The sequence below is a fragment of the Zalophus californianus genome, chromosome 3 (assembly GCF_009762305.2).
Source record: "Zalophus californianus isolate mZalCal1 chromosome 3, mZalCal1.pri.v2, whole genome shotgun sequence".
NCBI classification, from domain to species: domain Eukaryota; kingdom Metazoa; phylum Chordata; class Mammalia; order Carnivora; family Otariidae; genus Zalophus; species Zalophus californianus.
The window spans coordinates 174709096-174781028 of record NC_045597.1 but is presented as its reverse complement, the minus strand read 5'-3'; the positions used below and the strand labels follow the sequence as shown (position 1 = coordinate 174781028).

Sequence of the window (71933 nt, the reverse complement as noted above, 5' to 3'; positions counted from 1 at the left end):
TTACTCATGTGAAAATTAATAATGGGAAACCTCACTAACATGGAGTTATGAGGTTTGGGCAGGTTTGGGCAGGGGGGGCTCTCACCCCCTACCACTTGCAGTTAATTGCAGACCCAACAGGAGGAGACAGACTTGACCTTACACAGACTTGACCTTGCAGGTGGATACTACTCTACTCTTCCAGTTGGAGGAAGAGTTGCTTTCCTTAGCCCCTGGCAGCAGCTCCACCAATGAAAAGCCACCATACTTCAAACTCCTAGTTTATTCCAATGGACTTTTAGTTTTTTACAGCTTTCCCAACTTCCCTCTTCTCTCCTTAAAAAATCATGCCTCTCTTTTTTTCCTGGGACTTGCCTATGGTTTTGCTGCACAGCTTATTTGTCCCGGGCTACAGTTCTTTTTCATTCTTGAATAGACCCATCTTTTGCTGATAAAATAACCGGCAGTGTTTATTTTTGAGGTTAACATTGCCATAAACACATCACAATAATAAGATCTTGATAGTCCTCACAGCCTCTCTCCTTTGGCACTGAGAAGGGAACCCGGGAACCACCTACCTGAGCCAAGTTTGCTGGAGACTCAGGCACATACTCCCCTTTCTCAGCCCAGGAATCCCCGAAGCCCATTGATGGTGACACATGGCTGAGAGCAGCCATCCCAGAGCTGACTGCAGAATTCTTTCTCCTCCCACCACATTGACTTGATGCCTAAACCCTGCCTACTCAAGGGCAGGGAATGGGTTTACACCTCCTCTATTAAGCCATGGGCTCCTGTCCGTGGATCACAGAACTTTAAGTACTGAAAGTCCAATGTGTTCACTACGATTACAAAGCGTTGATCACTGTAGGTACTGTATTCCATTTGTGGTAGGGATTACCTCATTTAATCCCCAGAATAGCCCTGCGAGGATTGCTGTTTTTATCCCCTCTCCCCCTCACATATGAGAACACAAAGAGTCAGGAGATAAGAAACGAAACTTCCTGAAAGTGACACCCTAGGGTGATTGAACCAGGATTTGGATTCAGAAGGTCTGATTCTCCCGAAGGCCAAGCATGAGGACAGTGGTGTTACATAGCTCCCCATAAGTGCAGCTGGAGGCAGCTTCTTCCTGTTTGGAAAGACAAAGCCATGACTTACCCATCAGATGTCTTTAAGAATAAGCACCCCCAGAGAGAGCGTGTTCTCCCAAGATCAGGCATCAGTTCAGTCTTCTAAGGGTTTAAAAGATGGGGACCCCTTCATCACCCCTCTTTCTGGGATAGCGTCACTTAGAGAACAGTTTTCTACTGGGAAGTCAGCCACACTCCAGTATGACCCATGCCTTTCCTTCCAGGGAGCCCCCAGTTTTTCTTGCCAGGCAAAGTGACAAGGGGGACAAAGGGTAAGAAAGAAGTTCCCTACTGGGAAATGGGATTACAGGCTCTCCATGTGTCCATGGTCTCTCCTCAAACCTAGTGTGAGATTTGGGAACCAAAAAGAAGGGGGAGGGCCGGGCGTCTGTACTCTTGGCTGTGAAGCTACTGTCTCCCCAATGGGGCATCTGTACTGCACAAGCTCGAAGGTGCCATCAGATGTGGCCCTACTCACACCAGTATGGAAGCTAGTGAAGAAGAGGTAAGTACAGAGAGGAGGATACCCACAGAAATTCACTTAAAAGTGCAGATTTTCATGTTATCAGAAGCCTTTGGAATGAGCTGGAAGAGTTCCTTCATTTTACAGATGAGAAAAAGGAATTCTAGAGCATTACTTTTGAAGCCCTTTGTTAGGCTGAATGCAGTCCTGGTTAACCTAGTTCACGCCTGTGTGCACTAGGTTTCCCGCTACCTGCAACCAGAGACTCATCGGAACCTTCCAGGATGCTCTGAGCTGGCAGCCCCAGTGGCATCTCTGATCCAGGAATGTTTATTATGTTTGAAGAAGAGGCATTCTAGAAAGATGAGAAGATTCTAAACAAAAAGACCATATGATTTATTGTCTACACTGGTACATTTGGGGAATAAGGACAAGCCCGGAGAAACAGGGATGTAAGGTCAGCATGACTGTAAGAGATGTTCAGGTCTTTCTTGGTGGAGGAGGAAAACTCCCGGAGGCACATACCTAGGATCCAGAAGGCCTGAGCTGGTGCACTCATTCCAGCAGTAGACACTACCTGGACGCCAAGACTCTGACAGATAGGTAAAGACCTGTATACACAGAGCCTAGAATTTGAAGGTTCAGCTCCTACTACCAGTGAAATGTGTCTGTCACAGGCCACTGCCTCTCTCTGGGCCTCATTCTCATCTTCAGAAAATGAGACTTGCAGCATACCACCTCTCAGACCCCTCCCTTCAAGCTGTGGCGTCTAGGAGTCTGTGGGCCCTCTGGTGAGAAAGGGGGTCCCAGCACAGCAGCCTCCCACCTTGCCAGCCCAATGCACTAACCAGCAGAACACATGGCCTGCCCTGTCAGGACCCCAGCCCGCCCTCACCCAACCTGCCCAGGCCCCACTCGACACATGCTGTTGCTCTTCCTGTCTGGTGTACTGGAACATACTGGGAGACCCCGGGAGGAGGCCTGCAGCACACACGTGCACACACACATGCACACACGCGCACACACACACACTTCAGAATCAGAACAAATATTAAAAGCCACAGCATTCAAACAAGTGCAAAGGACAGGCCAAGAATCCTCTGGCACTGCCTTCCGTGAAACACCTGGTCATGTTTAACCCTAGCCGAAAAGATGATTTCCGTGTGAGACTCCCGCAGGGAGGATGGGAGGCAGACGGGACACCCTCAGCAGGGGCCAGGCGAGCCTGAGTCACCCCATCTTCTCCTAGGGGACAGTTTCCCACCCCTGCCAGGCGGCATGTGACAGAGAGGAGAGCGTGAGCTCTCCAGCTCTCGGCCCTGTCCTCACTTCAGATGCACTCTTCACCTAAGCCCTGCCACCGCCTCCCTGGGAGCCAGCAGATGGGGAAACAGAAGGGAGATGGCTGGTAGGGCCCATTGGCTTCCCATGGAGGACCTCAGCCTAATAGAAGTTGTCATGTGTCAGCTTAGGGCATGAGCAGAGCCTGCCCGAGCAGCAGCTGCTTCAGTGGCCCTCAGCCAAAGCGGTGCTGACACGAGGGTGCGCGTGAGCCAGTTCCAGAGAGCAGGCCCAACTCCCCGCTCCGAGGCTGGATAAGAGGAAGTCCAGGACCCGGGGCCTGAGAACAGTCAAGCAGCAGAGGAAAGGGAAAAAGACTCTAGGACAACACCCGACCTCTTTAGCCAGTCCCCATCCTGGTGTTTAATGATGCCACTTCTCAGGTGTGGCGAGAGAGACAGAGACAGAGACAGAAACAAGTAAGAAGGGCCCAGGAGTACAGAAAGAATTGTTAAGCTTTGCTGGACTTCACAAAAAAATCCCAGATCTTGGAGTCTTAACGGTTTCAAGGGATCAGAGTGTCCGACTCTCATTCTACAAATGAGAGTCACCTGACACCAGAGATGTTCCAAAGATCTGACGTGTGAGGTTCAGCTGGCGGAGCCTGAATCACCCAGCCCAATGTTCTGCCCTGCGCTATGTTCTCCTTTCCACTCGTTACCAATAAGATCTACAAATGTCAGAATAAGGTCAACTGCGGGCTTTCATTTCATCTCTATTCAAAGTATCACACTTTTTTTCACTTTGAATCTTTAGAAATCTCAGGTATTGTATTGTTGCCAGTAACAATACTAAATTTTGAAATGTGGTATATTCCAACCACAATCCTACTTAAAATAGTTATAGAGGTATAGAAATCTATATTTTAAAAAAGCCTAAGGAAATTATAATATTTTACCAAATGCTGAATTTTCTTTATAACTGATCAAAACATCTAATTATTTCTAAACTTCCAGTTCCCCTTAATGCAGCATTTGAATATATGGTACATGGATCTTTTTAGGATCTATGCTTTCCTCATTCATGAGGTCTTGAGTTCTAGTCGTCATGAATTGTGAGTTTCTCTGTTGGGAATAATCAGGAAAAGTGTTTACTTTTTGTGAGAAACAGATAAAGGAATGAAATTATTAGAGGAACGTTGAGGATTTTGCACTGAAATCATGGAAGAGAGAAGCTGAGGGCAGAGTTTATCTGATTTCATTTTATTTTATTTTTTATCTTATCTTGTCTTATCCTATTGTGGTGAGAACATTTAACATGAGATCCTCCCTCTTCACAGATTTTTTAGCTTACAACACAGTACTATTAACTGTAAGCACAATGTTGTACAACAGATCTCTAGAACTTACTTCTCTTTCTTAACAGAAGCTATGCCCATTGAGGACAAAGTTTTAAATCTCCTCTTCAAACCCTCGTGTAATGAGCATTAGGTGGAAGGGAGGTGATGGGTGGAGGGAGGACAGAGCTAAGCCTTTGAAATTCCATGTGTTAAGGAAAATTGAGAAAGATCAGCTTGGCTCTTCTAAGCCAGTTCCGTAAAAGCTAACGGAAGCACTCAAACATTCCAATTTGCCAGGCCTGCCTGGGCCCTCTGTGCTTCCAGAGACTGAGCTCACATCCCCAGTTGTAAGATCACATTGGCCACTTGTGTAGAGAGCAGATGCAGAAAATGCGCCTTTTAGCACGCTCATTATCAGCAGCAAAGCAAAATGATTGTCAAGCCTGTCATTAAAACAGCAGGGGAGCAAAATCCTGAAAAGTTCTAGCAAGTGAGGGAAAGAAATGGAAATTAAACGGATATACTGTCCCAGGAAGATGTGTAAAATGTCTTCAACAAAGAAAGAACACTAAGACAGGGCACCATGTTTTCTTTCAGAGAATATATTTATTTATTATCCAATCTTTTGTGGATTGTCGTGTAACCCCAGAGCCCACATTTGATTTATTTTCTTTCAAGTGCTTAAGCTCCTTCATCATAAATCAGTAAATTTTGTTACTCTGTTTTTGTGTTTGTTTACTTCTTTAGAAAACTCACCTTCCTCTTAAGAGAGACAAGTACAAATATGCACATTCATTCAGACACACATACACACCTACCCCTAAGATAAATCAAGAGTATGATTGATCAGTAACAAACCTGGACAATTGAGGGACAGCAAAGGCCTCATGCTCGTGGCTCACGTATGCCCAGATCTGAAGTAAGATGTGATCCAAACAACATGGTGTCCAGGTGGCTGGTTTAATGGGCTGGTAATAGTTTTAACTAGCTCTTCAGTTTGTAAGACATAGGAGTGCTGCTGGTGTTAAGCCCTTCAGAGGCATAGAACCAAATGGACTGGTTATCTCAGGGAAAAAAGAAAGGATATTCATTCACAAAATTTAAAAAAAAAAAAAAAACAGGCAATGCGGTACTGTTGAAAACATACATACTGGAGTTTCAGATCTAAAAGCAATTTTCCTTTCTAGCCCTCTGTAGCTTTGGAACTTTGTGTAAGTTCTTTACACTCTCTGAGCCTTCATTCCTTCACGTATAAAGTTAAGAAAATACTGCTTAATTCACGGCACTGTGGTGAGGATTAAATGAAATGATATTTATGGAAAGTGGCTTGTGAGCTACTATAAATTGCATGGCAGTTATTATTCTAATGGTTAAAACCCAAACCCAGATTGAGTTTGGAATCTGAAAATTGATAACGACTTTCTATTTATATTAGAAAACAAACGTGAATGGATGTCTACTGTAAGCAAGAGAGATTCAAATTGTCCATCAGAAAGTCCCCCCTATCCTGCCCCCCATAAGGCTGCTGAAAAGTAGAATACTAGTTGGTGGAAGGTTATCAAAACTACCACTCAGGAGCACGTTCTTTGCATGAGATCATCTTACTTCTAAGGGAGTAAAACAAAGCTGTTTCTTCCCTTTGGAAAGAAGATAGGCAGAATGGAAATTTTCGGATCAAGGCACCTTCCAAACACCACTGGTCTTACTTGTTTTACACTAATAACTATCTTGACCCAAAGAGTAACAGCTCCCAGCTCTTGAGAACTTACTACACTGAGCGTAACTGTAGTAAGCTTTTATGCATATATCTGAATTCTTCACAATCCCCTTCCTACCAGTGCAAGGCAGGACTTTTTTTTTTTCTGCTCTACACAAAAGAAAACTGAAGCTCAGTGATCCTACACAATTCATCAGAACTCACACAGCTAGTAGCAGAGCTAGGAGCTGGGCCCAAGCATATCTAACTACAATGCTTGTTCTCTGTTATGCTCAACTACCTGTCTTGGTTTTCTATTGCTATATAACCAATGACCACAAACTGGACAGCTTAAAACAATACATTTACTATCTCCTGATTTCTGTGAGTCAGGAGGCTGAGCACAGCTTAACTGGATCCTCTGTTCAGGGTCTCACCAAGCTGCAAGTAAGGTATCAGCTGGCTGTGTTCTCACCCAAGGGCTTGGCCAGAGAACTTTATCGAACAGCAAAGAGCACCTCTCACTTTAGGTAGGATCCAGTCCCTCTTTTAAAGATTTTGCCTGATTAAGTCATGCTTACCTTAGATAATCTTCCTTTCTATAAACTCAAAATCAACTGAATAGGACCTTAATTACATCTGCTGTGTTCTTTTTTTTTTTTTAAGATTTTATTTATCTATTTGACAGAGAGAGAGAGAGAAAACAAGCAGGGGGAGCAGCAATCAGAGGGAGAGGGAGAAGCGGGCCCCCGCATGGAACAGGGAGCCCAATATGGGACTCTATCCCAGGACCCCGGTATCATGACCCAAACCAAAGGCAGGTGCTCAACCAATTGAGCCACCCAGGCGCCCCTACATCTGCTGTGTTCAATTGGTTAGAAGTAACTCACAGGTCTCATCCATACTTTAGGGGAGGAAATTATATAGGTATGTACACCTGGGGGCAGCAATCATGGGCACCATGTTAGAATTAATTAGTCTACCACACTGCCTCCCTTGGGTTGTGACTATAAGAGATGCAGTCACAAAAAGCACAAGCTTAGACCAGAGAAAGGATCACCGGCTCTGCTCTGCCTTGACAGTTCCCTATGGCATTGTAGGTAGCCCGATGGTAGAATGCTAGTTTGCCCTTGGTGGATAGTCTAAAAGTTCAATTTAGAAGAACAGAGGTTCTTGTCCTTGGCTGCATGGTAGATTCTAGATGTGGGAAACAAAGGCAGAAGAAAATAAAATTAAATGTCCTTATAACCTGCAGCCCATTGACAAGTACTTGAGGCAAGCAGAGTATAATGTTCCTCCAGGAAGCTCCCAACGGTCTTAATGTTAATGCCTTGCTAGAGGGAAAAACAACCTTGGTTTGACAATAGCAAGGCCTCCTGTGAGTGTTCTTTAGAATATGAAAATCCTTTTGGAATTTCCCTTATCTTTACTTCCCCCCACCCCAAAGTATATTGTCAGTTGCTCCTCAAGATCCAAGGGCAGCAGCAGGGAACAGCAGAAAGCAGCAGCTCTTTCTGCCCACGGGTCCTGTCCCCATGCTTTAATAAAACCACCATTTTGCACTGAAGATGTCTCAAGAATTCTTTCTTGGCCATCAGCTCCGCACCCCACCAAACCTCACCTATATTCAAAACCTACATCAGAATCACCTAGGGAGATTTTGATATATATAATGCCCTCCCAGAGATCCTGATTTAATTGGTCTAGGGTGGGACATTGTCATCTGTTTTTGTTTTTGTTATTGCCTTTGCTTTTAATTTCCAGAATGCTCTAGTGTACAGTCAAGGTGAGAATGCCTGGCCAGGAGTAGTAATCTACAAGGTGTGCTATGTTCACCCTAGGACTGTGTGAAAGACAATCTACTGGGATATGAGAAGAAAACCTTAAAACTTCTATAAAAATGTATTTTTAAGTTAAAAAAATAAAAGAGAAAAGCTTTGGACTTCAAGTTTCTGGTCTGACATGTAAAGAGCTTGGATATTGTCACCCCCATCCTGACAACAAGAAAAATGAGAATTAATTAAAAATCAACAACTCTTCCTAGATCCATCCGAGAATTGAAACCGCAGGGCAGTCTGCAGCCGCAACCCTAGAGAGATAGGTAGACACAGAGAATCACAGCTTAAGGAGAGCAGAAGCCCAGGAGTAGAACCTTGCTCCTGATGCCATCAAGGAAGAAAAACACAAACAAAACAAAACAAAAACAAACACGTAGGCACTTCATATTCAAACTGTGGAAAGCAGAAATCTGGAAAGAAGCCATAGAGAAAAACAAGCAAGCAAGCAAGCCAAGGCCTTACCTACAGAGGGACAAGAATAAGAATTACATTGGAGAAACCATGCAAGTAAGAAGAGAAGGGAGTGAAATATTTTATGTTGAAAGAAAATACCACCAACCTAGAATTCTGTATCCAGCAAAATTATGCTTCAAAAGGAAGAAGAAATAAAGACTAAACATTCTTAGACAAACAAAAATGGAGGGAGTTTGTCACAGGGTGACTGACCTGCCTTGCAAGAAATGTTAAAAGTTCTTCAGAGGGAAGGAAAACTATATAGGTCAGAAACTCAGAGCTACATAAAAAAAAAGGAGTAAAAAAAATTTTTTTAAAAGAATAATAATAAAAAGAATCATTAGAGCATTAGAGAAGGAGTAAATGAAGGCAAAGTCAATCTTTTATTTTTATTATTCTTAATTGATCAACCAGAGAGCAGTTTGTTCAAAATTATAGGACCCACAGTATATTCAGTAATTATGGTTTATGAATAAGCAAAATGACAGTAATATTATAAGGAATGGGAGGAGGAATTGGGAATATTCTGTTATTATAAGGTACTTACACTACCCATGAAATGGTTTAGTGTCATTTGAAAGTGGATTTGCATTAGTTGTAAATGCATATCACAAATTCTAGGGCAACCACTATAAAAAAAAATGGCTTTAAAAAGTATAGTTGATATGCTAAGACAAGAGAGCAAGTAGAATCATATAAACTGCTCAGTTAAAACTAAGAAAAGGCAGGGAAAAAGTAGAGACAAAAAAGGAACATAAAGCAAGGATAATGAATGGAAAACATTTACAATGAGGTAAATATGAATCCAACTGTATCAATAATCCCTTTAAATGTAAATTGTCTAAATCCACCTCTTAAAAGACAGAAGCTGTCAGAATGGATTGAAATACAAACCCCAACTACATGTGGTCTAGAAGCAGCTTTACTGATATTAAATATTGATAGCAAAGCATGTACACAAATGATATATACACATATTAAAGGTATATACTCAAACTCTTTTTTAAAGATAGGAGTGAGTAATACAAAATGTTTGAAGCTACAGACCTAGAGGGAAACACTTCTGAAGTTGTAATGTGCATAGGAATCACCTGGGGACTTTATTACCGTGGAGATTCTGAATTAGTGGGTCTTAGACCCAGCAGGTTGCGAACAGAAAATTCTTCACACAGATTGATCCAAGCCCCCTTTCCACAAGCCAAACCTGTCTAACTTCAGGATCTTCTTGGCACTGGTCCTGTGGCTTGCACAGAAGCCTTGTGTCCTACAATGCACCGGTTTGCAAGGACAAGCAAACTGCACTAACAGACCAGAACTGGGGTTTGTCCCATGAAAGTACACGTATGGCCCAGATCTGTAGTCCTGGATGGCATTGGTTCCTGTACTGCTGAGTTCCCCTGGAGCCTTGGGGACAATACTAAATGCAGTCTACGAGGACAGTGGCCTGTCACCGGGCCTCTCTTGGGGGCATAGGACCCACAGTGCTAAGTGGGCCCCACCTCCCCTCAGTCCTATTTAGGGTCTTCTTTTCTTCCAAGCTGCCTGGGCAACTTCAGCTTATCTTCCCCCATCCTTCCAGCTGCCTCGGAAAGTGGAGAGACAGGTTTTTCCTGTTATTCTTCAGGGCACCTTTGACTTTGCTCTTGGTTCATTGCACCCTCTCAGGACCCCTTTTAGAGGAGCGGTCAGAATTTCCTTGCTTCCCACTTAAATGTCCTGTTTTCAGTTTTTTTTTTTCTATTGAGTGAGGGCCTGCAGGTCACAGCATCAGGATTGTGTGGAGAGGAATGTGGGCCCTCAGCCCCTAAGGATCGGCTGTTGCGCTCTCCAGTGGGAGCTCACAGACATACACAGGCAGCTTCCTCCGACTGAGGAACGCCTGGAGTTTCTGCCTCCTCTCTGTCTCCTACCTCTATCAGGTCTGGGCCATCGGGACAACACTGCAGTCCTTCCATAAAACTCTCTGGGCAGGAGATTCCCACCACCTCCTTCAGCCACCCATTTCCGCCCCCAATAGAAGAAATTCATATTTATCTGCCAGGATTTACTTAAGCAACCCCTTCCTGAGCATAAAGAGAACCACTTTGCAGGGCGAGGAGGGGAGGATGTCAAGTACTCCTTTCATTTTCAAGCTGATAACGAAGGAAGCCAAAGGTGAAGGTCAGCTGTTTAGCCAAAATTTTATCCCATTTACTCCAATCTTTCTGGCATTTAGATTAACAGGAAAATCTGTCTTCTGAAAAGTTCAAGAACTGTTTTGAGATAAAGCCTTCCTGTTTTTAGCCAATGATGATGTTGTGGCTTTAAGAAGGGCAGTCCCACCCTCCTCCCATCAAATCACACTCTTGCCTTCAGAGACCTTGAGCAGCTGAGCAGCTGCAGATAAGCTGCGGGGGGTGCTGGGCAGCAGGTGCCCCAGGGAGTCCCATCAGAGGCCAAGATGGCAAAGGAGGGCACTGCACTCACCCCTTGCATTTGCTACCTGGTGTGGTGGTTGCACCCTTAGAGTGGGGGTTTTCAGCTGGGGACGATTTTGCTCCCAGGGGAAGTGTGGCAATGTCTGGATACATTTTTGTTCATCACAAGTGGTATGGGTTGGGGGAGTGCTCTTGGCATCTAGTGAGCTGATACGAGGCATGCTGTTAAATAACCTTCAACACACAGGGCAACCCCCACACCAAAGAATTATCCAACTTAGGATGTGATGCCATCCTAAGTGATGCCAACGTTGAGAAATCCTGCCTTAGTGTAACCAATTTAGGAAAAGAGTCATTTCTGATATGCATTTTCAGACTCATGCTCTCCCAAGCTTTGATTCTGCATTCATCCTTTCATTAATGCATTCATTCATTCTAGATGTAAACAGCGAGCCCCTACTATAATATGCCAAACTCTGTGAAGGTGCCACATAAAAGGGCAAACAGAAGAGTCTTGGGCCCTGCCCTCAAAGAGAATACAGGTCACAGGGAGGGATCAACATTAAGAGTGTATACAGTTGTCTCTTGCACAACATGGGTTTGAACTGTTCGGGTCCACACATATGCAGATTTTTCAATAAATACACGTGCAGTACTATAAATGTATTTTCTTTTCCTTATGATTATCTTAATAATCTTTTCTTTACCCTAGCTTACATTGTTGGAAGAATACAATGCACAGTTCATATAACATACAAAATATGTGTTAATAGACTCTTGTTGTTATCAGGAAGGCTGTCAGTCAACAGTAGGCTATTAGTGGGTCAGTTTCAGGTGAGTCAGAATTTATACGTGGATTTTTGACTGTGCCGGAGGTTGACACCCCAACGCCCGTGTTGTTCAAGGGTCAATTGTATTCAAAGGGTCTCACTATAGGGCAGACTCTAAGCACTTCCTGAACTCACTTAGTTCTTACAACAGTCCTATGAGATAGATACTATTATTCCTGTTTTATCAGCGAGATAGTCAAGGCATACATAGAGAGGTTGAAAGACTTGCACAAGGTCACACAGATAACAAGTGTGGAGGCAGGATTCAAACCCAGACCACTGGGCTCCAGGGTCCATCTGTGATTTTAGCCAGCACACTATGCTGCAACTCATATAAACACACACAACTGAAATTATAGCAAATCGTTTTTAAAAACAACGAAGACAAAGTTATGAGTGTCAATGATAAAAGGGGGCTGTAACCTAGTCGGGGGTATCTTGGGGAAATGGCAGTTAGGCTAAAATCTGAAGAGTTAACTAGACAGCAAGGGAAAAGAAGGGAATTCCAGGCAAAGGGACAGTGTGTGTATTCGTTTCCTACGGCTGCTGTAACAAATTGCCAAAAACTCAAGTGGCTTAAAACTGCACATTTATTGTCATACACTTCCATAGGTTAGAAGAGTGACATGGGCCTTACTGAGCTCAAATCAAAGTGTTGGCAGGGCTGCATTTCTCTCTGAAGGCTCCCTGTCTCTTCTAGCTTCTAGAAGCTTCCTATAGTCTCTGGTTTGTGGCTCACTTCTATCTCCAAAGCTGCAGTGGTGAGTTGAGTCCTTCTCATATCCAATCACTCCAACCTTCTTTTCTATCTCCCTCTTCCACCTTTCAGGACCTTTATGATTCTATTGAGCCCATCCAGATAATCCAGGATGATCTCCCTATATTAAGGTCAGCTCATTAACAATCCTAATTCCATCTGCAAACTTACCTCCCCTTTGCCAGGTAATGTAACATATCCACCGGTTCTGGGGACTAAGATACAGACATCCTTGGGGAGTCATTATGCTTCCTATTACGGATAGCATGTGCAAAAGTCCTTCAGAAAAAGAAAAAGGGCAAGTATGGGGCTGAAGAAGGTCCCTGTGGTCAAAAATAGAGAAAATGGAAAAGCAAATAGAGGCCTGGCCAGCATGGGGACACCTGGGGTGCCTTGGAAACTGTGTTAGAAACTGTGTCATCTTCTGAGGACAAGGGAAGCCGCTGAAGCATATTCCCTGGGGCATCGGGGGACACTGGAGTGATCAGATGGGCATTTTTTTTTAAAGATTTTATTTAGAGAGAGTGTGTGCACAAGTGGGGTGTGGGGGCAAAGGGAGAGAGAGAAGCAGACTCTCTTCTGAGCAGGGAGCCAGATGTGGGGCTTGATCCCAGGACCATGAGATCATAACCTGAGCCAAAGGCAGACGCTCAACCGACTGTGCCACCCAGGTGTCCCCCGATGGGCATTTTGAAAGGCCACTCTGCAGCTGTATGACAGGGAAAGAGTGGGGAAGGAGGCGAAGTGGGGGTAGGGAGCCCAGTGAGAGGAGGCGCTGCTGTCAGAGGCCAGGTGGGAAGTGACAGAAATCCAGACTGGGGCCTAGACACACAGAGGAAGGAAGATGAAGACTCGAGACACATTTTGGAGATGCAGTCAACTTGGGGTTGGGTGAATACAAAATGCAGAATAAGAGAGAGGCTCCAGGCCCAGGCCAGTGGCAGTGCCATTCACACAGAATGGCGACAATGGAGAAGGAGTGTGGGGGGCGGGGTGCAAATCAGCTTCAGATGCACTGAAAGTAAAATATCCAGGAGGTGACGCCACTAGGCAGTTGGATTTGTGAGTATAGAGTCCAGAGGAAAAGCCTTCTTTATAGTTGGTAATGATGTCTGGATGCCTCCAACTCGATGTCCTGCAGGCTTCTCAACACCAACATAGCTCAGTCTGACCCTTATCTCCCCCAGACCAACCCAACTCCTGCATCCCAGTGAACACCACCTTGCAGGGTCAGAGAGCTTATCTGATTCACCTTGCGAGGCCCTACAAGGCTTAGAAACGTGTCTAGCCCTTGGAAGAAGTTAATAAATGTGGTAGAAGTAATCCCTGAATGAATTAATCAATTACCTCTCTCTCTCTGTTTCTCTCTTTCTCTCTCTCTCTCTCTCTCTCTCTCTCTCTCTCACACACACACACACACACACACACACACACACACAGTCGTTTTCTCCTGCTCCCCCCCCCACCCAACTCTTTTGTCCTGTTACTTTTGGACAAAGTCAGGTCTATTTAGCTTAGAGAGATCTGAGGTCAAATTCTGTTGTGACCCTAGCACCTGTAGACACAGGACCTTTGACCCTAAAGCCACAAAGGACTCTGCTTTCTCCAACAGCTCAGCCAGGCACTCAAGAGAGAAACTTACCAGAACTGACAACCATTGCTGGATTTTATTATTTGTTTGGGTGTCTAAAATCATAGTTATTTCCTGTAAGACATATGCTTCACAAAGCACTGCCATAAATTGATTTGCTTCAATAGGAAGTTGTAGCTTTTTCAGTCAGATAAATACATTCCTATATATATTTATTTTGTGAATTTATGTTCTTTGTTCGTTAAGGTTTCCAGAAACTAAACACTCATCTACCACACAGAACGGGGGCTCAGATCAACTGGAGGAGAGAAGGAATAGCAGGTCACAAAGGAATGTGCCACTGTGTCAGAACCTCTTCAAGTTCAAATATTAATTCATCAGTCAGTCAGAAAAGTATCCGTTAAGCCCTGCTGTATTAGTCACTGTAAAAAAAAAAAAATGACACAGATACGGTCCTGTAAAAGCTCATAACCTGAGACTGTTCTGTCTCCTGTTTCTGCATGATGTGTGTTAGATTGTTAAACAAGAAATTGGCCAAAAACACAGCAGCATGTTAAAAGGAGTACTGGAATCTTCTTTAGGCCAAATGTTAGCTCATTGTATAGCAGCAAAACTATAACCAAAGAACTTTTCTTTATTAATTAAATACATTTTATTGGATACCTAGTATTTGCCAGATGAGAGAAATATAGCCAGGAACGGGAGGAGGAAATCTACTACAGGTCCTTGCTAGAGCTTACATTCTAGAAGGGAAAGATGGTCAGTGAGCAAATAAGCCAATAAATAAACAAGAAAATACTAGGTCTCAGTGGTTGCAATAAGACTATGTGAAATGATGAAGTGGGTTTTTTAGGGTAGACTTTCAAGAAAGGCCTGTCATCGTAATTAACATGTAAGCTGAAACTTGAATGACAAAAACAAAACCCAAAAACTACTCATGCAAACCTGGAGAAGTATTCTGGGTATTTCTTGACTAAAAACTCCATAAAGCCAGGACTGAGTCCTATTTTAGAGTCCCCAGAATGACCAGTACCGGGCCTTATCTCAATAAATGCAGGCTCTCGATAAATGTGAGCAAAGTGCATCTGCTATGGTTCCAAATGAAGTGCTTGTGGTCTTTAGAATATAAACAATCATCTCCAGGACTTAACTAGCATCTTCTCACTTCACCAGTCTCCCCGAAACCAGCCCTGCAATCACAACGGAGCCACGTCCTTAGAGGCCGCCAGCCAGCATCTCTAGAGCTTCCTCCTGTCTGATTCTTGCCTCACAGTGGAAATCTGCTCTCCATGATTCTCTTTCTAATGGTCTTCATTTCCCACTTACCTCTCCTTGGCCTCAAGGCTTTGCTTGGTTACCATGTAGGATTTGTCGTGGCATCTCAGGAAAAAGAACAGGAAAATCCTCCCTTCGCTTCTAAGCCACGTAGATGAAATGCTTGGGGTAGAGAAGACTCAACCTACTTGGAGCCTTGCCTCCCCCTCCCCCAGGACTCCACATAAGCTGTGTTTGGAGACCAGAGTCTCCCAATCTTCCCTTCCAGGACTTTGCAGCCTCCACTACTAGAGGTTCTGTCATGGCCAGTCCCTCCCAGCTACAGCCTCAGTCCATTTCTGGAGAGCCAGTTCTTAATGCTGAAAGCCAATGGTGGACTCATTCATAGACTTGACATAGTCGAGGAAAGAATCAGTGAACTTTAAGATAGCTCAATGGAAAGTAAATAAACTGAAACACAAAGGCAAAAAAGAAAATGGAAAATGAAAGAAAATGAAACAAAAGCAGAACAGAGGATTCAAGAGCTGTGTGAAAATAAACGCCAGTGGGTGGCAATATGGTGGTTACATAAACTTGGCAGATCATGGGGTTTTGGGTTCAACCCCTCTCCACCTATCCCCTAGTTAGTTCCACAGAATTAACTTCAAATCTACCCAGAAAGGCAGCTCTCGACCTTTTTTCTAAGACATCTTCCTTATCTAACAAGTTATAGCATTCTAATATAGAGCTGGTCTTCGTAGCAAAGAAAATCATGTTCTCGTGGCTGAGGGACCAGTAAAATAAGGTTGCCAGATAAAATACAGAGCACCCAGTTCAATTTGAATTTTGGATTTTTAGTATAAAATATATCTTGTGCAATATTTAAACTAAACAAACCACTCATTTTTTATCTGAAATTCAAATTGATTTGGGCATCCATTTTTTTATTCACTAAATCTGGCAACTGTACATTAAAAACCACCATGTAACGCACTCAAAAGTGTCCTCTTCTAACCATGCACATTCCTTATATCTAATAAGGCCTTGTCAGAGATAGGTTTATCAGATCTCCCAGGCATTCACCCAAGCAGTGGATGCTTTATAAAGCATGGGACATGCGTCAGAGGAGTGGATGGAGAAAACATACTACAGAGGATGCTCCGAATTTGGAATCAGAATACCCTGTTCTAGAACCAGATCTGCCTTTTATATACTGGGGGCATCATTAAACTTCTGTGCCTTAGCTTTCTAGGGTATAAAATGTCAGTGACAATCCCCACCCAGACACTTCTCACCCTCTCAGATGTTTCTTCTTAGCACATCCCTCTGTGGGACATTACGTGGGAACCATATGGGAACATATGCGCATCAGGCGGTGGATTTATTGTTACTTATGGGAAGAGATGGGAGGAAGCTGTCATGAGGGACACACTGGGTCAGGGAAGAAAAGGCCTCAGATGGCCTTTGCATAGTTCTTGCCCCTTGCTGGCATTAAAAATACCTGCTGCCATCAGACCTACCCGTATTCCACCCCCACAAACTTCATTTCAAATCCTTATCAGTCAATAGCTTTTTTTTTTTTTTTTTTTGGCCTTTGCCAGCACGTACATACCAGGCATAATCAGGCCTCGTTATGTAAGTGTGGCAGAGCTTGGCCTGGTCTATCCTTGGAGAGGTAACTGCCAAGGGGAGCACGGGAGGCAGCAGTGATATGAGACCCTGTCCTCTGAGTCAGCCCTGATGCCAGCCGGGTGAGGTAATGGTGCCTCCATTGGGGGCACCATTCACCTGCTGGCTTCTGGCCTCCCTCTGGCGGCAATAACCTCTCAGGAGGCTGGCTAGGGTATGAGTAACGAGACAGGTTTGTTTCATGTAGCTCCTGGCTACAAAGTGGTGGCCTGGATTCCATACATCAGTGAGAGGGCAGACAGAGAGCTGGCTCTGCCCCTGAATGAGTGCTCCCAACCCGCCTCTCCAGTGCTGCTCTAGCCATGTCTCTGGACTCCTGGACTCCTGGACCCTGGGCCCTGCCTTTCAATCCAAGGCTCAGCTGCCCCATCTTAGCTGCCCCATGAGCCTGAAGGACCCACATCTCCTCTGCTGTCACTCCCCACCAACACAAGTGGCAGACCCCAGACAAAGCAGAACTAAGGCTGAGATTTTCCTCCAAATCTGAGAACTAAAACTTGCATGAACAAGAGCAATCTACCCCAGGCTCAACGTTTCTGTGGTCCAAAATAAGAAGGAATGTGGTAGAGTCGCAGTTAAAGAGCTTTGACTGAGACCTCAGGAAGAACCCTACACACACTGCCCTCACAGTGCGGGGACAGGGGCTACAGATAGTGGGACACGTCGCTGAAGGAGGTCTAAAGCGCCCTTGTACTTCATGACCCAGAAGAAAAGGAAATACAATGGTCCTGAAGGAAAGTTCCCAAGAAGGGAATATGTGTGATTCTTTGCACCATGAAAATAAGCTGCTGCTTGGCTCAGTATGTGCTTGGAACACACAGCATCCACTGGGACACCTTCAACACAGCAGGTCTTCTGATGCCCAACTCTGGTGATTGGAAAACAATGGACTTCAAATTTGATCATCCAGTCAACAGGCCTGTCAACCTCATCCATCCTGACCCACTGACTCGCCCTGCCCTGCAACGCTTGGGTGGCTGACATGCTGACTCAGCGCTACGGGTCTAGGTGCAGGGCAGTCACCAGACAGCTGCATGCTCTCACACATGGAGCCTACAACTCAAGCCCAGTTGACAGAGGAGAGGAACAGAGGGGGTCCCCGGGGGAAGGTACAGAAAGACACCCACTGGGGAGCTAGCAGCCTGTCAGGCTTCCTTCAGAGCTCCAACACCCAGGTCTGGCCTGGGGCCTGCCCCTCCTGGCTCAGACATGGCTTCTGTCTGTCCCTTCAGACCAGATCCGGTTTCACTAGGCCTGGAAGTCTCCAAGCCCTTTCCTGCTGGAAGCTGATTTATTTGGATGCATCTGTCAGAGCATGACTGAAGGGTGTCTGGACGGCCGGGAGCCCAGCTGTGGCAGATGGTGCATTAGGATGTGCTCTGAGCGAGCGAGGCTCACACGGATTTCGCCTGCCCTTCCCTTTTTTTCTCCCTTCCCCCTCCTGGGAAAGGCCCTCAAAGAAGCTAAGAACATCTGCACAGCCCATGAGAACCAGGAAAGAGAGCAGGGTATCCCGGGGACCAGGCGAGCACTAAGGAAGCCAGCGAGCTAGTGTGACATGTGCCAAAGCATGAGGATCTAGACTTTATTTTGCCATTGGCAACATCTGTGATGGTGAGCATGTCTGTGGGCCTCCCAGCGCCCATCCTCTAAGATAATTTCTAGCTCAGAGACTCAGTTTCCCAACTCTGGGAAGAGTTTTTTGATCCTATGGGGCCAAGCAAATCTCTCTTCCCCTTGATCACACGGCATCTGCTCTCCCCTAATAAAGCACTTAAATAAGAACAGTCCCAATGCAGAGCCCTGTACCCTGACTCAGGCTCTCCAGGAACAAAAGTACACGTGAAATAAATTTTGCTGATGTAAAGGAGACAATTTACAAATAATAAAACATACGATAAATATGTAAATTCCACATAGCCCATTGATTCTCATAGAATGCTTCAGTAGATTGTTGCCAGACCCCTGTATTTGTAGCAAGCCTAGGGTTGCTGTTCAACCATGACTTAGTTAAGAGCTGTATTTGACAACCAGCTTGGAAAATCCCTGACAATTTAACACTTGGCTCTCGATATCCAGTAGGTGCCGACTCCACACCGGACATCAGGCCCCTGAGAGTAGGGCCTGCGATCACCTCTGTCTGGAGCACCAATCCCAACCTGGCCCAGCAGTCATCACAGTTCAGCCTTCAGCCTGCTCCCTGAATTGAACCTGCTCTCCTTAGTTTACCCAAAGAGGAAAGCCAAGTAAGCAGAGTCTGATAAAGTAGGAACAGGTGTCCTAAGGGAGTGTGGCCAAGGATGGATGGCGGCAGGTGGTGGGTAGCCAAGAAGACTCCATAGACGGGGTGAGTCAGAGATCAGAGAGAAGTGATAGACATGGAATGGGGAGAGCAGAGGTCAGAGAGGGTGTCCCCAGGGGGAGGGACAGCACAGGTAAAGGCATGGTACGAACAGCTGCCTTTCCACAGCACCCAGACCACTCATTGACCCTTCCATTTGACAAACATTAATTGTCCACTATGTGCTAAGCACTGTCCTCCGTTAAAGTCCCTGCTCTTGTGAAGATTAAATTTCATTAAGGGAGAGACTCAATACATAGCAAAGAAGAGTCCCAAGGGTGGAGGATGCTGTGAGTAAACAAACTTGATTTCAGTATAAGAAAGAACTTGACACGGACACTAATCCCTAGGGATACTAAACAGGTGCTTCCAGATGAACTGTAAGGCATGGTTATGCAAAGTCTCTTTCATGCAGGACTTCTCAGGACCTTGGCTGTGTTCTTGGGGCTATGAGCCACCAGTCAGTGGTTATAGTTTGCAGCGTTTGCCAAACTTGTTTTATGGATGAAAGGGTAAAAAAGTGGGTAGGAGTCCTAGGGTAAAGATCCAAAGGGTCTGACATTCTGTCAAGCAGCTGTGGGAATACTATCTCAAAGTCTAGGTTATTGAGACACAAGTAGAGAACATCAGAGGAGTGGAAAGGCTGGTCCAGAAAAGTAGCTGCTCTTCTTGACTTAGCTCCTGCTTCTTTGCCCTGTCAACCCTCACCTCCCCTTCCCTGTCCCCACTGGAAATGGATCCACAGCCACTGGTGGGACCTGCCTTAGGGAGGAGCTCCCACCTCTGTCCTTCTAGGAGCAAGGCCCACCCCTGGGCTGTGGAGCAGCCAGCCTCGCTTGGCAAATAAATAGGCTTCTCAACTCCTTGTTCTTGGCCAGACTCTTGAGGGAGCAATTGGAGCCACCTGAGCGCTCATCCTGAGACACAGGCCTTCACTTCACCAGTAACATGTGGAATTAATTAGGCTTCCCCAAGGGTTTCTAAACTGTGTTCCATGGAACCCCAGCATCCTCCAAGGTGCCTTAGAAGTCACTGGGAGAGGCAGAGGAGGAGCTGAGGGGATGGGGCTTCAAGCCCCTCCCTGTCTCAACCACAGAAGACCTTTCTGCTCCACTGAGGCTCTGCATAAGAAGACTGATCTGAAAGCTAGAAAGAAAAACACCTTTCCAACACACCCAGGACTCCAGGGTTTGCCTCTGTTCCCCCCAGACATCCAGCTACCTCCTAAACTCATCTCCCTCAGCAACAGTGAGTAAATAGTAATGTAGCAATTAAGAAATAATAGTATTTAACAGCCTTTGGCATGAATTTGGCAGCTGACCAGATGTTCCTCCTCACATACTCGGGTCCATCTACCTCCCAGTTCTGGAGCAGGAAGTTCTGGAACAGGAGAAAACTCAGGCCCAGGAAGGAGAAGCAGGAGAGCAGGGATGCCCCAGCTGAGCACAGTCAGCCTCTATGCAGTCTAACAGCCCCTGCCCATCCCCTGGCTCCCAGCCACAGCCCCACCTCGCTTTGGAGCAGCAACCCAGGATCTCATGGAAACCCCTCTTTGCTTTTGGCCCTACTTCTTGGTCTCACTCACAGCAGACTTTGCCAAATTTTGAGCCAGCCCTGAATGACAACCATTTTCCCCAGGATTAAAAATCCCTTTAGTTGAGCCATTATGCCACACAGGCTGAGCCTGGGAGGAACATCTGGGAAGACATCTGGTCCATCAGCCGACCTCCCTCGCAGATGGGGCCTTCATGGGCATTAGCCCTGGTTTCTGCCACAATACCAAGAATGGGGCTTTGGGTCCCTGCTCAGGCTAAGGACTTACTCAGTGCCTGAGGAGAGTCAACAGATTTCCAGCTCTTTGCAATGTGGGGAGAACCTGCCCTATCACTTTACTTAACCGCACATTATAATAATAAGCAAAGCAGTGGCTTCAAAGATGGTCCATTTCCTCAATAAAGGCAGAGAATTAGCAGAAATTCAAAATGTTAGTAATCTTGCAATACTGGTGAAAGCTACAAAGACACATTGTTTTGCTCTGTGGCTGAGATAATGTCAGCCCAGTTCCTCTCTCTCCCCCAGCAGTCACCCATAAGACAGCCTGACCTTGACAGAGAGGCTTTTGCCACCACGATTTTCACAGAAACCCTAGATAGTCACCCTTATCTCTCTGGGGAATAAAGTTGCTGGGGCCTGTTTGGGAAGGAGGTAGAGCCCAGCCCAGGCCCTGTGTTTCCTGGAAGAGAGATGGCGGTGGCGAGGGGGCCCATGGTGTGCGGGGAGGGGGGTCAGCCACGTGAGCTGCTCCATTTCTGGCGGTGGCACCACCAGCAGACCTCCCTGGAGCCAGTCAGTCGAGTCAGACTGATTAGGCCAATTCACTTTTTATCTGGGACCAGCAGATAAGGCTTCAAGCCCAGAGGGGTGACTATGGGATGTGCCCGGTGGGAAGGAGACCTAAGGAACACTGTAGCTGATGCAGAGGGCAGGGAAGAACAGAGAAAGTCCTCTCAAGCTCCTCCATTGCGGCCCCTCTGTGGGTCTCCAGCGGTTTCCAGTCAAGATGGGGATGCTGGTTTTCCCTCCATGCGCCACCTGAACACCTTAGGCCAATGGCCCTCCATCTCCAGGGAATATCAGAGTTACCTAGAGGGCTTCTTAAAACACAGGTGGCTGGGGAGGTCTTGATTCAGTAGGCTGGGGAGGGACTGGGAACTTGAATGTCCAAGTTTCCAAGTGACTGATGTTGCCAGTCCAAGGACCACACTTCAAAGAAGTGTTGTGAACGTCCTCAAGTCCATCTCCCTCACCCACCTCCCTCACTACTCTTGGAAGACAAAGATCACAGGACACCCTGCACCTAAAAAAGCCGCTAACGGGGAAGGACGGCCATCTCTCTCCCCATAATCTATCACACTGAGGTGTTACCATAAATGAGCTGTGGGCCTCACCTTCCCCATTTGTAATGTGACTAAGCCACGTTCAGGCAAGCTCCTTCCCGCACTGGAGTATTCCAGGGCCCTGAAAGAGAAAGGAAGGCCTAGCTTCACCTGCACATTTGCCAGGGGCCAGCCTCCTTCTCTTCATTCACCTGAACATTGTAAGAAGCAGGTGGGGATGCCTCATAATAATAACAGAATATTCTCAATTCCTCCTACAATCCCTTACAACATTACTGTCACTCATTTTGCTTATTCATAAACCATAATTACTGAATACATTGTGGGTCCTATAATTTTGAACAAACTGCTCTCTGGTAGATCAATTAAGAATAATAAAAATAAAAGATTGACTTTGTCTCCATTTACTCCTTCTCTAATGCTCTAATGCTTCTTTTCTTTATTATTATTATAAAAAGTTTTTTGGCTTCTTTTCTTTATATAGCTCTGAGTTTCTGACCCATATAATTTTCCTTCTCTCTGAAGAACTTTTAACATTTCTTGCAAGGCAGGCCACCTGGGGACAAACTCCTTCTGTTCTTGTTTGTCTAAGAATGTCTAGTCTTTACTTCTTCTTCCTTTTGAAGGATAATTTTGCTGGATACAGAATTCTAGGTTGGTGGTGTTTCCTTTCTGCACTCAGCTCCCACACCACTTGTCCACTCATGACCAAACTGCCAAGTGCCCATCTGAAGATGTTATTTGTTTTCAGGTTCCCCCCCCCCCCACTTGTCACCTCTCTGTGTCCTTCTTCCCTGGATTTAAGGTTTGAGCAAAATATTCGTTCTGGTGATGAAGGTGTTTGATCAACTTTTTAATGTCTCATCTCACCACCTTCTACCTGGGGCCCTCTCCTCACTTTGGTGCCGAGCACAATAGGACCTTGTCTGTGTCATCTTCCCCAGGGGGCTGACAGATGCTGCCCCAGCCACTGTCACCCAGTCTATACCAGAAGCCACCTGCTGCCCTGGTCCCAACCTTGATCTGAATCACAGAGGGGAAACCTGGCAACCCAAGTTCTGCCCTCTGGACTGCTAGCAAGATCTCTAGCACTCACACCGAGACCTTGCAAATCTCCACAGACTGCCCACGTGAGTGATGTTTCTGCAGCCAGGCACCCTCCAACCCATCCCCATTCTTGCTTTCAGATGATTGCCACAGGGCATAGGACTACCTGCTCTTCCTCATCAAACCATATTTTCACCTCTCTCTCTAATGCTGTTCCCACTGGACCTCCTGCCTGAAATCTGGAAGGGAACTCCGAGAATGTGGGCTATAATTCAGAGCTTCAGTGCCCACAGGGCAGAGATGGGCAGTGACCACAGACCATTATGTGGGCTGGCATTCTTTGGGTCTGTGGGTCACCACACAAAGGTGGCTCGGGGACAATCCCTTCCATTCTGCAGGTATCCTGCCAGACACACGGGCTTTCTTTATTCGAACATCACCAACAAGTCATGAAGCTGGCCGAAGGAACATCTCCTAGAGCTGCAGGGGAGAAAAGCTGAGATCCCAAGAGGAAAAGATTTGCCCGACATTGCATAGCTAATTCTTAGTGGAACAGAGAACAGAGCCCAGGTCTCTGAGACTTGAACATGCACTCTCCCTTACAGCAAGGTGGTCCTTGGGGATGTCATCTGACTGATCTAACTGCATGTGCCCACATGGGTGGTGTAGGGGCTGGGGAGGATCTCACTGCTCCAATGGGCTATCATGAATGAGCTCTCCAAGCCCCCCACCTGGGGAATAGGAGAGACCCTCTATCCCACTCTCGAGGGGACTGCTGCCTCATCTTAGGCTCTTGGGCCCCTCCTCACCTCCAAAGCACAAGGTTCCAGACCTCTTCCCACTGCCCAATCCCCTGCTCCCCCTTCTTCCTGGCCAGAAGAGGCTGCTCAGTGAACAGATGTATCCTCCTGGTGTTCATGCCACTTGCTGCTGGGGAGAGGGTTCGAACTCCAGATGAAAAGTAGATCCTTCAAAGTCAAAGCAGAGCTGGGAGAAGATCCATATAGAAAAATGTTTCTCCAAGGGTATTTCACAGAACACCAGCAATTTTCCTTAAAGCCAGAGTGCTACAGACAAACACACTGGAATCTCCCGAAGTCTGGTTTGGGAGAGACATGGTTCCACTGAGTAAATGCTCTGTGAAGTCCTTGTAGCAAGGGATCTGTTTCCCAAACTTATTAGATTGTGGCACCCTTTGTCAACAATCTCAGGATGACCCTCTGCAGAATTAGGGCTCAGCACAGCTCAATCTAGGCCCAGAACTAGTTTTTAAGATATTTTAAACAGGTAACAGCCTGAGAGAACATCTAGCCCAGGGGTCAACAAACTATGGCCGAATCTGGCCATGGCATATTTTTGTACAGCCTTTTAACTAGGAATTTCTTTTTCTTTTTTTTTTTTTTTTTGGTTGACATTTTTAAAGAGCTGGTGGCCGGGGGTGGGGGGGGCGGTGCGGGAAGGAAAGGCATATGTACCAGAAACATATGTGGCCCCACAAAGCCTAAAATATTCACCAACTTTTCCTTTACAGAAAAAACTTGCTAACCCCTGACCTGCCGCCCCACCTCTCAGGTAAGATTTGGTCAAAAGTACCCTCCACAGAGAGGAGGAAGGAGCTGGACAACAAAGATGCAGGAAAAGGAAACCAGCCCTCAGCCCTGGGTGGACAACAGTTCTTCTGAGGACAGTGAAAACGTGTCCTCTGACCACCTCCTGCAGAGCCTGCAATCCCTAGAAAAGGACTGGCTGGAGGAAATGAGCTGTGCCTGGACCCAGGACCAATGGAGGGAGAGAGGGACCAGGGACAGGCCTGGTGACACCCCTCCCCCCGGGAGAACGGGCTGAAGGCACAGCGGCCCACCAGCATCTGGGAGGCGGGTGTGACGTCCGGGCGAGGTCTGCAGGGCTGGGCTAGTCTAGGAGGGCGGCCTGCTGGCGGTGGGCGGGGATTGCTCTGAGGCTCTGAGGTCCCGACAGTCCCAGGCCTGCCGCCCGCTGATCCCGAGTTCTCTGTAACCTGACCCAGACCCAGCCGTGAAGGACAGGGCGGAGGGGCAGAGGGGCATACACAGTATACAAAGGGATTCGAGGGGATTTGGTTACAGAGTTGCACCAGCCACTTCCTGGAATCCAATGGGAGTGAGTTCTGAGAACTGGAAGCTGGGAGGGGGGAAGCTAAACAGGCAAGAGAAAAAAGACCAACAGCTGGCTTGTGAGTGTGCCCGCTGGGAAGGGACGCTGCACCCGGTAGCGCCGGGCGGGCAGGCAGGTCGTGCTCTTCCACCAGCCTGGAGGGATTCCGGGGTCCCCGGGGCAACCCAGGCCTCCTATGGGCAGCCTCTCCCTCCAGCCACCTCCTCACCCCCAACGGCCCCAGGTGCCCAACCCACCCCAGCCCTTTGCCCCCCGGAGGCAGAGATGCCCCCCTGCAAGGCCTTTCTCTCTCCTTCCTTCCTCCAAGTGTCCCCACTACTTTGCCTCTGTCCTCTGGGAGCCTTTCTTCCCTCCTCCTCTTCTGCCCTGCCCCTCATGTTCTTCTGCTCCCCCCTTGGAACTTCTCTTCCGCCAACTGACCCTCCCTCACTGTAGTTCCACACTTCATAGCTAAGCAGTCAAGGACAGATGTGCAGCTGGGCCTGAACACTGTCCGTCTCGAGTGGGGTTTGGAACAGACTAACAAAGGGAGCCTCACTTCTCCACGGTGGTTCTGCAGCCTCCCTGGTGCTCTCTCTCTCCAGCCAGACGGGAAATCAGGAAGCCCCAGAGAAGGTGGTACAGGGTCAAGGCTGGTTCTCCAAGCCTGCTTCCTCCCAAGGCAGCACGCCTGCTGGGCCCAGTCATGACTGATGGGCAGCTGAACAACCCTGCTTCTCCAAGCCAGCCCCCTACCACCACCATACACACTTCATTTGCCTATTTCCTTCTCTTTCCCTGTGACCCACCAAGACCAAGGAAGGATATTGGGACCACTCCTGTGCCTGGAGTGGTAGCCGTGTGCATCTAGGTGAAAGCACTGAGTGATAAGACAAGGTGGCTTCACCTGCTAACCACAAGCTTCTTGAGAGGGGGACCTGTGCCTTTTGACAGTGTGGTACAAGGCCACTGTGACCACACTCCCAAACCAATGCATTTGCCCTTGGGACCATCCTGGAAGATCTGTTATATGTGAAGATTAAGAACACTGCCCCTGACCAGGTCTGAGAAAGATCCAGAGTCATTTGGACAAGGTGTTTCCAATTGCTTCGGTGTTTAGCTAAGGAAATCAAGACGACATGCAGTGGAAATCTGAAGGGACATGTTCTCCAGACCACACATCACAAGCCTCCTGCTGTGTGACATCCTAGCATCAATTGCATCGACTGTCGGATGTCCCTTCCAGGAGGGGCCAGCAGACAGGGTGCCATCCCAGGTCCATCTAAAGCTAGTACAGGGAAGACTGGTCCCTTCTTTCAGCAAGCACATCTTTTTGTTTCACCCCAACTTGCTCCCGGGACCTGCTGGGTGGTGTGGACCATGCCTGAGTCATGTATGATTTTTGAGGATGACATTGTGATATGATGCCAACATACAGAAGCAAGTTCCTTGGCCTCATGTATGAGGCTTCCCTGAAGTAGAGTCCGTGTCCGTGGATTTGCCTTGACCATTCCTGTCACTGGTTCTCCAGCCTGGAAAGCACTGTCCCCCTCTCTATGTCTATCTCTCCAAGAGATGTTCTGATCCTCCCTGACTTGACTGATGTTGCCCTTCCCCGAGCTCCCGGGACACCAGCTTGTGTCCCAAATCACACATCTGGCCCCTAAGCCTCTGTGTGCGGTAAGCTGGATTTTTCTATGTCCACAGAGCGGAAACCACTGGGGCTCTGGGCAGTTCCCTTCGAATCCCTTTTACTGGTTCGTTGCATGCTTTTCCAGCTCTGGTGTGCATTTTCTTCCCTAGTGCTTTGTACTGGCCTCCATTCTCCTTTGGGGGACCCCCTTTGGCCTGCGGGAGCCACTTCACCTGCACACAGGTAGACAGCCTGACATGCCTGGGGTTTTATGGGCTCATGGGATGACCTCTGTCTCCCCTGTTATAGGACATCTATCAGTCAGGATCTAGACTTGGTCGACAGAAAACACATGTGTTATCTTCACGGAGAGAATTTAAAGAATAATTAACTTAGTACTAAGAACAGAAAAGGTGAAGAGGCATACTAAAGTAGCAAAGAGGTAGCAATTATTAGAAGCAGCTAAGTCTTTCAGTCTGAGGGAACAAAAGGGAATACTAGAATGATGAAAACTTGAAGGCCTGGAGGAAGACACCCCCAGGGCTAAACTTCAGCCCTCTCAAAGGGGCTAATGCTCTGCTGGAGGAAGGGCCCCGTGGCGCTGGGACCCAGAGCCCTGAGAAGGGAGCGTCGGCCAAGAGATGATGGCATTTCTGAGGGGGAAGAGTGGGCCTATTTCTGCAAGTGTTGGAAAAACCGGAAACTGGAACACCAGCTGCTCCTGAGAGGGACTGTCCGTGTGGAGCAGCACCGCTATGGGACGCCCACGGGAACAGGGAGCATACAGAGCAACCGAAAGCAAACAGGGAGGAGCGCTGGCCACACCAAACTGGGGGCTGCCTTGCGGAGAGGATTCAGTGTATCCCCCTACAGGCATTAGAATCATGAGTTCCAGGGGCAACAGAGGCAGAGCCAAAACTGAAAAAGAGAGCTTTTGTTTTGTTTCAACGTGGGCATACTCTGATATTGTGCTCAAGAATGGGACTGTTTCTCTTTCATGTATGGGGTCAGTTTATTCTGGGAGACAGTAAAGAAGAACCCTACCTAAGACACTTACCTAACCAGGTCCTTGCCTATGGAAACTACAGAACATCCCAAATAAGGCAGACCCCGGTGATTAGCTAGTGGAATCGCACTTTCTCCTCCCACCCACTACTTCCCAGATGAGGGGCCTGAATCCCAGAGGGACCAAGTGCTCAGAGAGTGGCAAGACCAGCCCTGAAACTGGAGTCATTCCTCCATTCAGCAAGTATTTATTGAGTACCTACTGTTTCGGCCCCAGGTCTAGGCCCTTGGAAAATATCCACTAATCAGACATTTTAGGAACTGGCAGGCATGGAATGTAAGCCATATGGTGGCAGTGATGTTTCTGTCTACATCTCTTCCTTCCAAGATGCTCTTTATTACTTTAGGATGGATTCGTTTTTCACTTGTTTTATCCGCAAACCTCATCAAGAATCAAAACACGGTGAAAGGGGGAAGTCTGAGGAGGTCGCAGCTTACAGATGTGATAGGAACTACATTTCCCTCCATGGACATTGGCCACCATAGTTCTGGAAACTCTGGGACTGTCCCAGTTTCAAGTATTCTGCTCTCTATGACTGGTATATCCTAGGTACTTGGGTCCTGACGGTTTGCGTACACATTATGTCTATAGCCACACTCCGCTGAGGGACCATTTTGGTGCTGGGAAAGGGCAGCACAACAGCTCCCCCTGGTGTTCTGGAGGAATGGCCCAGACACTGGTGGGGACCTACAAGGGTTGAAAATCAGCTGTTTACCAAGTTCTTTCAGGAACGTAACCAATCATCCCTGTTGAGAACTTTAAAAGATCTAGCGTGAAGCCTCAGAGAAAATGGGGAAGTCAGAGTCTTTTCCGGGCTTGAGAATCCTTAGATTCTGTTCTCCTTGTTTCCGGTGACACCCAAGCCCATTTCTTGTTGGTGACAGATGTGAATGTGCCCTGAGCCTGTAAGATAAGAAAGGCAAGGAGGTCAAACATGAAGACAGAGGAGGCATTGGAAAAAACATAGATATGGCTGCAATTCATTGTTCACCTGAGTTCTGATGGAGCAATACGGCCCCTGCTCACTAATCCAAGGGCTGAACTGAAATCCAACTTATCTAGATCTTTGTTTTCCCTCTTCCCTTGACCCCCATTTTTTATCTCTTTCTTTGATTACCAGTCAACTCATGGGAAACAGAAGAAACAAAGAAAAATCAAGTCCTTCCCAATCCTGATGATCAGTAGCTTGAGCCTTTTCCTTATTGGACTTTCCTCAAAACGTTTGGTAATATATATTGAAATTCCAAGAATCCTAACATGTATCTGGTTTATCCTTTTCCACATGGTCATGGAAATTTGAACAGAGAATACCTGGCAATTCATTTATTACATGGACCAACAGAAAATAAGATGGAGCAAGTGATGGCACCTTTGAAAACTAAAAGATTAGTTTTAGGACTCTTTGCTAAGAATCTGTTCTCTGTATTTAATGTGTGCCCATCAGTGGGCATGTGCTCTTTTCAGCCAATATAATAAAAAAGAAAAAAAAGCATTTTTGGAATAGAGAAGTTGGGGAATGCAGAGTAAGTATCATCCATCCCTTTTCTATTTTAGTAGAATAACTCCCTAACCTATCCTAAATAAGTAGACATCTCTACTGCGCTAAAAGTTCTTTAAGCAATAAGATTTTACAAACTCCCTTGGCTACCCATTCCCGGTCGTTGCCAAAGTTCACCATAAATGCTCTCTGACACTGCTGTTGGGAGGATAAGTCAATGAAACCTCTCAGAAAAACAATTTGGAAAAAAAAATGTATTAAGAATCTTAAGGATGTCGTCCTCTTTGACTCTGTAACTTCACTTCTATAGCTGTAGCCTAAGAAAATTCAAACAATACTGAATAAATATGTATATTTTGTATGCATTTTTGCATAAAAGCAAATAATTAGAAATGTACTAAATATAGGATGTTGGTTAATTTAAGTTTATGGAGATCCAAATAACAGAGTATTATGCAGATCCTATAGTGCAGGATATAATGCAGAAATTATATATATGTGTATATAAAATGCAGAGATAGATAAATATAAATAGATCAGTCACATAGACACAATGTTAAATGTTAAAATGATGCCTTTTCTGGCTCATTTTTGGCTGAAGCCCTAAAAAACAGAGAACAGAATAAGAGGGAGCAAGTATTCCCACATACCAAAGACAGCAGGCAGCCCGGGAAGGGAGCAGTTAACATTCCCCAAAGGAAGTTTTCAACTAGTAGGAGATGAAAGTGAATGGATAAAGGCCCCAGCCTCCCAGCATGGTGGGGGGAGACATTTCTAAGGTTCATTTCACGTAGTTTTTCCCTCAGTTGCCCAGGACAGTAATCAGTTCAGTAACAAACTCTATATTCCCCCTTCCCAGGTCCACTCACCCTATTCCCCCATTCCTGCTTCCTAGAATATACTTCATAATATAAAACCTGCACTCAGGTCCTTATCTCAGGCTCTACTGGAGGGCGACTAAAGTCAAGTCACTCCCAAAATGTAATACTTTCTTGAGCACAGATTTTTAGGTCTCAAAACTCAGGAAGGAAGCTATCTTCAAAGAGCTTTTGTTTCGTCCCCCAGCCAAAGTAAGGAAACAAAAGGAAAATGTGGCTGACTGATTCAGGCAAGGGAGAGGAGACGCTAAGAGGATACACACGGACTAATAATTCAATGAACTATCCTGTCACAACATCATCATCAGTGCTGCCATTATTACTGTCAAACGCCAAAGATGCAGAAGTCAGAGTCCCTGCCGGGCAGGCATTCAGGACCCTGGAAAAGACTCCTGAGGCTAGGACCTATTGCAGGCATTTGCTCTGCCTAACACAATTACCTGGCTGCTCCAGCTGTTTGCAAGGAGACTGTTTTAGAGACCACAGAGTTATACCCACCAAAATGTAGTGCTGAGTGTCAGGGATGGGGGGACTCTGCTTTGTTATGAGTCTCTCATTCCCAATACGGAACCCAAGGCACATCTAGACAGACATCTGGCTCTCTTCTCCTTTTTCTTCATGGATTTCAAACTGTTCTTTAGGAACAAGTAGGGATTCTGAGGCCAGGAATGAAGTGGCCCTAATAATGTGTGGTCCCTGGGATCTGAATAGGAAAAGGAGAGCAAGCTGTCCTGATTCAATCCCAGATTCTTTCCCTTGGCTCCCCTGTTTACAACACCAAACTGGCCCCTGGACTATTTGATAAATGTGGGCAAGAGAGAAGTGGAACCAACAGTGTCAGTAGTGGTAAATTCCAAAGATTTAGGATATAGGTTACAAAGTCAATGTCTTCAGGGCTCAGGCCAGTAATATTAATATAAGTGAAACAAGTAGAGGTTTGCAGAGATAATGCTAAAGAGTGCATGCCCCCTCTAAAAAGTACTTCTGAACTCTAGTCAACTGGGATGCAGTGTTGCTAGACAAATTTTAAAAGCAACAAAGAAGTCAAAAATCCAGATTGTATATGAAAGTTGCTGACTTCAGTGGTGGCAACCAGTTCAAATGTTTTTTGCTCACCCCGTGTTGGCCTACATGGTCAAAACACATCTGCAGGACTATAGTTGGCTCCTAAGCCGTCAGGTGGATGTACATCATGGGAGTAAGATAATCTACTGTAGTTGGAGAATGTATTTAAAAAGACATCAGATGGCATAGTAACAGACAACTTTAAAATTTTTAAATTTTGAAAAAACAGAAAGAATGGAGAAAGACTTTAGGAACTGAGTTACAGACAGGCAAAATGAATCCAAATTCATAAACTTATGAACTTCAATTTGGGGCCAGTTTCAACATCTGCTATTATGAGGTATAAGGATAATGATGACTTTATGTAGCATTATGACCCTGTTGCTTCACACAATGTCCTGACCCTGGGAATAGCTAGTTGGCTTTCTTCTTCCTGTCACAGGCTTACCTAACTGAGGAACATCTGGTTTAAGACTAGGAGGTTCTGTGCCCTAGCCCCACTCCCCTACTGCTACCCCCAACCCCCAAAATTACCTCTTTTACAAGAAGCCTGAGACTACCACCAAGACAAGTAAAAAGATGGCCCATTGCATGATGACATCCAGAAAGAAGTGAAGGCCCATGAATAGAAAGGATAACTATCACAAAGGGTTTAGAAAAGGAAAAGTAAAGTTGACACTTAGACAAGACCCAAAGAAAGAAGTTCTTGGCCCAGGCAGAGCCTGGATGAGGCCCCGGGGGGCTTTAGTCCAGGGGACTGTGAGAGTAGAAAGAACACTCCATTACCTCTGCCTTTCAGTGATTTTTCAAGTTAGTCATTCAGTGTGTTTACTCAGTGTGTTTCAGTTGTAGAATTGAGATCATTGTTACAAGATAAGCGAAATAATAGCACAAGCTCCAGATAAAGTCTTGTTGGAATGTGGCCATATGACCACTCACTTACTGTGGCTGCTTTTGCCTACAAAGACTACAACGCGTACTATCCGGCCTTTTACTTCCAAGGTCCCCCCTCAAGTAGCCTTATCACCTGACATAACTCACAAAAGTGGCTGTAGGTGTAACTTGGGTCATGATTTTTTACTTCATACAGGACTTTCATCAATAAATATTTAATGCCTTAGACACAAAGATTCAAAGATCTCGCACTTAATTTCAGTCTTGGGGCACCTGGTAGGCAGGTCTCCCTGCGCTGCTACTTTGACTCTAGACTATAAGCTCTTCAGTAACACATGCATGTGGACAAGGCCAGGTTTTATGTAAATCTGGCGAAAATGGTGAATCTGGCACAAGGATGAATCAGGAAAGGCTACTGACCTCCTTTGCTTTTGCCTTCTCTCCAAGACTACACCAGTGTATGCCAAACATGTGACTACTGCACATTATTACAAGATATAGTAAAGCATTACGACAGGGTACCACCACAAGACAGAGCTATGGCATATTACTACAGGGCACCACTGCAAAATATACTTAGTTATATTACTGTGGGGTACCACTGCAAGGTATACTGCTATCTAATGTTATAACTAACATGTTACCACATGTTATATCTAGTGATATAACATTATTTCAGGTTGCAAAGAAGATAGGAGAATTGGGTTTTGAGGCCTCAAGCTTATAAATCAACTTGGTCTGGCTGGCATATGATTTTTAAAGATTGCAGAACTTTTTCAATTTAAGGGTACTGTGTTGAGGGTAGGAGATGATGTGGTACTTTATAGGAATTATACAAGGTTTTCCACATAGCTTATCAGAATTATTTGACCCCAAGCGTCCCAAGACTGCATTGTATCTAGAGTACACTATGAGAAGAAGCTTGAGGATGTCGTCCTTTAAAAAGTTCCAAATACACATATGCCATTCTAGGCCCTTCCTCATGTTTACAATTCCTGGGCTGCGTGTTGATGTGACCTGAACTTGTTTTTAGAAAAATGGGCATCTTCATTACTAATTACCAACAAATGAAGCTGGAAGTATAAGCTGATGATCTGTTTATGGGTTTTCTGGTGGCTGTACCCCAGCCCAGCCAGCTTAAAAGGTCTATCATTCTATCAAACCACATTAAGTTCTTTTCATATCCAGAAAGCATCTCAACCTATCCCAAGCCAAAACCCAATCATACATTTCATTAGCGAGCCTCTTAAACAGGAACTCCATATTTCCCTCTGACTCACTTGATTATCCCTTTACCTATTATACCCCATTTCTCCAGTTAACATGAAAAAAGGCGGGGGTACTCCAGGTTACCACAGGCCACTCTTCAGCTAAACAAAAACACACAAAACACATTCGTCAGTGAAAGGAGAGAGATTTTACTTAGAGACCCTGGGGCAGAGATGTAAAATCAAAGATGATCATGGTGGTCTTGGGCCTGGACCAAAAGAGGCTTTTCTTTTTGCTGGCCATGGGAGAAAACATGACATGGAAAAACATGATGTCAAGCAGTGTCTTCAACCAGAGCATTGGCTTATGCTGCCGACTAAGGAAACAAGAATGAAAAAACATAAGATTTACACTCAGGAAACCCATGTATTTTTTTTATATAGGGAGCTTCTAAGCTCAATTTCTCAGATTTCATGAGACATAAGGCCAAAGGGTTTGAGAAACCCACCTAAAAAAAGTAGGTCCAGGGGTTATGTCAACCTCTCTACTGAATGGAAAGATACGAGGGAGGCTCTAGCATAAAAAAGGCAAGTAAGGAATGCAGAAAGTCTGGTTTTTTGCAGGACTAGTGGGAGAGTGGGGGAGAGCTGGGGTTTTGCAGGAAGCTGGGAGGCCAGGAAAGAGTTGGAGACAGTCTCTGGAAGGCAAATGGAGAGATTTGCTCTGATAAAGGCATGACATTTTGGAACACCTGCAAGCTAGGATGACAGTTCCTCAGGTTTGAGAGTCCCCTTATGTAATCAGAAAATGTCATCAATACCTTGTCTTCCTGTTCTTTTTCTGGCATAACTTCTTTGATTTTTTTTTCTGTAGTAAATCCGTCAGATGGCATACTGAACACTTACATCTATAGTAATTCACCATCTTCTTACATTTCCCAATTCTGGCCAGCAGCAGAGATCTTGTTGCCACGACAGCCTCTGTCTGCTGCCCCCTTTCCCCACCCCAGGTCCATTCATCCAAAGCAGCATCCTCATCACTCCCTTTATATACAGAGACAAGTGGCCATGACATGGGAGCTCCGGGTAAAAGGACCTGATGATTGGTGATGCCTTGTCACAATGGCTGAAAATCAACAGAAGACCTTGGTTGGGTGGTTGGGGAGTACTGAGACATTTGGACAAAATCAAGAAAGTTCCTATTAGGACTGCTAGAATCAGCTGGCTGCCCATCAGTATAGCCCATACAAGCCACCCTGGAGGATACAAACCAAGTAAAATTGTCCTGGCCTTTCAGACCCAGTATCTTCAAAGCCTTTATTGGCTGGCACATTTAGGTATGCATTCCTGGTCCCATCATCTTATTTCTAGAAAGAGCTTTTTTAACAAGGATTTGAATAATATGGACATTTTTAAATGAATGTATTGAGGTATAATTGACATACAATAAACTGCACATGTACAATTTGATAAGTTTTGACATAGGTATACACCCATAAATACATCTACACAAATCAAGATAATAAGCATATCCTCCAGTCCCAAAAGTTTCCCTGTGACCCTTTGTAATCTCTCCCTCCTGCCCCTCCCCAGCCCCAACAATGTGGAGTTCAAAGCTCTAGTCCAACATATCTTGGTAATCTACTACCCCTGCCCTATCCCCCAGAGCCTCACAGAGATACAGCTTCAACCTCAAAAAGATCAATGTCTGGGAAGAGAAGATATGTATACAAAAAAATTCTGGACAGAATCTGGTAAATGATGTAAAATGTACCCAAAAGGTGAAGACTTCATTAAAGAAATAATTATACAATTTGGGACCTTGCTTTGAGTTTTGAAGGACATATAAGAATTTAATAAGTAAAGATGCTAAAATATAACAGTTCAACTAAGACACTGAATTTCCCATGAACACCTGTACATTTCTACATTTCAAATAACCCAACTTAGCTGGAACAGCAGAGGTTCCCTGAGGGTGAGAACAGAAGACATGGCTAGAAAGCAAGGTTGAGGTTGAGAGGGCAGATATGAAACGTCGTAGGGCAGTAAAGAGTTTCCCAAGCGTTTTGAACAAGAGTGATATGATTAGCCTTGCTTTAGGAAGTTTATTTGGACAACAGTTGACATGAAAACAGAGATTCAAGTAGCTTCAGTAATTATATAATCCACAAGTAACAAGGATTGGTCAAGGGCTGCCACCCCAGCGCATGAAAATGTCAGCATCATGAAGGAAGACTCAACATGGACAATAAAAGAGAGGGAAGAGTGCAGGAACACACTTGGATGGTTGTTGGGTGGTGCCAGAAAGCAAAGACTGGCTGGGAGGCCCCAAGACATAAGTCATCTCCTCTTTTCCTTTAAAGCCTGGTTTCAAGCACACTTCCTGAACCATGGTTCACCCTCTCCAAGAGGATCCATCTCATGTGGGGGCAAGGGAGGTGATAATCCAAGCACCTCTCACAGTCCCTCTAATTTCCTACCTCTTGAACACTCTAGGAGGCAAGGAATTCTACAGTACTCTTGTTCTTCTTTTAATGTAAGACCTAAGGTTTTAATCCCAGGGAATGTAACAAAGTTTGGAAAGAGAGAAAGAGAGAGAAGAAAGAAAAGGACATAGAGTTATATTTTAACAACCTATGTACACATTTGTGAAGTTGAGTTTAATTTATTCTACGTCCTCTTTCATCAAAAGTTACTAACAATCCAGTTGTTTCCACACCCATAGGATTCAGATCTTTGAACTAAAAGGATTGGAGTCAATGATAACGGTATTATGTCCTAGAGATGGTCTGACAGAACAACTGATTTATGCATCCAAATTTGTATTGAGGATCTGCGGTTGCCTCTGGGTTTGTTTGTTTCTGTGCTCTTTCCTATGAATTCATGGTGGCATGGGTCAGAGTGAGGAATGGGCAGAAAGGAAGTAATGGAGCCATGTTTGTGAGATCCCAAATTATGACTAAAATATGCCTGAGAACTCACCAGCCTAGGTACATATCAACATGGATCCCCCTTTCTCACACACACCAAATGCCTGAATAAATCTTCACTTTGTGAATAGGATATCTTTATTCAAGAACTTTGTTTTGATAAATAATAGCAATCCACCTCTCAATTGGCAAGGATTTACTGACCATCTCTTGAGTGCCTATCTTTGTGCTCAATATTTTTAAAAAATGTAAAATATGTCTTACATGAGAAATTATTCTAGTTTCTTACACAAGAACAACTCAGCTCCTCCATTTATTAGCTACAGGGTCTTGGACAAGTTACCCAAACCCCCTGGTCCTGGAACGCAGCAATAATAGTACCAACCTCACAGAGTTGATGTAAGGATTACATAAATAGGTTAATATCTCTAGAGTACTTACCATATTCCTGGCACTGTTCCAAGCACAAGCTATTATCTTGGCTCTGTACCCCCAGAGTGTAAGGTGCCTGAAGGAAGACACAAAGGTGAAATAATAAGGATGAATCAAGACTGGATGTCCATCTCAAACTGCAGACTTATCTATCTCTAAAGGAGGAGGTTGAGGTTAGGTAGGGGTGAAGGACACATGGGTAAAGTGAGTCTGGAAGAACTTTCTATGTCAGAGCAATAGTGGTTTAATAAAGCCTCCTCTTTAGAGAAGCTTGGCTGTGAAGCAAAGGAGAGGGTGGTTGCTAGAGAAAGGCTTACCTTCTTCTGCTTGAAAACAATCTCCACTCCTCACTACCTCACCTCCTGTCTCTCCTCTATCCACTGCCCTCCTGACCACACCCTCTACTCTGTCTCTGCAGGAACCTAAGTGTCACATGCTCTACAGAGTCAAATAAGGTAGGACTGAAAAATGAGATGAGGTTCCTCCAGTGCTCTGCACAGTGCCTGGCACTCAGCAGGTCCCCAGTGAGTGCTATGGCACCCCACATCTGGTGCTTCCATGTTTGAACTATTACTTTGCAATCTCACTCTTTCCTGAGTTTTATTCTGCTCTCTGTCTCCTTCCTCATCTGCCTCCCCTGAAATGCCTAAAGATTGATGACAAATCCCATAATTTTGTCCCTAGACCATCTCTTCTACCCCTGTAGATTCGACTACACAAAATTCTACTTTGCCAATGCTCAGCTCTACATCACCAGCCCATTGTTCTTCTGAACTAGTTACCTATGTCTCATTTGTCCACTCAGCACATAGTAGTGGACATTGGGTCTGTCCAGCAGATATCTGTGCAAAACTAAAACCAGTACTCTCTGTCCAAATGTAGTGCTGTTCTAGTATCTACTGGTGGTTATTCACTCAGGACAGAAGTCTAGGATTCAAACTTTCCCTTCATAGCTCTTTCCCTTCCTCTCTTCAGTCACCTCAGTGTTTTATAACCCACCCCTTCTTCTCTATCCCCATTACTGACTTGGGTCAGTGTCCTCTGGGTTTTAATATTCAAGTCTTTTGTCCCTATTTCTCTTCTTGGTAAACATTAAGTATATGTCACCCTCTAGGTGATTAAACTCCCTGCCTCTATCTACCATGGCAGCAAATACATGAGGACACACTGTGCAGAAGCACTAAATTAAGTAGATGCGGATTTAATTCCTCCTCTGCTGTTTAGTATTTATGTGTCCTTGAGCAATTTCCTGAAGCCTATAAGGAAGTCATTTCCAACTGGGCATTTAGTTTCCTCATTAGTAAAATAATAGGATTGCCATTAAGTCCCTGTCCTTCTGGCTTTAACTAAAAGAAGATTTTTAATACCAGAGAGATGAAATAATCTGTCCACGTTTAGTAGGTCGAAAGACTTGGATCCAGAAAATCAGTCTGACTAAATGTTGAAGGAAATCATTTCAGGTCCTACTGCTCAGCCCTTCTCCTGTAGGTTTGGTCGCTGATCTCATATAGACTTTGTGACATACCAGAGCGGGGAAGTCCAAGGCCACAGTGGCCTGTTTACTTCAAATGCTCCCCCCTCTGCCCCATCTCAAGGCTCAGAAAACCATTTTCAGGTAAATAACCAGAAAACCCATGTTGGGATTCTAACAACTACCATCCCTTAGGAGTCAGAGGACTTTCTTCAGGAGCATAGAAAAATGAACCACCAAGGAGAGCATGGGGGAGGAAGAGGAAAGCAACTGGCAAGTTCTTGAATGTGTGATCCTGAGGGAATTTAGGAGGAGTAAAGGGAGCAGTTGGAGGATATGTAATAGGAGGGGAGAGAGGAAGTGGTGATGGAGGCATTACTGAAGAGACTTCATTCATTCTCGGGCACATGGTGTGGCCTCGGTGAGAAGCAAGCCATTTATAAGTATTCATCAAGGCCCCATTATGAATAAGATGACCAGCTCTCCTGGACTATAAAGATGAATTAGATAGAGATGTCTCAACCTGGCTGTTTACCACTAGAAGTGCCTTAAGTAAGAAGGAACTTCAGAGGCTTACAAACAACCCTGTACTTGGGGGACCTGAGGCTTGGTTTATGCTCTGCTATCATCATCTGGAACATATCTTTTAACAAGAGGCCAGTATAATCACCTTTCACTGGGTTCCGCAAATAATGTAACTTGTTCCAGAGAGACATGGCTTATGAGGAACAGGCATCACAGGAAGTTTCAAGTAAGCCAGGCCAAACCATAGCTAAAAGGGTAACAGAAGGAAAAATCTGGAAAATGTCAAGTTGACTTTGTGTGCCCACCTGAAGAACATTCTGAGACCATCCTACCCTAACCATGGAACTTTATAACCTCAATTTTGTCTTTACTTCCTTACAGCATGGAAAAACTGCCCAGTACTATTGCAGGACAGTGCTCTATAGGGGATACAAATATTTCCACATGGTGATACGGTCCTTACCAAAACTCCAGAGCACCTCTGTGGCATTAACTCTCCACATTTCCTCCCAGAACAAAAATAAGACTGCCCATCATTGAGAATTTCTTGATCAATAAAATCTGATCACTGCAACACTCAAAGAATCTGTGTCTTTTGGTGGGGGGGAAGGAGGACATATTGAAAGTGAAGACTTTGTTTTGAAGATTTCACTAGGCAGTCATCCCTGCTGTCCCAGCAGAGGGTGTGTAAAGGGCAAAGTGTCACCAAAGCTCTGTGTTTTGGACCACAGAATTCCAGGATTTGTGAAAGAGTTACTTTTTTCTCCTTCTTTAATATACCTACAGCTAAACCTACTTTTCAAAACATGAGAATTCTGCCCAAAAGAACAATGCAGAAACCAAATAGGCAACAATTCTGTCAGACAAGCTTTCTTTGTCAGTTCCAATTTTCAAGATACACAAGAGGCAAAGTAAAATTGTTCTTCCAACATTTCTTCTCTCCTTCACCCTTATTGCTCACCACTAAGAGTAGGAAGTGGAGTTTCTTCACAGCAGGCCAAAGAGATATCATTGGATTGTGATGTTCTCTCTTGACCTAACTTTGGTCAGTAGAGTTATAATAGGCATTTATGCTAAAAACAATCCAGAAAGACTGAGAGTCTCCTCTGGCCAATGTACCCTACCAACACATTGGTCACAATGCCTTACAATCAAGTATAAAGGCATTGACCCTTGGCTGTGGCAACAGTCTGTCTCTCTGGTCCTTGGCCCCTTTTGGTGACAACTCTTCTCCCTTTCACAGGGCAGGTACCCTCAAACTCAGTGACATGATGGTGCTTGGTGGGTGGGATGATTTGCAGAGGGCAATGACCCCTGGCATGTGGGTCACAGAACATGAAGGGTGAAGAGAAAAGCAGAAAAAGAGCACAGAAAGAAAGGAAAAAAAAAGCCATAAATCTCAACAGTAGTGCCTCATGGCACAGAGGCAAAAAGCCTGGCCTAGAGATGGGGAGATCTGGGCTTGAGATCTAAGTTTGCCTATAACTTGTGACTTTGAACAAGTTACCCTTCATCCCCAAACCTATTTATTATGAAACTGTTCTCTAGCAACCCTACCAACTCAAAGTTCCTTACTCCAGTTGGTGGATGGATAAAACACATTTGTTCCTAAAGACCGCATGAAGACAAATGATTGAATATGTGTGATATTTTCATACCATAACACCCCCTTTCTATTCTGAGGCCACAGCCCTGTTTTTGCCTTATGGCTTCAGGGAACTATATCCCCAGTGCATTCCAGCAAGGGACAGCTTCTTCTTCACTATGGTATAGACAGCGTCATATGGTCAGCGGGGTCAGGGGAGTAGTTAATGCAGAAACTTTATTTGGAGGTTTCTGAAGCATAAAATTTGGATTTACTTTGTGTACTATTACAGCATGTGGCCTTATCATTAGTAGTTACAAAAGGAATGGATGTATTCAAATAACTTTTTGTAAGTTCAAAAATAACAAGAAAAACAAAACTTTGAATTCTCTCCAAGCGAGAATTTCAAACTTGTGCAGAAGACCTCCAAATTCACACTCTACATCTAAGAACTCACTATGTCCTCTGACGAGTACTCCATCTTCCTTCAGTATTAGATTCCTTCACTGTGATCCTAGCAGCACATGTAAGAGAGAAAAGGCAAACAGATAGAGAGTGAAGGCCATATCTACTCCAGCAGGGAAGGCAGTAAGGAGCAGTGGGCAGTCTCTGGCATGGGAATCAGCAATTCTGGGTCTAACCGTGGCTCTTGCACTGCCAGGATGCAGCCATTGGACAAGCCTCTTGGCAGCCAAAAGGAGGGGGTCCAGGTGACTCCTGAGGAACCTCCCAGGGCCACTGGTCTTATGATGTGTCTCTTACCTTTTAGCAGCCCAAACTCTCTCTTCCTGGAAAACAGAAATCGTTTACAGAAAAACAGTTTGGGAAAGCAGTCAAAAAGGATGGGAAAAGAGCCTGAAGGACAAATGGGAAAGAATCCCAACAAATCTTCAGGCAGAACTCAGACATCCTCAGAACCAAGATGCTTCCTTGTTTCCCAGAACTGGACTGAAAGAGGCAAGTGGAGTTGAGGTCCCTCCTTCCTTGACTTTGGGCTCTGGTTTCTCTTTATTCCTTACTGGAGACATCAGATGAGTCCTGAGCTCAGAAACCTCTGCCCCTGGTGAGACCCCTCTCTCGGCAGCTTTTTCATCCCATAGCCTGCTCCTGAGCCCCCTTCGCCTGCCCAAACAGCAGTGGCAGCAGCAAGAGCAAGAGCAAAGAAGACAGGGCGTGCATGTGAACAGGGTAGAAGGTCCCCACTTCTCAGCTGAGGTCAACATCTGGAGAGACTTAGGTTTTAGAGAGGGATTCAGACTGAGTCATCGACATGTGTAAGGACTGTCATCAACTTTTGCATTTTCCTTCTTAATAAGCCCCAATTCCCGGCCTGCTGGAGAGATCCAGCCCTGGGAAGACATCTGTTGGACTAACCAGGAAAATTAATGGAGTGAGTTTGAATTGGAGAGGTGAAATGGGACTCCACTAGAGATTTGACTTTCAAAACAGTGATGCCCAAATCTCCTGCCCCTTCCTAACCTAAGAGAGGGGCCATTGGGAGTGCTGTCTTCCAACCTCTTCCCCACAGTACCACTTTGGCCATCCTTCTGGGAGATAAAGACTACTATTCTGTTTTACCACCTGTTTTCAGGCAAGATAACACTCAGCCCCGAGAGAGAGGGCTGATAGCTCCTCTTCTAAAAAGACAAGGACTTCAGTTCTCTCTCCATGTCCCCTTAGCAATATCAGAAAATATCCATTTCCTTGCATCAAGAGAAACAAAACTAAGACCCACCAGGGAAGCCAAAGTATGGAGGAAATCGTTTTATTGGGCAACTCTGTTCCTCCTGTGCTGGGTTATTTGAAGGAGCTCATGTAACCACTCTGTGCCTCAGTTTCATCATGCAAAAAAGAAGAAGAAGAAGAAAGAAAAAGAGCAGAATTAGAGATAAGAAGATAGTCAGCAGACTGGATTCACAAACAGTTCTCAAAATAAGGTTGGCTCCGGGTCCACTAAAGGTCAGGAGTGAACGCATTGTGCCCTATCTAAATTGCCCTTGGCTCAAGCAACACTGGGGCAGAAATGGAAAGAGAAACAGAGACGGGCAGCAGTGCCCATTGCTCAACCCTGCTCTGTCCTCACTCCAGGAGTCCTAAGCCAGAAGCCAACCCAAATACCCACAACCCCAGCCCTGACTGGCATGCGAGTGTCTCCCCCCACACCGGGCTCTCTGCTGCTGGAGTTTCTCAGCATGGGTGTCTGAAACCAAACTCCTTAATCCTAGGTGAAAGGGGGCTCTTCTTTGTTTGTTCATCAGTTCTCAAGTCTGGCTGCCTTATTCCCTGTGACCTCAGCTTCCCATGGGCAGAGTGGATCTTTGGGGATGGGATGGACTCGGGGCAGTGGGGAGAGAAATACTATCCAGTCCCCAGGACCATCCAGAAAATGTCTTTCCAACTAAAGAGTCCAGTTCCTCTGCAAATGCTTTAGTCAGCAGGCTCAGGAGCAATGGGGCCTACGATGGAGACAATGTCTTTTTGACCCTTCCCTGTCTAGAAATGCTCCTACGTGGTATTCTGAGTCATTCTGTGTCTTACTGTCCGTCCTCATTATACCCAAGGAGTGAGAATGAATGAATGTTTATTGACCACCTACCGTGGAGTATGTCAGTATCCATGGAAAATGGGGTAGAAATAAAAAATACAACCCCTAACTACAAGGTGCCTGCCGCAAAATCAGATAATGTCAGAGATCACCTAACCCAACCAGTTTATTTACAAAATAAAGGAGCTGAAATCCAGAGAAGCGATACTTAGGGCACAATCAAGACAAGAACCAAGACACACTGCCTCCTCTTGAGATCAGACTCATGCACACTACACAGCAATGTGGGCATGGAACAGGGTGTCACACACTTAGGTTTGGTTGACTTTGAGAACACTATTAAGGACCATGAGCATGGGAAAATTACAAAGAACAATGAAAATCTAAAAAGTCAAGGAAGGCTTCCTTGGACAGGTGGGACAAAATGGGGAGGATTTAGTAAGAAAAATCGAAGGACTTTTTATTTATTCAACCGTTCCTGGGCCCTTCTTGGGCTCCTGCTCTGTGGCAGGATTGTTCAAGGCCTCGAGAACATAGAGCAGCAAACACGATTTTTAAACTTCTGCTTTCACGGAACTTGCCTGTAAGAGGAACAAGGCTGGAGTGTACAGGAAAGTCCCAAGAAACAAAAAGGTAAGGCTGCAGCCTGTTTCCTGGAGCTCCTCCCTCTTTGAGTGAATCAAAGTCTCCAACAGAACCCACCTGGAAACAGGATAATGGAAAGTGTCACTTATGATGGCTTTTCAAGGAATCTAAGTTTCAAAACATGACTTGTCATTTTACCTATAGACATCAGAAATGCCAAGAGTGGAACTTGAATTAGTTCTCTTTTCTATTCAACCAACTTTTGCTAAGAACCTGATGCGTGCAAGGTGCTTGGTTCTTTTTTTTTTTTTAAGATCTTATTTATTTATTTGAAAGAGAGAGAGCATGAGAGGGGGTAGGGTTAGAGGGAGAAGCAGACTCCCTGCTGAGCCGGGAGCCAGATACGAGACTCGATCTCGGGACTCTAGGATCATGACCTAAGCCTAAGGCAGTTGCTTAACCAACTGAGCCAACCAGGCGCCCAAGGTGCTTGGTTCTTGAATGAGGATGATGGCAGGGGAGAAAGAAGGAGGGACAGAAAGAGGGAGTAATGACCAAGTTCTACTGAAATGTTTTTCAAAGGACTGAATATAAGGTATGAAGGAGGAAGAAGAATCTTGTTGAATCTTGCTGGGGAAGTTGAAGACAGTGGATATCTCCAGCTCATGCTTCCACTTGGAGCTCCACACCCATGAACTCAGCAATCATGCAATATCTCTATTTTGAAATCTCAAAGCCATCTCAAACCTGAAATGTTTTAAACCAAAATGCATGATGATCACTGTCCCCATGCCTTGCCTTTATCCTGGGGAGTGGCACCAGCATCCGGATAGCTATATTACACAGAAAAGCCACACCTTCTACACCTTCTGCTGTCACCAGCCAAAGCCAGTCCATCCATTACCAAGTTTGTATCTCCTGTCCACATCTCTACATCCTGATCAACACAATTTCTGGCCAGGCCTGATCCATTATTGAAATATATCCAAATATTTCTCTTTCCTGAACCACTACTATTGGCACTAGAGTCTCCCTTTATTCACTCTACATCCCCATCAATCCACCTTCCACCCAGCAGCCTCTAATCTTGTCACATTACATATGTAAACATTTTTCCATGGCTTCCCAATGCCCATGAGCCTAGTCTGGTCTCTGCTTCTCTCTCCAACCTCATCCTGCACCATGTCAAAATGTAATTATCCTGCACCCTGTTGGGAAGTAATTATTTACTGATTTGTGTAGATTTCTGATGGCTTTCTCCCTGATGAAGCTGAAAGCCACCACAGGTCTATGTCTGGTTTTATCCATAATCATTTTTCTAGCATTTAAGTGCATGGCATATACTAGATGATCAATAAGAATTTGATGACTGAATATTTTTTAAATGGTGAAGCCAATGGTTCTCAACAGAGGGTGATTGTAACCCTCCCACAAGTCAATGTTCGGAAACATTTTTGGTTGTCACAGCTACTGGCATCTATGGGTAGAGGTCAGGGATACTGCTGAACATCCTCCGATGCACAGGACAGTCCCACAAAATTACTCACCCCATAGTGTCATAGATGAAAGAGAAGGAATATTTATATTTTGCTCATATTGAATTGGGTTTCCTAGAGTTACGGCCTTACAGAAATATATTTGTGATCTCTCAGTGCTGTAAGAGAGATTTAAACACACATGCATGTACCCACACTCAACAGCCATTAAATTTCCTACAGGCAAGAGATACCTATTCTAATGGTATCTTACACTCCCCAGATGCCTGGCACAGAGCTGAAATTGAATTGCTCAATAACACCTGTCTGGAAATTCTCATTTAGCATGAAAAGGGCCTCAAAATTGAGGGTAGCCTTGAGCTGCATTAGAGGGGCCACCTTATTTCTCTTATATGACCAAAATGTAACAAAGGCCAGTGACATCACAGTGGAGCCCCACCCACCTGCTAAGCCACACCCCTTCACAGTCACAATGGCTAAGGCCTTAAATACCCGGACTCCTGGCCTCCAGGCCCTGCAAAGCCCCTCATTTTGGCAGAAATTACAATGTCGACCAGCCGCAAATTAAAGAGCCATGGCATGAGGAGGGTCAAGAACCGAGCTCCTCACAAGGGAGTGAAGAGAGGTGGCAGCAAAAGAAAATACCGGAAGGGCAGCCTGAAGAGTAGGAAACGGGGCGATGATGGTGAGTAGGGACCAGCAGGCAAGCAATCAGACATGGGGGACTCACCCCAGGGGCCCTTCCCTCTTGGAGTTAGCTTTTCCTGGACCCAAAATCTCATGGGAGCAGGTGGCAAATCAATTTGAGAATTTCATTTCCAGTTCAATTCCTACTGGGGCAGGCAGAGGAGAATGGGGGGGGGGTGTTCTAACCAGTGTCCCTGTTGCAAACATGTCCTTCCCCTACAGCCAATCGCAATTACCGCTCCCACTTTTGATGCCACCTGGGGGCTCTGTCCTGGTGAACTTCATACAGCACCAGGGAGCAATGAGAGGATGACAGCCAGAGAAGAGCCTATCGTGTGGGTAAAATGCCAATTGTGACAAAATGAGGAATGTATATGTTGGCTGTTTCTCCTCAACATCTCAATAAAATTTTGAAAACTGAAAATGTTTCCTTTGTTGATCTTTTGGCTGGAAAATGGGCTTGGGCAGACTTGGGAAAGAATTGGCAGGTATGAAGCCATTCAACATGACCTTGGAAAATATCAAGAGTAATTTGTGCTGGACTCTCTTCGCATGTGCCCCGGCACTGGCTGGGCACCATCGCCATTCTCCGGTCTTGGTCTCTGTGTGCAATCTCCCTCCTCACTATGGAAACGGATCAGAGGGAAGAAATGCAGTCCTCAGTGCCATTTATGAGCCATAAGATCTAAACCCCCAAGGGGTTTATAACGAGGGACCCCAAACCAACCCCGAACCATGTGCTAAACTAAAGCTTAAAGACAGGTCCCAGGGATGGCTACAGAATTCTCCATGCTAATTTATTTATGGGCAGGACTCACAGGCTGGAGACACTTTGGGCTGAGACCCTATGTTGGCAGGGATATGGCCTAGGCAACCCAGCTGGTGCAGGTCTGATGTCATAAATGAACCTTTGTTCAGGTGTGACTTCAGGTATGTCTGCAATTAGGAGTTCCCTCAGTCTGAGAACTATCCTTAGCTGTAACCCTCACTCTACCTTGTTTATACCTCTGGCCAGGGATCCAACACCTCCTCTCAGCATCCATCCACCCACTCGGGATATTTTGCTTAAGGAGTGCCTCCTGTCACTGCAGAGGTAGTACCAGGGTGGCACAGGATGGAATGGAGACTCATTTAAACTGGAGTCAAGCCACCCACTTGGGATCCTAAAGGGGAAGCAACCAGGAAAGGATATAAGAGGGGAGAGGAGCATGAGGTTGGGTATGAAGTTTTCACCCCCACTGGTTTCACCAACCAGTGAAACCACCACCAACTAATGGTTTCACCATCTGCTCCCATGTCTGAGCCAGTCAGATGATGGGAAGGGAACAAAGGCTGCAGGAAAAGTGTAGTCTCCTGTCTCCTGTTTTTCCTGTCTCCTAACCCTAGAGAATGCACACTGCTCCGGAGCAAAATCTTACCATCAGGCACACAGACACTCTCACAGGAGAGCGCAGCTGACCCCCACCTTAGAGACACTTCTAAGTCTTCAAACTTGTATTTCCCTCTAGTTTCCACTTTGGAGATATATATATTTCAAATATATATACTTCTGGAAAAATATAATTTTAAAATTATATTTCAAAAATTATATTTAAATTATAAAAATTATATTTTAAAAAATTATATATTTATATATTTATAAATTTAAATTTTAAAATTTAACTTTAAAATTTTAAATTATATATTTATATATAATAATTTTATAAAAATTATATTTAAATTAAAAATTTTTTTAAAAATATAATTACCTCCTCTAATATTCCTTTTTTGTCTCTTTTCTAACCCTCTGGGTGTGCACAAAGCCGTGCTATCCCTAATCCGAAATGACTGGCTCTCACATTCTCTTGTGCCCTCTGGGAGTTCAGGCAAAGAAAGCCTGAGAGATCCTTGCAACATGTCAAGCTTTTGCTGTTCCAGATAGAAATAGAATTTATTGGGTTCTGAGGACACAGTAAGCCGGAGTTTGGGCGCCAGATGTTGAACAGAGACCAATATTCATGAGGAAGGGCAGTGTGGGACTGTGCTCAGAAAGGAGGGGGAAAAGCACCATCCATCAGGGACCCAGTTAGAGTTCCCACATGGGATTGAAGCCCTTCTATCCCCACCTGCTCAGGCACACCTTGAAGCTAGTGTCCGCTGGAGGGGCTGCTTGCTGGGCTACATTGTGGCCCCTGCAATCTGGATGGTGCACACCCGTGGTACCCTGCATTCCTCCCCAGCCCCTTTTCCCCACCTTTGGCCCCTGCCCAGTGCCCAACTCCCAGCCCTGGCAGGCCACTGTGAGCCAGAAGCCTTCCAATGCCTCCCCGCACAGCTCACCCCTTTGCACCCGCCCACTGCTCTGCCTCATTGCTCTCACAAGGAGAAGTCAAGAGTCAGGAACCAACGAGAACAGCAATAATGCGGACAGCGTGAAATATGCTTGGTATGACCAGGAGGTCGGCCTGTGTCTGCCAGGATCCCACAGGAAAGCAGGCCCTACAGAGGGCTCGAAAAAGGAGAGCTTTCCTGAAGACACTGCTCACAGAGGCAAGACCCCTTGAGCCTAGCAACGGTGGCTCTGAAGGAGCAGAAGAACAAAATAGTGTTACAGGAGACCCACGAGAGCCCAGACTATGTGTCTGGTGAGGGAACACAGGGAAGCAGACGGACCTCTGGGGAAGTTTGGGGGGAGGCCACGGCATCCTGTTCCTTTTAATTGTTGTCACAGACCAAAGTCCCTGGAGAAAGGCCCCAGACCAAGTTCCTCAGGGCTCCCGAACCCTGGGCTTCAAAAGCCTGTCTTGACAGTGTTCTGCTCAGACAGAATGTTCAAATGCAATGCTGTATTTCAATGATTCTCTCTCAGCATTGAAACACTCTAACTGGTGAACAGCCTTGGGCTAGTCAGGGCAACCAGCCCCTTGCCTGGTGACTTCAGTCAGGTTGTGGAAGGAATAGCAGCCGCCCAGAAAACTCTGTTTTGCTGCAAGAACATTTTCCAGGCCCACATGCTGGAGATTTTCCAACACCCGTGTTAATTTAGTCCCTGCCCTCCAGGAACATTCATTCTGTCTCCCCGTTGACAGCTCCTTGCAAGCTCAGCACCCACCAGGCAGGCCCACTGAGGTTAATAGGCACGGGGGTTTCTGACCACGTGACACTCAAAGATCTCACCCTCTAAGTGCTTTTGGTACATCACCCCAACCAAGGGGGACTTATGTTCCTATCTCCAGTTGTTTCTGGAACGCCATGTCCTGAAGTCATCCCTTACTTGGCCTTTGTGGAAAGTCAAAAAAAAAAAAAAAAAAGTTAAGGATCTTGGCCATAGGCCTTTCTGGGTCACCTTGACCTTCTTGTGAGCTGAACTTGGATACAGGGCCTCAGCTCCACTGGCCTCGGGGTGCAATGGGAGTGGTCCCAGAGGACCCGGGTGTGTGGGTGGACAGAACCCAGAGGAGCGGCGGGGAGAGCGCAGCTGACCCCCACCTCTTGCTCGGGGCCTAGCCAGATGACCCCGGGTGGGCCAGTGCAACACAGGCAAACAGGAAGTTCTGCAGAAACTCTCAGGGTTGTGCTGAAGAGGTGAAGGCCCAGAACTGGCAGCTGGGAGGGGATCCTGTGTACCCCGGGAGGAGTCAGGGCAACTCAGACATGGCCTGGGGCTAAGCTGTCGGGGTCACCCAAAGGTTCTGTCCGTCAAGACCAGAGGAGAGCAGCAGCTTGGCTCTGCAATCCGAGCCCTTGCTCGCCAGGCACACCCTGGGGCAAGAACCCAACGGAGCAGGGTCTTAATCGCCAGCCTCCAGGAGTGTGGGTCTTGGTCCCTTCTTGACCCCCCCAATCTACTCTCCCTCTCCAACCTTTCATCAGTCCAACTGGGAGACCTCACCTTCCGCCGAGCCCTGCAGCCAGCCATTCCTGTCATTTAGCTCACTGTCCCAGAGTGGGACAGGTGACAATTGTCTCTGTGTAGCATTACACTAGGGAAGAGGGCCCGGGATCTGTATTCCATCAGAGCCAATCCTCCTTCTTTGTCACCTTAATCGGTCTATTTGTCCTGCTTCAGTCTGAGCCTGGCACACCTCTTGCAGCTGGGGCCCTTTCATCTCTCGTTCCAGCCCAGCGCTGCCATCACTGTAACCCAGCCTGACTCGGGCAGAAGGACGAGTGACACATCTCTGGGCAGGCAGCAGGGGAAGGCAATGCATATGGGCACTGGTTCTACCAGCCGTGGCATCTTTGCTGAATTATGCAACCTCTGTTAACCTCATCTTCCTTATCTATAAAACATCAGTCACAGTGTCTACCTCACAGGGACTTGTAAAAATATAAACTGCTATGACTTACGACCCTGAGTAAGTTGGACTGTGCTTTTCAGTATCATTGTGCCTGTCTGGTCCTGACCCAGGACGCTGCTTCCTACCTTAACTTCAGGATGCCCCATCAGCGGAGGCTGAGCCCTGCACCTGTGGACAGACTTCCTCGGCAGAACCTACTTGCTCTTCAGAGAGTTCCAGACTCTCACTGGGACCTGGAGCCTCTCAGTCTCGCCTGACACTTTTGCCTAAGCCAGGTCCCACAACTCTTTGTGGCTTGTTTTGCTCACCCATAAAATGTAGGGGTTGAGCATGATCTTGTCTCTCCAACTAGAACTGTAAACTGTAAACTCCAAACAGACTCTAAACTCCTGGGAGCAAGGGCCAAGCCATCCGCGAGTGAGGGATCACGTCAGGACACACAAACAGCCGTTGTTTCTTGGGAAACAAATCAATGAATCCACTTCTTAACCTAATATGCTGTGAAAAATAAAATCTGAGCATGGATGTCAGTCAAAAGAACCAAGGATAGATTAATAAACTCACTGATTAGGATCATGTTAAATTTTTCCATTTGCAACAGGCAAGTAGCTCTGTAATTAATCAGCTATAAAGTCCTCAGGCCTAACACACAGGTGGCTTTTATTAAAAAGACAAAGAGATTAAATTCCCAATTTGCAGGGATCCTCCTCAAAAGTGACTCAAAATGGAAGCTTTCAAGAAGAGAGAGCTTCTCACAGGACTAGAAACCAGACCTTGATGTATTGACTTACTGTTTCCTTCAGGAACTCAGAAGAACAATATCACACCAGGTATATACAAATCTTCTGAAATTTTCACATGCATAGAACTACCTGGAATCAGATAAAATGCAGATTTGGATTCTGTAACTCATTCTGTAAATCAGGTTGGGGCGGGGTGGCGAGATTCTGCTTTTCTAAGAAGCTCCCAGGTGGTGCTGATGCTTCTGGTCCAGGGACCACAGTGTGAGCAGCGAGGAGACCCAGCACACTCGACCACAAGCTCAAAGACTAGGTTCCAGCTCACGTCCACCCAGACTTGCATGGCAATCAGGGTCTCCCTCTGGGGCTCTCTTTGAGAGTCCCTTCCAATTCTTAAAACAACAAAAAGTCCTAAGATTCTAAAAGAGATGATTAAAGAAATGTCGCCCAGTGGTGGCCATCTCCCTGACTTCTCTTCTAGGGACAGAAAGCAGTGGCAGCAGGGTAGAGTCTGGATAAAGCGCTTTCTCTGCCACCTCTGAGCTGTGGGCAGGCCGTCTCACCTCAGAACAAGGGGAGCCCACTTCCCAGGGATCTCATAAGAAAGAAGTGAGAGAAGGGATGAAAGAAAGCTCTGGAAACAGTGAGCCCTCTCCCACCCTTGCCACCACTGGAGGCCAGAAAAGCAATCTCGGGTTTGACAACTTAAACCTTCTTCTTTTCCTTTTCTATTTATTTGCCCTCCTTGGCTGCAGAGCCTGAGCCAGACCACAGCCCGGCTCAAAGTGGGCATCCGTTTGCGTTTGGTTGAGAGCAACAGAAACAGATCCCAGCTAACTTAAAAGAGGGGGAGATGGAATCTCCTGGAAGGATGTGGAATTGCCCGGAGAATAGGTCAAAGTGGACAACTGGGCCTCGTGATGGGAACCAGGCAGCAAGCAGAAGAAACTCAAACTGCTCTCTTTGCATTGCAGTGGCTCCAATTGTTTTCCATTCTTACATCACGCCCCTGCAAAAGCCAAGGGCCCAGGAGACAGAAAACGATGGTCAAGTGTGGGTTGCAGCGGGGCGGGGTTGATCATGAAAGACAAAGTGACTGACGATCACCAAAGAAGGGAAGAGGGGTGCCAGGCAGATGGGTACAGCGATGCTCACTGCAGAGCACAGACAATGACTTCCCTACATTGCAGACAATTCCAGGGGGGCCGCCACATGGGGAAAACATCTAAGCACACGACAGCCACCTCTAGAACCCCTCCATCTGTGATCACGTCTATCCTATGCAGCTCTGTCTGTGAAACTGCCATCTTAGCACACAGAATTTGCTTAGGATCTCTAGATTACATTTTACTTTCGCTGCCAGAACCAGAAGTGGGCTTTATTCTCAACTCCATTTTTCCCCCCACATAGGACATTTTCACTATGTCAAGAGTTAGCAGCAAACGGGACAGAGTCACAGGGCCATGTACAGGGCTGCTGCTAGGGGGATACTCAGGCCTCTGCAAAAGTAAACAAGCCTGGGAGTCATGGATTGTAGGGAAGTGTCGGGAGGGAATCTGTGATCTCTATGAAAGTCAAGAACACAGGGATGCAAATTTGGGGCACAAGGGAGGTCCTTCTTCTCTTGCCTAACTCCTAAGAAGAATGATTTCACTCCTTCCACTCCAGATATCCAGGCAGCAAGAGATGTTCTGGCTGATTTAGTAGATAGAAGCTCCTGGAGGTTTGGGTCTATGCGGTCCAGTCTGGGAGCCACAGGGCACGTGTAGCTCCTGAGCACTGCAAACGTAGCTAATTCAAATTGAGAGATGCGCTGACTATAACAGACACACTGGCTTTCAAAGACTTAATGTGAACAAAAGAATATAAAATATCCCAATAATTTTTACATGGATTGTATATTGAAATAATATTTCAGACATCTTCAATTAAATAAAAAAACTAAGATTGATTTTACCTTTTTTTTTTTGCTTTTAAAATGTGGCTACTAGAAAATTGAAAGTCACAAATGTGACTGGCATTATATTTTTATTGGACAGAGCTAGCCTAGGGTCGCCTGGATTTTCATGTCTGTCATTCCTCATTCCCCCCATACTTTCTACTTTTTTCATTTAGAGCAGAGCCTACTAAGCTAAGGCCTGTTCCAAGCAAGCACTACAGAGAAATGATCGTTACCTACCTTCACCCTTCCCAACTCTTTATCACACACACACACACACACACACACACACACACACACACACACACGAAGGCGAAAATTAGACAAGAAAAATTCAGAGTGGTGACACTCAGCTGTAAATTCTCAGTATGTTATTTTCCAAATGTTTGTTTTAAATTAATAGAATGTTGGAAAGTTTTGCATCCAGGAATAATAATAACAATAGCAATACATTTATACTCTCCTAAGAGATTTATACATATTAGCTTCACCCTTACCGCAACCTGGTGAAGTAGGCAGTATCTTATGACCTCTGTTTTAGAGGTAAGAAACAGACCCAGGAATATCAGGCAATCTGTCCAATCAACCATCTTTCTCTCACAGGGGGAGGAACTGAGTCCCCCAGACTAGAAAAGACACACTCATAATGGCCCAGTTAGTGACAGAGACAGAACTCGCCCTCCGTTCTCTGCGGCCTCCCACACCACCCGTCTCCGACCCCTGCCACCAGACCACATCAATCCAAGGCCAAGGGGTATTCTGATAGGGGTAGACTAGGATACTTGGGGGTGGGAGACAGGGAGGAGTAGGCGCAGACATTTCTCATCTCTCTTGACGTGGTAAAAGCCGGGCTGTTCAATTCAAACCCTAAGCAACAAACCCTAACAGGAAAAAACAAAGGCTTTGGCATCAGCCAGTTCTAGACTCAAGTCTTGCTACAACCACAAAACAGTTATAGGACCTTGAACAAGTTATGCAACTTCTCTGAGCTTGTCACTTGCTGAGTAAAACTGGGTTAAGAACACCTCCTTCTGGGATCACCAGGAGGATCTTCAAAAGATCCATAGGCAAAACAACCTGCACCATTCCCAGTGTATCGTGAGCAAGTGCTTTATAAATACCCCTTCCTCTCCAGACCACCCTGCCCTCAACTTCATCTGAAGCCAAACAGGGACCCCTGACATTTCTGCGTAAGTTCTATACTAGAGTGAAATAGGCGTGTAGGTCTGGAGCAGTGGCCCCAGGGATTGAGGAATGGAAACATCCATGCTATTTCCAACATAGCAAGTCAGGCCAGGGTCGCCTCCTCAAGATGCGCCCCATAGCCTCACCCTGTTGCTGGAAAGAAAGAGGAGGGTTGTGAGCTCTAGCTTGAGTCACAGAAGCCCTTTGTGTCTCCCAGGAGAGGGGTGGGCCTTAGGCTGGGGGAAGTGTGGTGGGTGGGGTGATCTGGCAGACTGGATTTCATCTAAGAAAGGCTGGCCTGATGCCCAGCCCCCGGTGTTGCAAGGGCTGGTGGAGGCGCCCCTGTGAGCTGGGGACAGGTGCAGACAAAGAGCAAAGATGGAAAAAGAAAGATGTCTCTTCCCCGTTTCTTTCAGCTTGCAGTTTCATTAATTAAAATTCGTTTTTAAAGCTTTTGGTCTTAAAGAGGTCCTGCTTTGCACGCCTTGGTCTCTTTCACTAAAAGTCAGACTCTCAAAACATCAGAGAGCCCTCAGAAGTTCCTTTTGGGGCCATGTTCTCCTTCTCTCCACCCGCAGCACAGACTGCACCTCACCTCTACCGAACAGCTGGAGAACAAATGGGCAAGACCCCAAGACTCCTTGAGACAACAGCGCACCTTCTCTTCTAGGTCTACTTGACTTCCATGGTTTCAACTGCAAGGTAATCAAACCAGAGACTAAGGGACAGAAATGAATGGGCTTTAACACCCCTCCTTTTCCAGTTCCCTGTATTTGCCCTTCTAGCAGTCCTCCCTGAATACAGTAATAATATAGCCCTTGGGATACAGTCTCAGGGCCCTCATGGAGCATAATTTCCCTGAAGACAGACCAGCATCAGCTCTGTCTCATCCATGTTGCTTACCACAGGGCCCCTTGCACTTGGGCAATGTGTCTCCACTAAATCAAGGGGGGTTTATGGAATGTCTACTCTGTACCCAGAACTGTATTTATACATATCCACATCCATCCAGGACAGCAGCCAGCGTTCCATAAACGTCTAGGGAGTGAAAGGCCATTATGCTATGGCGGTGCTTATGCTGAAAGAGTGGTCCCTGGTACCATTTGTGTGCTTCAAGATCTATGTCCCTAAGGCGAGCAAGGTATCGACACTGAAGAGGCGGGGGATTCTCCAAGAGTGTGTTAAGTACCTGAAAGATGCAGACTACTGTCCTGGGCCCTTCAGGGTATACACCAGGAGTTCCCAATTTTGCTGAGTCCACAACATCTAAATGCTAAATGTATCCATTTGGCTCATTGAGAGAAGGGGAGGCCTCCATGAACCCAAACTGGTAGTGGAGGCCTGGACACTGGCATGAGGGCAGGCTGCATGATGTCACTGTGTGTCCTGCCTCTCATAGAGTGCCTGGCATGTCATGGTTGCTCAACAATCGTGTTGAACAGATGGACACATGGATGAGGCCAGTGCTGCCGGCAAGTGACCATATATGTCTCCCATAAGATGGAAGCAAAGAAAGAAGAACATTGCAGTTAGAAGGGACTGTAGAATAGCCTCTTACATTTCCATAAGAACATGAGGGTCAAGGCCGCGTGGGAGAGTGGAAACGGGCAGTGAAATAGAGTCTGGGAGCCCGGGACACCCTTGTTCTGACAAAAAGAGAAAAGACCTGTAAGTAGCAGGTACTGTTAGGGCAGCCCTCCCGGCCACTTCTTGTCCCACCACTGGCTGGGTCACATCTACCTGTATACTCTCAACACACGCACATATCCCTTTTCACATTCATGATTTCATTCTTTTATAATTCTCTGACTGGAAGTTTCCTAAAGCTAGAGGTCATGGTTTCAGTTTGTTTCTTTTTAAAAAATTTTTATTTATTTAAGAGAGAGAGCACTGCAGGGAGAGGGGCAAAAGGAGGGGAGAGAAAGAATCCCAAGCAGACTCCCCACTGAGCATGGAGCCCAACCCTGAGATCATGACCTGAGCTGAAATCAAGAGTCAGATGTTTAACCGACTGAGCCATCCAGGCGCCCCTGTTTCTTTCTCACTGCCCGCCCCTACGTCCACCTGAATCACATAAAAAATATTTGTTAAATACATGAATCTATTAACTATATTTTCCTTCTGAATTACATGTTAAATGTTTCATGGAGGCAAGAGAGCTCTTATTGCAAAGGCAGTCACCTTATAACTGTACATTGAGAAAACTGATTAGATCTGAAGAGGGTTCAGTTGAGAGCTGGAGAGCTGGTGGGACCTAGAAAACTGTATGGCTATCAGAGCAAAATAAAGAGATTCTGCCTTAGAAGATGGGGTGGAAGAGGGGTGTCTTTCAAAGCTCAGGCTAATACTAATCTGAGCAGAGAGAGCAAACATGAGGGAGTTGCTCTAGAGTGCGGGTCTGGAGAAGACAGGAACGTAGAAGATTCTGCTAGTGGAACTCAGAGTGAGCAACCAGCCTGCAGTAGCCAAGTGGCAGCTGGGATAAAGGTTTAGACCCGAATTTGGGAAGGTTCATACCTAGAGCACCACTAGAAAGACCACCACCTAGCATCCTCCAGATTCAGGACTAAGAGAGGTGGCAAAGTCAGCTGGACAGTGAAACATAAGCCTGACATTTTTATTATGATTGTGTTAAGTTGTACCAAGCTGTGTGCCTATAAATCATCCTCCAGGATACAGAGTATACACTGAGATTTTGAGCTTTAACAAGAAAACTGAGAACAGGATCATGAGGCTAATTCCTCCTCAGGGAAAGTTTTCAATTTAAAACTTGAGTGAGGAGCCAGGTCCTGGTTCTAAGGTCGAGTCTGAGGAAGACTCTTGTGACCAACGAAACAATGCAACCAAGTCATGTTGGCACCCATACACTGTGAGAGGAGCCAGAGGGCTGCATCTGGGGTGTCCAGGCACAAACTCAGGCCCTAAGATTTTTCAGACTCTGAAAGGTAGAAGTAGAAACCAAAAAAAAAAAAAAGTTTAAAAGCTGGTCCCAATAAAAATGCAAATGGCCAAACTCTTAGACCCAGAAATTCTACCCGTAAACATCTATTCTAGAGAAATCTTTACATGTCTACACAAGACGTGTTCAATAGTCACAGCAACATTTAAAGTTAATAAGACTCTTTTACAGAGTGACAACTAATAAAAGTCATTCTGCTGTAAAGTCTGATATGAGTCTCACCTCTTGCAGTATTCTAGGGGACTAGTCAAATAAAGTAAATGGCATCTACAGCATGATATATTCCAATGCAGTTAAAATGTAGACACATATGTATATGTGCATAGATCCACATATACATATCTATATTGATAGGGAGACATCTCTAAGACATAGGTGGGGAAAGAAGCAAATAATGAGACAGTACCTACATCAAGACCTCCTTTAAATTTAAGAGGATAAAACTTTTTATATGTAAAAATAAGAGGTGGGTGTGTGTGTGTATAAACACACACACATACATATGTATATGTATATATTTACAAGCACACACAAACACACACACAAACACACAATTTTGTACATTTTTGAAATATTTGCAGCAGGCTGTTGGCAGTGATCATCTCTGGGGAGAAAACTGAAATTAAGTGGTGAGAAAAGAAGACTTCTGATTTATCTATATTGTTTGAATTTTATTACATGTTACTTCCGTAATTAACTTTTTTTAATTTCTTCAAGCTGCAAGCAATTTCTATCTGGCACAAGATGGAAACATCAACAGTCCTTTGGTATAGAGAGCCTCTTTGTTCCAAGTAAATTGTTCAAATGAAAGTTTTAATAATATAAATGGAAAGTAAAGACTGGCTTCTGCATTCAATATGTGGTTTCCAAGAGAAAAAGTTCTTGGCAGGGGTGCGGGTGGTGTGGGGGTCCCTGTGTAATATGTCCCTGTGTTGGAGCAGAGCTAATTAGACCAGGAAATTTGTGAGGACATGTGTCCTACCTAAAAAAGAAATGAGGACCCAGAAGGATGGTGGGGCATTTATGTCTCACCCAGCCGCAGCATGCTCTGGGTTGGAAGTTTGAGAGCGAGATGTTTGGAATATTTTCATAAGATCTTTCATGAGACCCTGGCTGCAAGCTATGTTCTTTCTATGCCCACGTGACTAAGTGAAATCCTGAGTCAAAAAGATGCCCTTCCTCGATGCCATATGTGAAAATAGTCCTGGACTGAAGATGGGTGATAACTGTGAATGGAGTCTTTTTTTTAATTGTATTTTTTAATGGGTCATTCCTGATATGCAATAAAGCTCAGGTTTTTGTATATTTATTCCATATCTGGCTACCTTATTGATCTCTTATTAGTTCTCATAAGTTTTTAGTTCATTTTCTCAGTTTTTTAGTTGTGCCATCTATCATGGGCTGAATTGTATTCCTCCCAAAATTCATATGTTGAAGCCCTGACCCCCTTACTTCAGAATGTGACTGTATTTGGAGATATGGCCTTTTAAAAGGTGATTAATTTACAATGAGACCTCCAGGATGGGCCCTAACCCAATCTGATTGGTAACCTTATATGAAGAGGGAATTTGGGCACACAGGATATGTGTGGCCAGAAAGGCAACCATGTAAAAAAGGCAGCAAGACGGTGGCCATTGGCAAGCCAAAGAGAGAAGTCTCAGAAGAAACCAAATGTGCCAACACCTTCATCTTGGACTTTTAGCCTCTAGAACTGTAGGAAAACAAACTCCTGTTATACAAGTTAACCAATCTGTGGTATTTTAGGTCAGCCTTAGCAAATGAATGCATCACCATGTAATCAGAAAATAATAAGAATTTTGGCTGCTCTTCCCCCACAAATCTGCTACTTATTTCTATTTCCTGCCCTATTTCATTGGCTACCATACACATTCTTTTAGACCTTAAAGTGTACCAGGAAAGTAGGCCCACATTCAACTTTCTAGTGCACACCTTTGTATTAGTTAAGTCATTCTATCTGAAAGTGTTTCATTGACTTTAGAGGGTATTACATTTCATTCAATTAATTCTATGAAGTTGGCATGTTATCCTAATGATTAGATGAGCAGATGAGATTCCGTTAGGATAAGTGACTTGCGTCAGGGGTTATAGAGCATAATTAGACTTAAGTTTACAGATTCTAAACCAAGTCCTGTGCTTTTTCTATCCTAGTTACCAAGCAACTAACCAACAATAAAAAATTTTATATTAGGGGAAAATAAGTACTTATTAACTATTATTATGGTTACTTCTTTCTGGGGTTTAAAGTGCCCTTTCTGCCTCTAATTCTTGTTCTCCTTTCCTTGAGGAGAAGGGTGTTTTCTCCAACTCAAAAACAGAGAAGAATGGACCACCCACCTCCTAGATTTCTGCTTTCTCAACCCTTTCTGCCATATTGCTGAAGGAGGTAGCAAATAATAGTGGAAAGTATTCAGTATGTTAGGCAGCTTCTAAGATGGCTCCTAAGGATCCCTGCCTCCTGATATTCAGGAGTCTGGTCTGCACACTGTGACTTGTCTCAGTGAATCAGATATAGCAAAAATAAGGATATATGTCACTTCCAAGATTAGGTTAGAAAAAGACTTTGGCTACTGTCTTGCTCACCTCTTTTGCTTTCTCACTTATTCAGACTGATGGAAGGCAGCTGCCATACAGAGAATTATATTGGCAAGGAACTTAAGGAAGCCTCTGGCCAATAGTCAATGGAGAAGTGAAGTTCTTGGTTTCACAGCCTATGAAAAGCAGAATCCTGACAAGTGAGTTTGTTGAGTGAGTTTGGAAGCAGATCTTTGCCCAAGCAAGGCTTCAGATGAGAATGTAGCCTTTCCTAACACCATGATTGCAGTCCTATGAGAGATTCTGAGCCAGAGGACCTAGTTAAGACCCATAGAAACTACAAAATAATGTGTTCATGGTTTTGTGTTGTTAAGTTTTAGGGTAATTCCTTACACAGCAATAGATAACTAATACGCTCAGTCTGGAAATAAAGAGGCCTGTCTTATCTCTATCAGTAGCTTACAATGAGCATTTAGGCAAGTACTTTTCCCTCTCTGGAAATCAATCAGCCCCCTCTCCCATGAATTGAGGAATGTAGGAGAGATGATCTCTAAAAATGCTTTTCAACTCTCAAACTTCATAGATCTGTGACTATTCCTGGCACAATCTCCCAAATCTTTTCCTATGCCCCCCACCACCACCACTCTACACCCCTGTCATGCCCAACCCCTTCCAGCCCTCAGTTCTTCCTAAGGGCTCTATTATCCCTACTCTTTTCAATCTTGCAATGAAAGACAAGAGATCTTACTGGGGCAAAAAGGCCCACCCTCTATAAAGTAGCCAAGACCTTTACTGAACTCCAGGAGCTGAAGCAAGAGGGTACAATGCTGCTACACACCATTTATTAATTGCTCCTACTTTTTAGACCCTTAGTGATTGCTACAGACTGCCATGCCTCAGCCTTCAGTCTCCTTTCAACTTTTATGATAATCCATGTCACATCTGCTTCTGTGTTCCTCATAAGGCAACTCCCAGAAACCCTAAAAGCCTGTCACCTGACTTTAAAAAACACCTGGACCCAGAATCAGCCCAGCACAGTGAGTTGAGGAAATGGCATCTCAGGGGACCAGGCCCTTCCGCCTAGAATGCTGACATAGTGTTTTCTTTAGAACATCTGGTTTGGTTCCAGGGGAAGCAATGCACAAGACTTAGGAGGAGGCAAAGAGGTCGTCTGGAGGGAGAAGACTAGTTGGGGAGTTCAGGCGCTGGAGCTCAAACCTCTATAATGCTTCTGGATTGTCTCAGTGTTACAGGAACAGGATCCAAATCTAAGCCTCAGTTTATCTTCCTACGAAACAGAGAGAAATCCTTGAGAGATATCTCTGGCATTTGTACTAAAGTCTTTCCTTGGGGCACCTGGGTGGCTCAGTCGGTTAAGTGTCTGCCTTCAGCTCAGGTTATGATCCCAGCGTCCTGGGATGGAGCCTTGGGATCAAGCTTCTCCCGGTCCCCTCTGCCTGCCTCTCCCCCTGCTTGTGCACTCTCTCTATCTCTATCTCTCTGTTAAATAAATAATAAATAACATCTTAAAAAATAAATAAAGTCTTTCCTCCTACCCATACTCTACAAGCCCTCTCCTCACACTCTCCCCTTTAAACTCCACCCCTCCCCACAAACTTTAGAGGGCTCTCAATCTCCAAGAAAAAGTATGAGGGAAAGAGTCTGTTTTCCTAAAGATAGTAAGCATGGAAAGAAGAGCTGCTCATGAAATGTAAATGCAGAATCTCTACCTCTATTGCCTTCTGTTCTATTCTTTTGAGAACACTTGTCCATGCAGCCCAGTATAATAGCCAACAGGCCCTGGCATCCATAGTGGTGGCATTTGTGTTCTCTAGAAGAGGAAATGAGTTACAGAAAAAGAATTAACTTTTTAAAAATGCATCTTAATTCTTTTTTACTCCACCTGCATCCATGAAAGTAATTAAAGAGGCTAAGTTGTTAGTTCATGTTTAGAGTAGTGCATGCCAGAAGAGCCAATGCATCTACCTGCTGTCTCTTTTGACTTCATGTAAAAGAAAACCCAACTCAAATAGCTAAAACTTTAAAGGAACTTATTGGTTCATCTAATTAAAAAGACGACAGATATACTGGTTTCAGTAGTTTCACTTAGAAGCTATTCTCTTTCTCTCTGACTTAACTTCAACTTCATCTTAACCTTGGTTCCCCTACTGTTCTTAAGATGGCTGCCAGCAGCTCCCAAAGTCATGAGCTCCCTCATTCACACCTAGAAGAAAGGCAGGAGAATCTCTGTCCCAGCATTTACAACAAGAGTCGTGAAACTCACCCAGACTTTACTACTTGAAGACACATGCCACTTCAGAAATAACCATTACTGGGGTGCCTGGGTGGCTTAGTCAGTTAAGCATCTGACTCTTGATTTCAGCTCAGGTCATGATCTCAGGGTCATGAGATCAAGCCCCAAGTTGGGCTCCAAGCTCAGTGGGGAGTCTGCTTGAGATTCTCTCTCTCCCTTTCCCTCTGCTCCCTGCCCCCATGCTCGTTTTCTCTCTCTATATATAAAAAATAAATAAATCTTAAAAAAAAAAGAAAGAATCATTATTGGCAGCAAGTAGGATAGCCTATTTGACTAAGCTCCCACTGAGCCAATAGCGAAAGTATCTTCCTCTGAACCACTTGAATTCCCAAGTAAAATTTGAGGATTAGGGAAAGAGGAAGGGAAAATGGATGCTGGTAAAATAACCAATTAGTATCTATTATAGATAAAAAGTGGTTTTTTCAAGTTCAAAGCCCCAGAGTGGGTGGATTGGTTGGTTGGTTGGTTGGTTGGTTGGTTTTAAGGCATTGTTTTTTTAGAACACTTTTGGGTTAACAACAAAATTAAGAAGAAGGTATAGAAATTTCCCATATACCCCCTACTCCATCTTGCATGCGGTCTTACATGCCTTCTCCCTTTATCAATATCCCCCATCAGGGTAGTACATTTGTTACACTTGATGAACCTACATTGACACACTGTAATAGCCCAAGTCCACAGCTTATATTACAATTCACACTTGTTGTTGTACATCCTATGGGTTTGGACAAATGTATAATGACATCTACCCTTTATTGTAGTATTACACAGAATATTTTCACTGAATTTTAAGTCCTCTGTGTTCTGCTTATTAATCCCTTTTCCCAACCCCCAAACCCTGGCAAACACTGATCTTTTTACTGTTTCCATAATTTTGCCTTTTCCAGAAAGTCATATAATTGGAATTACACCTGTATAGTCTTTTTAGATTGGCTTCTTTGACTTTGTAACATACATTTAAGGTTCCTCCATGTCTTTTAATGGCTTAATAGCTTCTTTCTTTCTTTCTTTCTTTCTTTCTTTCTTTCTTTCTTTCTTTCTTTCTTTCTTTCTTTCTTTCTTTCTTTCTTTTGAAAGAGAGAGAGCTGAGTGAGGGGCAGAGGGAGAGACAGAATCTCAAGCAGCCTCCATGCTCATGTGGAGCCTGACATGGGACTCAATCTCATGATGCTGAGGTTATGACTTGAGCCAAAATCAAGAGTCAGACACTTAACCTACTGAGCCACCCAGGTGCCCCTTAATAGCTCATTTCTTTTTAGCACTGAATAATATTCCATTGTCTGAATGAACCACAATTTATTTACCCATTCACCTAACTGACGGTCATCTTGGTTTTTTTCAAGAAACCATCTTCTTTTTTTTTTTTAAGATTTATTAATTTATTTGACAGACACAGAGATAGTGAGAGCAGGAACATAAGCAGCGGGAGTGGGAGAGGGAGAAGAAGGCCTCCCCCTGAGAAGGGAGCCTGATGTGGGACTCGATCCCAGGACCCTGGGATCATGACCTGAGCCGAAGGCAGACACTTAACGACTGAGCCACCCAGGTGCCCATCTTGGCGATTATAAATAAAGCTGCTATAAACTTCTGTGGGCAAGTTTTTTGTAGACCTAAGTTTTCAGCTCCTTTGAGTAAAATACCAAGAAGCATGTTTGCTGGATTGTATGGTAAAAGTATGTTTAGTTTTGTAAGAAACTGTCAAACAGTCTTCCAAAGTGGCTGTACCATTTTGCATTCCCACCAGCAATTAATGAGAGTTCCTTTTGCTCCACATCCTCATCAGCACTTGATGTTGTCAGTGTTCTGGATTTTGGCCATTGTAATAGATGTGGAGTGGTGTTACACCATTGTTTTTGCATTTCCCTGACAACATATGGTGCAGAGTATCTTTTCATATGCTTACTTGCCATCTGTGTATCTTCTTTGGTGAGGTGTCTGTTAAGGTTTTTGGCCCATTTTTTAATCAGGCTGTTTGTTTTCCTGTTGTTGAGGTTTAAGAGTTCTTTGCATATTTTGGGTAATAGCCTTTAATCAGATGTACCCTTTGCAAATATTTTCTCCCAGTCTATGGGTTGTCTTCATTGTTTTTTACAGAGCAGAAGTTTTTAATTTTAATGAAATCAGATTATAATCCAGATTATTATTATAATTATTAATAATTATTATTTTTTAATGGACGATGCCTTTGGTGTTGTATCTAAAAAGTCATCACCATACCCAAGATCATGTAGGTTTTTTCCTATGCTATCTTACAGGAGTTTTATAGTTTCGAGTTTTACATTTATGTCTATGATCCATTTTCAGTTAATTTTTATGAAAGGTGTAAGGTTTGTGTCTAGATTCATTTTTTCCATGTGGATGTCCACTTGTTCCAGCACAATTTGTTGGAAAAAAAAAATCTTTGCTCTCCAGGACTGCCTTTGCTCCTTTGTCAAAAAGCAGTCATCTATATCTGTGTGGATCTATTTCTGCGCTCTCTATTTTGTTCCATTGATCTATTTTTCTATACTTTCACCAATGTAACTGTTTTGATTACTGTAGTTTTATAATAAATCTTAAAGTTAGGTAGTGTTAATGCAAGGCATTCTAGACTCCAGGGAACCAGAGAAATATGTCATATTTAGCACTTTATAGAGTACTAAATGACCCAAAAGACTGTAGACAGATACAGTTGGTTTTTTAGGTTTACTTGTAAGTGTCCATACATGCACACAAACCCACAGCTTGAAGGTAGAGACAACGTCTGTTTCATTCCATTTCTCTCTTTTCCACTCATGCTTCTCACGCCCATTTGGTGTCTTGAACACACAAGACATATCAAAGTTTGATGAATGAATGAAGGAAAAAAGAATTGAATCAATTGGTTACTTAGTGAATTCCCAGGCCATGAGTTTGAGCCAAGAGAAACAGGTTACTCTTGGATACATCAGGAAATCCCTTTGTTAATCTACCCTTCCAAATAGGTGCAAAACACTAGCCTGAGAATCATAAATCTGTGGGAAAGCCAGAATTTGAACCAAATTGAATTACCTGTGCTGAGAACTGGTTCAGACCTGTCCGAGTTCTTGCCCACAACCCTCAGACACACTTGTTTCCAGTGCACTTAGGTATGTAAGGATGAAATGATTCTCTTAGGTTATTTAAACATCTTCATTTGATGAGCTGTTAAAGCAGCATTGTGAGTGGTTAGATGCAGTCTGGGGCCAGCCTTCCTGGACTCAGATCCCAGCTGTGCCACTCATCATTGGTAGAACTTTAGGGTAGGTGTCTTCACTTCTCTCTGCCTTGGTTCTGTCAGCTATAAAATGGAGATAATAATAGCACTACTTCATAGGGTTATTGAGAGGCTTACATGAGTTACTATTTTAAAACTGCCTAAAGCAGTGGCTGGCCTAGAAGAAGCACTATATAAATGTTTGCTGTTATTGTTTCTCCTTTTTACATGCAGGTGTAGCCTGCCTGATGGAAGAACCCACAGAGCTTGACTCTTGGCCACATAGTACTTTGCTGTCAGAAGGACTCGAGGACCTGCAGACATGAACTCAAGCCAGGAAGCCATGCCCATTTTTTTTTTCCCATTGACAGGTTTTTGCCATATCCACTGCCCATACTCTGGCCCTCCTTTCACCCATGATAACCTGCCAACAAAGTCTGAGGAACTAATGGCACAGGCTGAGGATAGACGAGAGAGCAGTAGAGGCAGGAAGAGTGTCCTCCATTCTCCAATATGGATAGAAATATTGCAGAAAGCCCTGTAGGCTTTATAACAGTGCTTTATAACTGTGCTTTGCACAGCCCTCAACTCTTTTTCTCTCCTTCTTTTTTGAGCAGAGAACACTGTCATTTTGTGAAAAGAATAACAAAGATGCATATATGCCTATAAATGGAAGATGAAATGGTGACTGAGGGCTTCCTCTTGCCAAGGAAAACAAGTGCAAGGCAGCTGGAAGAGAGGAGCCAGGGGGCCTGCAGAATCAGAAGTTCTCCAACTCCTTGGGAGCCGGCACTGGCCGGTGCAGGCCGGGCTGTCTGGGAAACAGCAGTTCCAGGGTCCTGCGGGAAAGGCCTGCCAGGAACCTTGGGGCCATGGACCAGGGGTTGCCAGGAGCTGAATGCTGAAATTTGCCATGGGAAAGGAAGAGACAATTGGAGGCTGGTGTCCCAGAGAAACCACTGTTTGATTCGGCAGGCATCAACTGAATGATTCCTGTGCTCAAGGCACGGGGCTGTGGGGCAGAAGAAGCAAGGGAGTCATATTTTCTGTCCACAGAGACCTACAGTCAATGGGGATGGGCTCATGAAAGTGAGGGCTAGACACATATAGTGTAACTACACCTTCCAATCAGCAAGAACTAAGATGTTTTCAGGAGCAAAAGGTCCCACTCAGTTTGAGGAAGTGATATTGGAGGTTAGTTTTAAAGGAAGGGTAAGATTTTGACAGTTGGAGATGGGGTCATGGGAGGGTATCATGAGCAAAGTGACTGATGTGACCAGGCATGGAGGCAGGGAGATAAAAGTCACCTCTCAGGGGGAAAAAAGGGGTCCCATATGACAGGCTGGGCAAAAATGTGAGAAAAATGTATAAGTGCAAAACTTGGCAGAGGACCCTAAAAGCCAGGTTGGCAAACCAGTGCCTGTTTCAAGAGGTAGTGGGTATTCCCTGAAAGTTTGGGATCCATGGGAGCACATGACCAGTACTTGGCTTTTGGACAACCTAATGGCAGAGTGGAGATGGATTAGAAGGAGGAAGAAAAGAGACTCCTTATGATCATCGTCCCTTGGAACACAGGATATTAAGACTATTGTGACACTTTTTTAAAAAATCTGAATTCTGGGGTGCCTGGGTGGCTCAGTCGGTTAAGCATCTGCCTTCGGGTCAGGTCATGATCCCAGGGTTCTGGGATCGAGCCCCATGTCAGACTCCCTACTCAGTGTGGAGCCTGCTTCTCCCTCTTCCTCTGATCCTCCTCCCTGCTTGCTCTCTCTCTCAAATAAATAAATAAAATCTTTTTAAAAAAAAAATCTAAATTCTGGGCACCTGGGTGGCTCAGTCGTTAAGCGTCTGCCTTCAGCCCAGGTCCCAGGGTCCTGGGATCGAGTCCCGCATCGGGCTCCCTGCTCCTTGGGAGCCTGCTTCTCCCTCTGCTTCTCTCTCTCTCTCTCTCTCTCTCTCTCCCTCTCTCTCTCCCTCTGTCTCTCGTGAATAAATAAATAAAATCTTTAAAAAAAAATCCAAATTCCTCACCATAGCTTAGCTATAAGGATCCTGCTCTGCCTCTCATTCCTGCCTCATTTTGAGTGACTCCTCACCACACTTTAGCAGTCCTGGCTGTCTTTCTGGTCCACTAACACACTAAATCTTTTATATCTCAAAACCTTAGCTTGTTTCTAAAATGGCCACCATCAATCCCGTTCCTCTTTGAATAAGGCAGCCATTCTCCTTTTGACTGATGAAGCCTAATCCTCCACATCTTAGATTCTAGGCTGGTCTATGACTGCCTTGATCAATAGGTTACTACAGAAGTGACACTAGACCAGATCCAAGTCTAGTCTTTAACAAGATGGGCAGTTTGCTCCTTCCCACTCACAGGAGAAAGCCAGCCTCCGTATAAGAAGTCCAACTATTCTGATCCCTCCACGCTATGAGGAAACCCAAGCTAACCATATTGGAGAAGTCACATAAAGAGAAAGCTTTGGTAGTCAACCTCTAGCTATTCCAGCCAGCCCAACCCACCCACCAGACATATAAGTGAAGAAACTACATTGAATATCCAGCCCATTTGAGCCTTCAGATGACTCCAATCCCAACTGCCATCTGACTACAACTGCAAGGAAGACCCCCAATGAGAACTGACACCCAGCGAAGCCCAATCAACCCACAGAGCTGTGACAGATAATAATACATTGCCATTTTAAGCCACTAAGTTTTGGCGTAGTTTGTCATGTAGCAATAAATACCTGAAGGACCCATTGTCTTTCTCTGGACCCCCCTTCCTTCTCCTCTACCCTACCCCATGTTCCTCACAGTCGATCATTGTCAAACTTCAGGCCCCACCCTCATTGCAAGGCCTTCCTTCCCCCACCCCATCCAATTATCCTGGGTCCTGCACCACTCTGAACATTATCACATTGTCTCAGTTATCTTTGCTCCCTCCCCTGCATTTCTCATAATTGAGTTATTCTGTTCTTGGCCATGGCTTCTCTCCTTTCACTAAACATGGGCTCTCAGAAGTCAGAGGCCATGAATACTTTGACCACTATTTCAGCCCCATATCTAAGAAATAGTATGTGCTCAATAAATACTTGTCAAATGGATGGGTAAGTCGTAACCTGTCCATACAACACAGAGCCACTGAGAGGGTGATGATGGGTGGGGGACATATTTCCAGAACCTCCATAGACTATCAAGCAAATAAGTGAATAATTACATATAGTGTTGGCATTAATCTTGATCCAAGAGGCTCATACACTTGCTGAAAAGTCTTGGAAGTATGTTTTTTCCTTATCCCCCAAATCAGCTGATTGAAGAATGGCTGCAGAGAAGCTGTCATTACACATTTGCTGATTAGTTGATAGAAAATTGTATTTTAAAACTGATGATTTAATGGGTGGGTAACTAGTAGAGTCGTTCTGGAAATGACTCCTGCCACAAGGTTCCCCAAAAGCTTGGGAGCGAGAACTCAACGAAGAAAGCCCAAGATTTTGTCCTCTTTTGCCAACTCTCCTTGACATAGAACTTCACCTGCACAAACAGAATTCCAGGAGCATGTCTGTCACATGCCTTCAGTTCCCAGTTCCCAGGGAGAGAGAGGTTGGTGGGAAGGAATCTGATCAGAAGTTAAGGGTGAAGTTAGGTAGTTTTGTACTTCAGATCACTGGACCCAAGGGAACCAAATCCCAGGCAGGGTTTATAACACCCATGATTATCAGGGGTCCAAGCCACATTGTGCGTGCCATCTCCTCCCTTACCACAGTACTTGTTTTGATTCATACCAACTATTTCAATTTTTATTTCAAAGGCTGTCACAATTATTGGCAAGGGCCATTCTCCCTGATCTGATTCTCCCTATATCATGTCTCTTTCTTCTTCAGTCTCACCAGTACCCCTCACCTCTCTCAGTGTTCCAGGTCTTTCCTAAATTTTCTTTGCCCCTCCCCTCATGGTCTCTAAGTTCTTGCCTCTTCCTTGCATTCTGATAAGACTGGGCATACTGCTGAGATGGCTTGGGGTTTCTTCAGTCCTCCTCGACCAGAGGTGGCCAGGGAGTCATAGAGGAGAGAGGAGAGTAGGTGGCTGGTACAGGTGGAAATTTCTGTGTTATGGGTGAGTGATTGCAAGTCAGAAGACCCAAGTTCTTCCCCCAGCCCAACACCACTAGCCAGATGACCTTTACTCAAATACTTAACCTCCAGAGCTTCGGTTTATTCATCTGAAAAAAAAAAATGAATAACCATGTGGAGGCTATTTATAATATATAAATAAAAATTATTATGCCTGCCCCCTCCCTCAGGGAGATGGAAGTTGGACATACTCTGTACATTTCTAATGCTAAGCAAATGCATAAAAATATGGTTTCTGCTGTCTGGTTGTAAGGAGGCCTGGTCTCACTTAGGCTAAGAGTTTCTGTGTTCTTATCCTGGCTCTGCCCTTAACTCATTGTGTCACCTTAGATAAGTCATGGTCCCACTTTAAGTGTCAAAATCCTCAACCATAAAATGAGGTAGTCAGAGTAGATGATCTTCTAAAATAGAAGGCATTCTGGGTCTAAAATAGACCCGTATTCTGGGTCTACTTCACCCAATCTTCTATCCCCAGCATTGCGTGTGGTGTGTAACAGGCACTTATAACATAATTGATGAATGAGCGAATGTGTGATATATAATATGTACAGTCAATCCATGAAAATAGCCATCCATCCACATTCAGAATTGCTAAAAGAAATCTGGGAGGGGGGCAGGGCAGTTTATAGAAGAGGATCCTAATGAAAACCAGGGGCCAGGGACCACGTCCTTCCTCTCCCTCCTCCTTTCCACATCCTCTGCCCTGGTTTCCTGGGAACCTGGCCCAGGATGGCATGCACAGATGAGCTTTAGTCAAAGACTGAACATCTCTAAGCCAGATCAGAGTAGAAGAGGCAGGGGGATTAGAAGACAGATGGATGGATGTACAGAAGATGGAGATCCCCGAGAAAAAGGCAGGAGGTTTCAAACTTTAAACTCTGACAACATGAAAACTCCTTTGGCAATTATGTAATCATATAATGAGGTCACTCACTAGCTACTCGAGGAAACTGAGAGACATCAAGGTCACATGGCTCATTGGTGACAAGGACAGTTTGGGTTTCAGGAGGGAACAAAGGTGGTGTTGCCTGGGATTCTCTTAACTATCTCGCATGAGTTCCCACCTAGCCAGATTATTTTGACCTTGGAAGCAGGGACCATACCACCTCCCCTATCTCTCTGCTGTCTTCTCTCCAGGCTCAATTCCCTACCCCTTCCTCAAAGCAGGCAGCAAGAGCGCCTGGATGTGGAACAGATGGCCTGTAAATCATGAAGGCCCATGGGCTGGAAGCAGTTTTCTACTCACTCCATAGCTCCTCTCTGTCTTAATGCAGCCATATAATTTCCCCCTCATCGTGGAGGGGACTCTTGATCTCAGAGAAGGAATTCACAGTTTCTCAATCACCTGCCTGGGAATGGATGGCAGCCGGAGGGCAAAGGCCATTGCCAGAGCCCACATGAGCACTGGCCTCACAGCCCTGGCAGCAGAGGTAGCTGCAGTCATGATGAGCCCAGTCCTAGGGGAACATCTGCAGAGCAGTGGTTGTCTTGGAATAGGCCATGGGAAAGTCCATGAGAAGCCACGGCTCTTGAAAACCATCCCAGAATCCCACTGGAATGCTTTGCCAGAGTCTGTTGAGCCTGAAAGGTCTTGGGTTTTAAGCTATTTTATTCATTTTTATTTTGGGGCTGGATTTTTAGTTGGAAATTTGGAACACTAAAGCTCTCCCAGGACATTAGTTCCAAGCTGATCACTTGGGGACCTATGCTCAGGCTATTCAGCTCAGTACTGCAAATGTACCTTGTCCCCAAGACTGTGACTAAGATATCCAAGGCCAGGAAGCAAGAATTGAGTCCAAAACCCAAATTCTTGCCTCCAGGCTGTAACTCTTCTCCTGATGGCTAGGGAAATGTAAGCTACCTAGAGTAGACATTTTGCCTTATTCACTTCTGAAAGCCTAGTACCCACAACAGTTCTAAGCTATACGTCTTCAAGGAGCATTTGACTGAATAAATGGACAATTTGCCAGACTATACAAGGAGAATTTCCAAGAAAAGTAACTTCATCCAACCTCAGTGCCTCTCCTCTTAGGTTATGATAGAAGTGATGGGTTAGCCAACCATAGCCTGTGGGCCAAATTCAATTTGTGTACAGTCCATGAGCTGAGAATTTCTTTTACATTTCTAAAAGTCTGAAAAAAAAAGGTAAAGAAACATATTTTGTTACTCATGAAATGTATCTGAAATCCACATTTCAGTGTCCATAAAGAAGGTTTTGTCAGAGCATAGCCACACCCATTCACTTACTGGTATTCTCCATGGCTGCTTTTGCAGAGTGACAGCAAAGCTGAGGAATTACAACAGAGACCACAGGACCCACAGAGTTGAAAATATGTGCTATCTAGACCTTTATGGAAGAAGTTTGCCGACCCCTGACCTAAAGAATCTCCCCAGTTAGATAAATGTTGTCTAAAAAGCCAACATTCATGGTTTGGATTAAGCATATCTCTCTCTCTCTCTCTTTCTCTTCCCTTCTTTTTAAATAGAAATCTTTCTAGAAGTGCTTAAGTTACCTTTAGTGGTATAATTTATTTGTCTGACAGTTTTTCTCTGTGAAAAAAAGGGGGGGCTGTTCAAAGACAAAGGGTTCTAGGGAAGGAATTTGTAAAAGACCTAGAAGGATCAAAACAGGGGACCACCAAGAAAAACTTCGTCCATTTTATGTATTGTCAAGGCTAGCACTGTCCCCAGGGCTCTGATGGAGGATACAAAAGGAAATTGCTTTGAGCTCACATAAGGACCCATTGGCTTACCCTGAAACAGCCATGCCTTCTATCGGGCCTTGCTTTCCCCAGCTTGCTTCCCCGGACTCTTCAGCCATCTTGGGTAAGCACGAATGGCACTGTCTGTGGAGTTTTTCTCTGAGCCAGGCCACAGTGCACACATGGCTCCCTTGAGAAGCAGGATCATGGTATGGTTTATCTTGGTTCAGACATAGCAAATGGCATCTGTCCCTCCCTCCCCACAGACACACAGCCATGGCAGGCAC

The 71933-nt window shown here is 45.1% G+C and overlaps 1 protein-coding gene and 1 long non-coding RNA gene across 6 annotated transcripts; one reads left to right on the top strand and one right to left on the bottom strand.

Annotated features, from left to right (window-relative positions):
• Positions 1-33567: 33567 nt before the first annotated feature.
• Positions 33568-45214, bottom strand: LOC113919216. Of its 5 annotated transcripts, XR_003518893.1 has the most exons (6): positions 45200-45214; positions 41083-41108; positions 40778-40834; positions 36749-36815; positions 34199-34503; positions 33568-33754 (listed from the first exon to the last, which is right to left on the bottom strand). It is a non-coding gene; the product is annotated as an uncharacterized LOC113919216 (long non-coding RNA). The 5 variants fall into 5 exon arrangements; XR_003518894.1 differs by lacking the exons at positions 40778-40834; positions 41083-41108; positions 45200-45214 and adding an exon at positions 38107-38209 and having other exon boundaries at positions 34199-34545; XR_003518891.2 differs by lacking the exons at positions 40778-40834; positions 41083-41108; positions 45200-45214 and adding an exon at positions 38107-38205.
• A 240-nt stretch (positions 45215-45454) lies between these two features.
• TNP1 (transition protein 1) lies at positions 45455-46057 on the top strand. The gene is made up of 2 exons (XM_027588011.2): positions 45455-45631; positions 45856-46057. The coding sequence occupies exons 1-2, from the start codon at positions 45493-45495 to the stop codon at positions 45882-45884; spliced, it is 168 nt and encodes a 55-aa protein (XP_027443812.1). The 5' UTR covers positions 45455-45492; the 3' UTR covers positions 45885-46057.
• The last annotated feature ends 25876 nt before the right edge of the window (positions 46058-71933 follow it).

What these genes read in the sequence shown, in the direction of transcription:
- TNP1 (XM_027588011.2), top strand. Translation starts at nt 45,493, where the DNA reads ATGTCGACCAGCCGCAAATTAAAGAGCCATGGCATGAGGAGGGTCAAG. An exon ending in TAGGAAACGGGGCGATGATG is followed by an intron (nt 45,632 to 45,855) that starts GTGAGTAGGGAC and finishes CTTCCCCTACAG; the next exon opens with CCAATCGCAATTACCGCTCC.